A 70,199-nucleotide genomic window follows, 5' to 3' on the forward strand; every position below is an offset into this window, starting at 1 on the left:
TGAACAAGGTGGGCTGCCGTCCTGCTCCTCCTCGCCTTGGGGGTTTCAGTTGTGCAGAGAGCCCTGGGCCCCTGGGAGCAATCCTTCCCCCAGCACCACGGCAGCGCACTGCCACCAGCCCGTGTGCTGCAGAGCAGCTCCTTGTCAAACTGGGGGAGAAACTACGGGCAGGTCTCGTGTGAGGAAACATTCGACACCTCGTCGGGCTTTCCTTTCCTGGTGGCTAGAACACAGAGGCCAAGCAGAGAGATGGAGGCATTTTCCTGCCTCTGTCCTCTTTGAGAGCCCTGGGATCTTGTTGTGCTCTGAGATGGTAGGAAATACCAGAGAGGAGGCTGAGGACAACATCCGCAGCAAGGGGCTCTCCCCCAGAGCTTTCCAAAGTCTTGCCCTGCTGTAGCGCAACAGCAGGGAGGGCACAGAGCAGCCTGCCCTCGCTCACACAGTCCTCCCCTTTTCCATCAACACAATGCTTACACGGGGCCTTTCTGTCTTTTCTATGTGCAGGGTGTCCTGCTCAAGGGTCTGGGCACCTTCTGCACAGTCCAGGAGCCAGTGAGCCTGGGTGAAGAAGGGGTGCTCATGGTTCGGAGACCCATCTTCAAGCTGGGCGAGCAGATGGTCTGTGTGCAGGAGTGCCCCGAAGTGACTCTCCCTGGTGAGACAGCAGGGACCACCCTCCGCTTCCCCTCTCCACTGTACCCGGGCTGGGAGTGCGCTCCCTGCGCTATGCAGGGGCTGCCAGAAGCAGGCAATGCCCTCCACAGCTGGGGAACACAGAGAGCTCCCCCCGCGCAACCCCCCACACAGAGAACTCTTTCTTGGGAAGGACCTTCGGTGCGCTCTTCTGCTGCGAGTGTCGCAACAAGTCGGGCTCTCTTGCCCTCAATGCCCCAACTCTTGGCTCCACGCCACTCCCATGCCTTGATGGCCCAGCGATGCCAGCTGCGGCCCCTGTAGCACTGACATTGCAGACTCTCTTCCTTGCAGACGATGTCCAGATTGAGACGCTCAACTACCACCGCTTGTCCCTGGCCACCTCCTTTCCGTGGCATGTCATAAAAGACTGCGTGAGAGAGACCATCCACTTGTTCAGATTGCACTTGGGCAAGAAGCAGGATGTGGCCTTTGCCTTCAGGGACATTGGTGTGCTGACCCAACAGGGAGACAGACTTTGCATGAGGTTTTACGCCAGCTGCATCAAAAAGCTGGAAAAAACGGCAAGCTTAATTGCAGCCCTTCTCAGTGTAAGTTGCTCTGCTTTCCAGGCCTACTTCCATTGCTTTGGGAAGCCTCAGTGGCTTCCCGCTCTGGGCAGGCTAAACAAACACCTTCTCCAAAGCTTGGTCCCACCAAATTCCCCACTCCCCAGGAGAGCACCCACTTCCCTGCATCCTCGTCTCTACAGAATGACTCGCATGGATATTGGAGTCATTCCAGAGCCACTCTCAGGGCTCCCTCGTGCAGCATCTGATCGCCACATCAAGGGCCTTATGGGCACGGTTGGGGCTAAGGAGGAGGCTTTGGAGCGGCGGCTTCTCCTGCAGCACCCGCAGGGGCTGCTGCCTTTGCCAGCAGGCAGGAAGCTGCCTCGGAAACCTCCCAACGGGCCTGTGCTGCCTTGCAGGTCCCTTGGGCAAAGGATCCCAGCAAGGCAGCTGGGAGGATGACTCTTCCCGGGACCTGCTCTCGCCCCGTGCGCGTCTTCCCCAGGTGAGTGCGTTTCCTTTGCAGCCCTTGGCTGGCTGACAGGGGGCCCTCGCAGCTGCTGCTCAGCCGGGTGCACTGCCGGGGCTCAGTGCTCACAGGCACTTACGCCAAGTTCCCTGGCTTTGGGGGACACTGCCAACCTCCCCGGGGAAGTGTGCACGGAGGCAAAGCATCTGGTAAACGAGGAGTTCTCCTAGGGCAGGAAGCAGCATGAGTCCTGGAGCAAGAGGCCAGGGCAGACAGCCCCCTTGCTTCAAACCTGCCTCGTCCTCTGCTTTCCAGGTTTCGGCTCCTGGAGAAAGGCAGCCCAGAGGCCAAGGCTGTCTCCACCGCCTCCCGCTCTGGGAAAAATAAAGCCGAAGAGCTCAGGAGCACCAGCCCCACCAAAGGTAAGGCCAAAGCTGCCGCCTGCGGGGCACGTTGGCTCCCTGTCCCCCCACGCTGCCTCACAGCAGCCCCCTGGAAAGGGGCTGCTCAGCAGGCTCTGCTCAAGAGCTTCCTCCCTTCCTCCCTGCAGAGCAGCAGCCTGGCAAGCGCCTGCAGCAGCGCCAGGAGCTGTGTCTGCCCGCGCTGCCCAACGCAGGCACAGGCAGCAGGCGGCAAGGCCCGGCGAAGCAGCCTGCTGCCAGGTGAGAGCCTTGGCGGGAGGGAGGAGGATCTGTGCTCCAGAGCGGGCCCCCTTGCACATGCAGGGCCTAGGGCCTCCAAAAGGCCTCCCACACACACCCCACTTAAGGCTGTTCTCCTGCTGGAAGGCAAGCATGTACCACTTTTCATGAGAGCCTCCCATGTCCTTAACCTTCCTCCAGCATCAGGACGTTTTGGGGAGCTAAAAGGAAATGCCTAGTGCAGGAGTGTTTGTCCAGGAAGGAGTCCCTCGAGATTGCAGGGAATCCCATCCTTTCCCTTGTGGGATCAAATGCCTCCTGCCCTCAACCTCTTGCCTCCCACGGTGTCTTCTCAGCAACTCAGTCAAACAAGCGGGGCACATGGAAGACGTTTTGGTGCTGAAGGAGGGGAAAGTGGAGCACCGCCCGCATCCCCCGGCCGCTCCTCGGCCTGCTGCTGCCCGTGCTGCTCCCAGGGCTGCCGCACAGGTGTGTGATGGGAGGTCGTGGAAAGGGCCCTCGGCGCGGGCTCCCTACAACCCCCAGTGGCCTCTTTAGGATGGAAGGATGCAAATTTGGCTCTATTCTCCCACACCAAATGCCTGCAAAAATTCTTCTGGGGTTTTATTCATCGCAGAAGTGGTTCTGTTTGGCACTGAAGGCGTAGAGGACAGCTCGGTGCCTCTTTGGTCACTGCTCAGTTAGGGCAGGAGAGAACAGTATTCCCACTGTGTTGAAAAGGGGCAACGAGCCCGTGAGGCTCAAGAGCAGGGGCAGAAGAGACGGTGAAGGGCAAAACCCATCAACTCTCCCTCCCAACCACACAAAAGAGTAATCGGGTTGCCTTCCTGTGCCCTTGCCAGGAAACGGCCACCCTCCCATGCAGTGCGCTCCAAGGGCTGCCTGCATCTCCGTCTTCAAAGAGGGGCAAGGGCAAGCCGCACAGAGGGGACAGCAGGCTGTGGGGGCAGAAAGGGCCCCACGTCAGGAGAAGCTATGGGATGCCGTGCAGGGCCCTCTGAGAAAGGGGCATCTCCTGCCTGCCAGGCAGGCAAGGGAGCTCTGCAGGCAGCCAGGGCCCAGGAGGAGGATTGCTGCCTGCCTGGGGCAGCAGCCAAGTTGGCTGAGCCCTTCCGAGGAGGGAGATGGCTGCAGCCAGGGGAAATGGGCGAGGGGGTGGCAACCTGTGGATCTGTGCCTGGACCAGGTGCATCCCCTGCGAGTGGGCCAGTGCCATCTCCCCTGTTCACTCCTCCCTCCTGAACGTCCTCCTGAAGTTTGTTCTTCTTGCCCTTACAAAACAGATGCAAAGGGTGAAGAAGCTGGAACCCCTTGGCCAGTGCTCCTCTGCAGACAGAGGCATGCCAGCGGACAAGTGAGTGTGCAAGGCACGCGAGTTGCAAGCTGCGGCCTGGGATAATGGTGCACCTTGACCCTCCCCGTCCCTGGAGCACCTGAAATCCCTGTGCTGCGGGGCACGCAGCATCCCCTGATACCTACCAGGATAGACAACATCCCCTGAATTCTGCTGGGGAGGGTGTGGAGGAACTGCAGAGGGGAAAAGTGCCAGGGGTCCTCAGGGAGCAGGACAAGGACTTTGTTCCTCCTCCTGCAGATATCACCTACCGCAAGTAGAGCAGAACGCGAAGGTCACCACCGCGTACAAGCTGCTTCGGGACCGCTGGAAGGAAAGGGTGGAGCAAAACCAGCAGGAGCAGAAGCAGGAGGAGGAAGGGGCTCGCCGGTAAGTAGCTCCCAAGGCAGGCGGGGTCCCTGCTCCTGCCAAGCCCTTTGTGCCAAGGCCCGGGGGAGAGAGGGTCTTTCGCTGCCCTATACACCAGGGCACACAAGTGCCCTTGGAGCTTGGCCTCGCCTGTGCTGGGCCCAGCCATCCCTTGCATGGAAATGGGATGGGGGCTGGGATGTGCCTTTGGATTTCCAGGAGGCACCTGTGCGTCATGACACACTCAGCATCTTTCTCCTCTACCCCTCAGTGCTTCGGTGATGCGCAGCCTCCAGAAGAAAGAGCAGCGGGGCCAAAAGCCGGACGGTTCCGGGAGAAAAGTCACTTTCTCCAAAAAATAAACTCCCTTTCCAAGTTCATGTGAGCCTTTTTTTTGGTGCGGTGTGAAGCTTGCAAGAGTCACCAGGGCATCTTTGGAGGGGCAGGCAGGGGGCATAGGGCAGCAGGGAGAGCGTGGAGCCCCCATCCCGGGACACTCTCGCTCTGGGCCATGCCTGTCTTGACCAGAGAAAGGGAAGAAGAAAGGCCATTGGAAAGGCCCTCTAAGGCAGCCGTTTCTGAGATGACGCTGGGCACTGCGACACTGCTTTCTGCACCCTGGGACCAGCCTTGAGCAAGGGCAGGGGGCTCCCGCAGGGAAAGGACCTGCTTGCGAGGCAGAAGCTCTCTCCCATCAGTAGCCAAAAGCCAAGTTGGCGCCTGTGGGGCAGTCCTGTGCAGCCTGGCAGCTCCTCCCTGCGGGCAGCTTCCTTGGCCCAAAGCAAGATCCTCCCCAGCTCCAGGAGACCGTAGCATGGGGAAAACCTTGCCTAAATCCTGCTCTGAGACATGCCAAATCATACGCAATGGGAAACAAAGCGTCTTATGTTCTGGATGGCAAAATGGAAGAAGATGCTTTGTGAGTTACACACACTAGGGTTTAGCAGGTGGGAAGGCCTCAAATCCCTCCCCCATGAGCTGCCAGCTTCTCCAGGAGAAGGCAGTGGGAGACTGTGTCAAAACCTTAGTAAAGTCTAAGTAGAGCATGTCCACAGTCTTTCCCTCATTCATTGGGCGGGTAAGAGAAGGTGATCTGCGTGGTGAAGCAGGCTCTGACTTTCATGAACACATGGTGGCTGGGCCTGATCCTCTGCTTGTCATGCACATGCTGTGTGATCGCCCTCAACATGATCTGCTCCATAACTTTCCCCAGGACCGAGCTCACGCTGACAGGCCTGTAGTTGGCCTGAGCACAAAGGTTCCCCTCCAGGGTTTGCCTGCACCTTTTCCAACTGCTCCCCAAAGGTGGTACCCAGAGCCAGGATCACCCCCAGTCTTGTCCACAGCAGGCTCAGCTCCAGGCTGATGTGCTGCAAGGGGACCTTGTTTGGACACAGGGGCCTGTGTTACATGACGATGTGCAGGGAGATGCCATCAGAAGCACATCCAAGCATACATGTCCTGAGCTAGTGTGCGGTATTTCTCTGCCTTTGTCCCTGTGCATCATGCAGCCTTTTCCTTTCTCCCTTCTCAGCCCTGCCAAGGCAGCCAAGAAGAAGAGGAAGATGGTCCTGATGATCACACACAGCAAGTTTTATTCTCTTGAATTAAAATATATCCCCCAATAGTGTGGACCATTTTTTGGATGGAGTTATATGGGAATAACCAGGATCCCAAGACCAGAAGTAAAATCTGACAAGCTGGAGATTTGGGGCCAGGAGGATCCATGGCAACAAATCCTGGCTGAGTGCTGACGTGTCACCTGTGTGGTGATAAAGGTGACCTGGCAGTGTGTCCTGGCCCTGCTGGCACTGGTTGGCCTTCGTGGCCCTGATCTGCCTCCCCTGAGGCCTGTGCTCATCCCTGCCCATGGGCCCAGATGCCCCTTGGGCTCAGCATGGGGCCTTCACCAGCATGGGAGGGAGTTCAGTCTCCAGCCCCAACCTTGGTGCTTTGCTTCTCCCTGTGCCTCGGGGCTCTCTCCAGGGAGCTGCAGGCTCCATGGGGCCTGCAGGGCCTGTGGGAGTGCAGGGATGGAACCGCAGCCCCCACGGGTCACACAGTCACTGCTGGCAGCGCCTGCCCCGGGCTGGCACTCGGCACGGCCAGGCCCAGGGCTGGAGGCAGCTGCAGCCGGGCGTCCTGGAGGGGAGGCGGGAGGAGCTGCCCCGCGGCCTCAGAAACAGCAGCCTGGAGCCAGCGCCCAGAGCACTGAAGCCCCACGAGCTCCCGAATGGCACCACGAGCTCCCACAGCGGGAGCGTGCAGAGCCCCCAGGGCCGTGAAGGTGGCTGCTCCCAGCACTGCTGCCCGGCCAGGAGCTCCTGGGTGAGCCCAGTGGAGACCCCTGTGATGGCTGCGAGTTGTGGGAGAGAACACGGGAGACGAGGCCCAGGGCGCTGGACCTGTTCAGCTGGGAGAAGAGACAGGAGGATCTCAGTGTTGCCTGTAGCTGCCTAAGAGGAGCGTGGGGAGAGGATGGAGCCAGAGCCTTCCCAGTGGTGCCCAGGAACAGCATGAGGGGCCTAAGGTGGGCCAACACTGAAGGAAGGACCCAGAGCCTTGGGGAATCCATCCCCAGAGAGCATGGGAGCTCAGCCCTGTCCAGCCCTGGGAAATCCCCTCTGTTGCTTCCACTTGCAGCACAAGGTTGAGTGGAGACCTCCAGGAGTCCCTTCCCTCCATGGCAGCTCTGTGGCTGTCTGGTGAACGAATGGCTCTCCAGACAGTACTGGATGCATTGGCATTGCCTGCTCTAGTCTAAATGTGGAGATTGGCCTGACACAAAGTGACACGGGGAGAAAAAGTTTCTGAGGGTTTTATTTGAAAGAAGCAATGGCTGTTGACAACCAGGGCTCACATGGGCACATGGGTGCTCCGGGACACGGTGCAGCAGCATGTGTGTAGCCCCCAGGACACAGTGTCTGTCGCTCTGCTCCAGCCCTGCTCTGGGGTTCCTGCTGGGCTCTTTCACCTGTGCCGCTCCTCTCGCTGCCCCGCGATGCAGCGGCAGCAGAACGCTCTGCGCAGAGCCCGAAGCACCGTCCTGAGCCGTGAGCGCCATCGCCGGGGAGCCGCGACGTCCGGGAGGGCAGCGGTGCCTGCGGTGGGAAGCAGAGCTGTGAGCAATGGGCTGCAGGGCGCAGGGCTGCACCTGCCTGTCCCTGCCACCAAGGGCTTCCCGAGGGGTTCTGTCCTTGACACAGCAACTGCTGAGCGCTTCCTGCTGCCGGCCTCGGTGCCACCCCCTGTGCCAGGACGGGCCTCTGCTTGTCATGCACATGCTGTGTGATCGCCCTCAACATGATCTGCTCCATAACTTTCCCCAGGACCGAGCTCACGCTGACAGGCCTGTAGTTGGCCTGAGCACAAAGGTTCCATGAGAGCAGGGCTCTCCACTCGGGTACGTACCTGGCTCAACGTCGGGTGTGGGGCTGCAGGAGAACGATGATTTCTCCTCTGCTTGGGGTTCTGAGGCCACCTGCATGGGCAGAGCAAGAACACGCACCCGTCAGCCGTCAGCTGGCCCTGCTGAGGGTCCCAGTGCTCCAGGTTGCACAATGGCAAAGGGTTTGGATCAGAGGAGGCTGCCCATGGCTGCACGTCCCAAGGGAAGGGACCTGCGGCTGGCACGGCAAGGGGACAAGGTTCGTTGTGGGGCCGTAGCAGCAGGGCTGGGCAGGGGGAACGGAGGCAGCCAGGGTCGTGTGTGGCACAAGAGCGCTCGTGCCCTGGTGTGGAGGGGTCTGCTGCTGGGGCTGCCCCTTCCCTCCTCGCTCGGCATCCAGACCCCAGGGCTGAATGTGACATGGGCTGGAGCAGACTTCATCCTTGTGCCTTTGGCACTTGGAAACAGAGAGGAGCCGGTATCTCCCCATGGAGACATGGCAGAGGCCAAATGCCTGGGAGTGACAGTGGGATGCCATGGGCACGGGGGCTCAGATGAGATGGGGCAACTCTGGGCACCCCCCACACAGCTCCCACGGCAGCTCCCGGGGATGGTGGGGACAGGGGAGGTGCTGCTTGCTCACCTGGGGAGCAGGGCCTGCAGCTGGGGGAGAAGCTGCTGCTGTTGTTTCCTGCAGGAGGGTTTCCTTGGGAGATGGGCTGCTGCTCTCATCCCAAGGGGTTTCAGCCAAGGGAGAGGCTTCTGGTGCAGTTTCTGCAGGAACTGATGGGGACGGAGGAGCATTTTCCCCTGCATGCTGGATGCAGTCACTGGAGGCAGGGGAGGCCTCTGGTTCTGCTCCTGCACTTGCTGCTGGTGCGATAGACACGCTGTCCTCTGCGTGCAGAAAGCTGCTGGCCAAAGCAGGTGCTCCTGGCTCACCGCCTCTGGGCACTGCTGGCTCCAGAGAGGGGCTCTCCACGGTGCCAGGTGCCTCGCTCACAGCCTCTGTGGTGCTGACATGGGGCGAGCAGGGCACCTTCTCGTGCTCCGTGTCCTTGTCCACAGCCGGGCTGCAGAGGCTGGCTCTGACCCAGGTCAAAGAGTTCATTTCCTCCACCTCCTCTTCCCCATCCTCCTCCTCCTCATCGGTGTCCTCTACTCTCTCCTCCTGCAGTGCTCCCAGGCCTCTCGGCGCCTCCTGCGTTGGGGCATGAGCATAGAGCCGCTCCAGCACCTCCCACTTGCAGCTTGCGCCTTTGAGGAGCTCCACTCGCGTGATCTCTGGTTTCCAGAGGTCATAGAAGGAGTTTCTGGCGAGGAGCTAGAAGGAGAGAGGGAGGTTTGTGAAGGGAGGAAAGGCCTCGTGGGGCTCCGCCAGTGCTTTGACAAGCCGGCTGTCCCGCACGACGCGGCACAGCTGCTGGCCACAGCACCGGGAGGGCTCCCCCGTGGCCCAGCACTCCTTGCACTCACCTGCTTGGGTTTGGCATTGAGTGATCCTGCCAGCGTCAGAGACAAACGGTTGTCACGGCCCTCCTCTCGCTCGCCCTGGCTCTCTCTCAGGTTCTGCTCCCTCCTTGGAAAAGCTCCTTCTCGGAGCTGGGCCAAGCCCTGTCCAGTGCGGTGCCGGCAGCTCCTCTCAAGCTCCTCCAGCGGCTCCGTTTTGATGCTGAGCACAGCCAGGTAGCGCGCAGTGTTGTCTTCATGCACGTGCACTGGCCTTCCTTGGAGGTAGCACGTGATCTCCAAGGGCTGCTGCCGTGTCTGTGATGTCCGTACTCTCACTGGCCCAGTTGGGCAGCTTAGTCCACTAGGCCAGCTCGGCCAGCTAGGAATGCTGCACTGGAATTCTCCCCGACGACTGTAGGGATCGGGCCCTGTCTGAGGGGCAGAGGATGATGTGCTGGGGCGCCACTCTATGCTCTGGAGCTGCCATGATCTTGCCCGTGCACCTTGATCGATGGCGCGTGCCAGTGCGTGTGGTGGCACAGGTACAGCAAGCTCCATCCGAGCACCGTCGGCATCAGGCCTTGCTTGGTCCTGTGGAGCGGGCGATGGCATTTCCTGAGGCCTGGCCAGGCTGGTGGAGGGCTGCGGCTCTTGCACCGTGGAGGGGACATCGCTGGCCTTCTCCTCCACAACCTGCAATGAAGGCCACCACAAAGGCAGTCCTTACTGCTGTCCTTGGTCCCTCCCTCCATCCTTCTCAATGGGAAACCTCCTGCAGCCTCTGACCCCCTTGACGATGGCTCTGCCATGCAGGTGGCTGCTGCCCTGCTCCCAAAGGCTGCCTGGGGAGAGGGCTCGTGCCTATGGGCAAGCCTTGGGCAAAGGCAGCTCCTCGGAGAGCCCGAGGCGGGTGCGTGCAGGCTGCCGTGCAGAGCAGCGCTCGGCCTGCGGGCACAGAGACCTCCTGGTGTCTCCCAGCACGTCCCGCCTGCTTCTCGGCCCCATGGGGAGTCAGGCAGAGTCTCGGCCTCCACCGCCGCTCAGCTCTGTACCTGTGCGATGCCGTGTTCAGAGGTGCATGAGCCCTGAGGGCCGGGCAGCGGTGACAGCCGGTCCCTTTGATGGGACGAAGCCGGGCTCCCGCTGCGCTGCACTGCTGCGGGCAGCTCCTGCTGGCCCACCTGTGGGGAGAAGGAGGCCCGTGATGGGGACACTTGTGTTGGTATGAGCAGCTCCTAAGCACAGGAAACCCCAGCCTCGTGTCAAAGGGAACCTCCTGGCTGAGCACAATGCGGCTGCGCGTGGCCTGGACCTGCTGTCTGCCCTCAGCACAGAGCTCGTGGGGTTCATGTGGGCCCTGGAGCATCCAGATCAAAGAATCATAGAATCACTATGTTTGGGAAAGATCTTCAAAACCATTCAGTCCAGCTGTAAACCCTTCATCTCCATGCCTGCTAAACCATAGCTCTTGAGTGCCTTATCTGCGCATTTCTTGAATGCTGCCAGGGACGGTGATTCTACCACTTCCCTGGGCAGCCTCTTCCAATGCTTCACCACTCTTTCCACCTGGAAAGGTTTCCTACCATCTAAACTTAGCCCCTCCTGGTGCAACTTGAAACCATTTCCTCTTGTCTTATTGGTAGTTATTTTGGAGAATACATGAACCCTGCTTTACCACAACCACCTCTCGAGTTGTTGTGCAGAGCAATAAGGTCTCCCCTGAGGCTCCTCTTTTCCCCTCTAAATAACCCCAGCTCCCTCAGTCACTCCTCATAGGGTCCATGCTCCAAAGCCTTCACCAGCTTTGGTGCCCCTCTCTGGGCACACTCCAGTGCCTCCATGGCTTTTATTTTTAGTTTTTCTAGTGATGGGCCCAGAATTGAACACAGTGTTTGAGGTGCAACATCACCAGCATCAAGTACAGGGGGAGAGTGCAGGTCAGGCTGCTTTTTCCGTGCCCAGGAATGCACGTCCCCTCGCTGGAGGAGCTCCTGCCCGGCTATCTTGACCCAGGGCTCCTTCCCCACCACCCCTGTGCTCTCCATGCGGGTCCTGTCCCTGCCTCCCAGCTCTCCCTCCAGCCCCAACACTCACCTCACTCGTGCACTCTTGCGCACTGGAGTTCCCTTCCATGGATGAGGTGCAGGCGTTCACCTGCTGCTCCTTCTCCATCTCTAGGAACCTCTCTGAGGACCTCTTGCACGGGCACCAAGGGGAGTTGCTCCCTGCTGGTTGCGCCGCAATCCTCAGAGTGAAGACCCCAGCAGGGACACGGTCACCTTAGGGACTGCCCCATCACAGTGGCCTGTGGGTGTGATGCCACCCCCATCACAAAGCCCTGGGAGTTGCCATGGGGACACCAGGCACCGCGTCGTTTCCTCCTCTCCCCACTCCTGAGCAGGTCCCTGGGGCGCAGGACGAGTTGTCCCCTCCACAGCTCTGTGCTCCCCGGGCCTTGCAGAGGGTGCCCCTCGTCAGGCGCTCCATAGCAGACACCCACCATGAGGCCACCCCCGTCCTCGCCCCTGTGCTCTCGATTGCCTCTTGGTTCATCCCAAGGCAGAGCTCCCTGCATCCCACTGCTCCCTCCCTGAGCTTCTCTTTCCCACATCACCCCGTGGCTATTCCTTGCCATCCCAGGCCATCACTTCCTCACTCTTTTTGGAGTCCTCCTCCTCCCCGAGTTGCTCCCACTTTGAGGCTCTCCTCACCAGCGTGGCCACCTGCTCGACCATCAGGTCAGCACATGGGAACAACCGTGTTTTACACCCCATCAGCTTCATGTGACGCCAACCCCCAACCGGTCACCATGAAAAGACAAAACACTTGGGGCTCTTGTGCTTAGGTTCCTGACATGGGCTTCTTTCTGCCTACATGCATTTACCACCCCCAAAATTCCTGCCCTGTGGGTGCAGCATTGAGTGGTAAGAGTGGAGAAGGGAGTTAATACCATTTATTAATTGCAATCAATATGTAAAGAAATTGTTCTTTTCCCCATCTAGGTGCATGCCTAGCTAAGAGACATTAGCTATCATCTTAATATGTAAGAAATGGTTATAGGTTTTATTGAGATATACAGGGTTTTTAATGAGGTTGTACAAGTGGAAATAAGTGGCAAGGATACGGCAAGTGTAGGAGAACACTTAAAGGAAGGGGAAGAAGGGAAGGCATGGGAAAATTACTAGAAGCATAGGGAAAAGTGCAGCAAATGAGCGCAAGAGTTGGAAAATAATATAGGCAAATATAAGCATTGGAAAAAGATTGAAATGGTGGGAAAAAGTGCAAAAGCATTGGAGAAGTGCCCAGATCTTGGAAAATAGGGAAAAACATGGGCAAGGAACGATAGTGTAGGAATATGGTCAAAAGTGCAGGAATGGTTACAAAAGTGGAAAAAGAGTGAAGTGATGGGAAAAAAAGGAAAGTGCAAAAAGAACACAGAGCTCGGTAATATTGAGAAAGCATGGGAATAGAAGGAGAGGTTGGGGAAAAGACAAAAGGGTAGGAAAATCTTCACAAGTGTGGGAAAATGGTCACAAACATGGGAGGGAATGTTTGTGAAAGAGAAGGAAAAAAAGTCAAATCATGGGAAAACTATCAAAGTAGAGGAAAATGTGGGAAAAACGTGGGAAGAAGTGGCAAAGTGTAAGAATACCAGTAAAAATTAATCTGTGGGGAAAACCTCCAAAGCAGGAGAAAAACAGACCGTGTGTGAAGCCTTGTGGAAGGGTCCAGGGTCCCCCACATCTCCAGCGTGCCGTTGCCCTCAGAAGGCGTCTGCCCCCAGGGAGGAGGGACGCTCCTGCCTTCTTGTCACCGCCAGGTGCCTGCAATGTGCCCCTGCTCTGCTGCCTGTTGCTGAGGGTCCCCAAGGCAGCCCCACTGTCTGCAGACCCCTCTCCTACCATGGAGCAGGCCTGCCTGCGCGGTGCCTGGAGACCCCAGCAAGGCTGCGCTTAGAGGTGAAGGTGTCACTGTCCTCGGTGAAAGTCTGATTGGGGCCAAGGTCAGGAAAGGACAAGAGACAACAAGGACAAGCAGCAGCAAAGGGAATTTCAAGAGAGTTTAAGGACAAACTAATAATAATTTTTGTAGCTGAGCAGCACTGGAACAGGAGCCAGGAGATTTTCCTGGTGAAACCACCTACCAACCTGATGTAAGGGTAAAGTTAGCCCTCCCCAGAGCAACCTGGTTGCCTCCCACCTCAAGAGGAAAGCCTGTGTGCAAAAGGACAAAGCAGGGGATTTTGTGAACTCTCACTTCAGAAAGGGCATTGAAAAGGTTTCTCATAGTCTCCTTCTAGTCAAATTGTGAACTGATCTGCAGAGGATAAGTGGACCATAAGGCAGGTGGATGGAGCATCAGCCTCACTGAAAACAGTGATCAGGAAACCACTCCAAAGGGTCCTGGTTTTCCGATAGGTGCCCTGCTGTGTCTGCTAGAGACATGGGGTTGTGTTGGACACCCCAGGGAGCCCACCTGTCCCTGTGGGCCTGTTTTGGTGTCACTGAGTCAGGTGCCTGCACTGATTGACATCAAGTGCTTGCAGTGTCTGCATGTGCCTCAGCTATCTAGTGAGAGGAGCTCTGGAGAGTGAAACAGAGATAACAACGAAGCACGAACAGAAACAGACACAGGAAAAGAAAAAGAGAAAGAAAAAGTAACAGAAACAAAAAAAAGAGAGAAAGAAATGAAACAGAAACAGGGAAAAAAAGGCAGAAAGAATAAACAAAGAAGAGAAAGAAGATAAAGAACAAAAAGGAATAACAAAGGAGAAGGAAAATACAAGGATAAAAAATACAAAAAAGGAAAGGAAGAAGTAAAAGAAGAAGATGGGAAAGGGACTGTGGTATCCCCAGGGCCACGTGTGAAGGGAAGTCCTAAATGGCCTCTTTACTGGCCCTCTCTCGTCCCTAGCGTCTGGAATCTTGGGGCTACACACACAAACCTGCAGTGGGGATGATTTTTGTGCCTGAGGTCGCGTGGAAACAAGACGGAACACTAAGGCAATGATACAGGAATATATATTTAAACAATAACAATAAAAATAACAATATAATAAACAATAGCAACCATAAAAACAATATCAATAAAACTAACAACAACATCAACAATATGAACAAGAACAAATACTGGTATAAAAGACTCCTCAGAAAAATCCAAATAAAAGGTTATGGCCGAAGTCCTCGTGCCCAGCACCTCCTGGCAGCAGCCAGGGTGAAGGGGAGCTTGTCCTGCAAGGGAAAAGGAGGCGTGAGCAGGGCCGAGGAGCGGCTCGGGGGCTCCCGTGGAGCAGAGGCTCTTTGGCGGCTGCGCGGGCTCTTTGGCAGCAGCGCTGCCGTCATTGGTGCCCTGGCAGAGGCTTGGCGTGGCCAGCGCAGCCCAGAGGCCGGCAGAGGGGCTGAGGCAGCAGGTGCCCAGGCCTTGGGCGCTCCTGCGCCCTGTGCAGCTCTGCCCCGGCGCCGCGGCCCGCCAGAGCGCCCGCACACCTGGGCCAGGCTCCCGCGCGGCTGCTCCCCAAAGGCAGCGCGGAGCAGCGCCAAGGGGCCGGGCACAGCCCCAGCTCTGCCCGTGCAGCCGGCAGCAGGGGCCATACCTGGGGGCTGCAGCCGGAGCTCTCCCAATCCATTGGCTCCTCCGCGCTGCAGCCGACCAGGCCATTGGTGTCCCCAGCCTGGAAGAGAGCAGGAGACCTTGGTGGGGACAGTGTGTGGGGAAGAGGAAAGACGAACATGTCCAGCAGCTCCCGAGGTCATACCTGACTGCTGCCATAGCTGAGCCACTCCATAGGCTCAGGCTGGTTTCCTGCATGTCCCCTATCCATATGTGGAGACTGCAAGAGAGAAGGAGGTGCTTACAGGGCATACCCCAGATTTGGGAGACTCTGGTCCCAAGAGGAAGCAGGAAAGTGGGAAGGGGCCAGGTCCAGTCCCACCTCTACCCATGTACCTGGCAGCAGTGGCAATACCTGCAGGCTGCAGAAGGAGCTCTCCCACTCCATAGGCTGCTCCTCACTGGTGCAGCCGACCTGGCTATGGATGCTAGGAGCCTGGAAGAGAGCAGGAGAGCTTGGGGGCACAGTGATCGTGACAGCGCTGGTTCGGTGCGTGGAGCCTCGTGTCCCCTGCGTGCGCGAGGCAGGCGGTGCACAGAGCCAGAGCGCCAGGCTCAGGCAGCAGCCCCCGAGGCCTTGGCCACTCCTGGCCCTGGCGCAGCTCTGCCCCAGCACCCAGGCCTGCCAGAGCTCCCTGGCACCTCTGCCACCAGCCCTGCGGCTGCTCTCGCAGAGCCAAGCACCAGCCGTCCCCACGCAGCCTCTGTCTGCGCACACAGTACCTGCCATGAGCTCTCCCAATCCATTTCTTCAGCTGGAGAGTTGTCCATTTGTTTTAGCCTTCAGAGACTGCAAGAGAAAGGGAGTCACTGTCATTTGCAGCCCTGAGAGCAAAAGTCTCTGTCCCAGGAGCCTCTTGGCATCTCTGTGCATGGGAGCGGTGGGGCACGGAGCAGGCAGTGCTGGGCCTGCCTGCAGCAGCCTCCTTGCCCCTGGCAGCCCCTTTGGCAGGCGGGGAGCCCAGTGCCAAGTGGAGGAGAGAAAAGGGCAATGTGAGAGGTGCGAGCACCAAGTGTCGCGCGGTGGCTTTGGGGCCTCCCCTGGAGGCATTGCGCAGGCTGCCCTGCAGCCCCGCAGCTCCCGTGCATCTCATGGGCACCACGGGTGGCCCCTGGTGCTGCGCGGCCCTGCTGCTCACCTGGCCTTGCTGCTGCGTGGCCAGCACTGGGGCCACTGTGAGGCGCAGACCTGGGAAGCATCCGTGTTCCCGTGGCGATAACTGCCCCTCTGGGATGTTCCACTGCTGCGTGGGGGGAGGAGGGCAGCGGCAGGGCCCAGGGGGGCCTCCGTGAGGAAGGGTCTGCATGTGCTGGACTCCACCTGGCACTGATGAGCCTGGCGGCAGAGAGCAGTGCGTGGCCTTGGGCTTGCTGGGTGCCAAGGAGGGCTCCTCACGCAGCCCCATGGCGCTGCTGGCGGCTGCCTGCCCAGAGGCCGGGCTGCACTTGGGGCTCTACTCCCACCCCTGCAAGCAGCCTTGAACGCCTTGATCTTCTTCCATGCTCCCCTCCTGCCCTTACAGCCTGATAGACTCGAGAAAGTTTTGTTTTCCATGGTGCAGACATGTTCCTTGGTAGTGCAATGAGGGCAAAGGGCAGTTGTGCCCTGGGGCCAGGCGTGCATGTCCTCAGCAGAGCCCTTGTGAGTTGGTGGTGGCCTGGGAGCCCCTGGTGCTGCTGGGCTCCTTCTCTTGTCCTGCTGCGCACCTTGCAGGCACCATGTGCTGTGACTGAGAGCAGCCTTGGTGCGGCTCCTCCACTTCTGCCCCTGCCACGGCTTCCTAGGGCTGCAGAGGGCAGAGCAGGCACAAATGTGCCCTCAGCAGCAGCAGGGACCTGCAGCTGCTGCAGCTGTGCCCAGCACTGGGCTGCAATGCTCACTTGCTAAGGGAAAGAATTCCCGACTTTCAGGGTAGGACATGAAAGCCAAGGGCTGGTGGTGTGAGGAATTGTCGGCAGGCATTTGGCTACTGCCCTGGGAATGCTGGAGGGAAGTGTGAAGCAGAGCAGTGTTCCCTGCAGGGAGGCGCGAGCAGAGGGCTGGGCAGCGAGCTCAGCCCGGTGGCTGTGAGGGCCAGTGCTGGGAGCCCCCTTGCCTGTGCGCATGACGCCTGCAGAGCCCAGGCGTGCGCAGTGCCCCCGTCGGCAGGAAAGGCGCTGGGAAGCCCTTGCCCCACGCAGGCTGCTTGCAGAGAAGCTGTGGCTCGTCTGTCTCGCGCCTGGGCCACCAGGGTCCACTTGGACAGTCCCCTCTCTGGGAAGGTGCTTTGCAGCTGCTTGAAGGGACAGGCTGCCTGCAATCCTGCTGACCCCTGGAGGGGAAGGGGTCTCGCCTGCTCCATGGCCTCCATTTAGAGTGATTTTTTAACACTGCAGTACAAGGTCTGGTTGCAGGTTGTTGGGGTGACTGGAGGGGCTCCTGCATGCCTTGGGTGTGCTCTGCGCATCCTGCTCAGAGCTTTGTCGCATGGATACGAACAGGTGAGCAGAATCTTCCCCTGCTGCTTCTTCACCTTTTCTCCATGCTCTGAAAGTCTGGACGTTCCTGGCAGGATGATAGGTGGGAGCTTTGTTCTTGCCTTACTCAGCTTGGATTCTCCCAGAGGACTTTTCCTTCCTTGTGGCCTTTCATGGTCCTGCCTTGCATTGCTCCCTTCCCTGGGGATGGGCTCTTTTGCCACCCGCCTTGCACAGTTCTCTGCTGAAGCTGCTGCAGTCAGAGGCCGGCCAGGCTGCTCTCCTGGCTGCTGCACTAGCCCCCTCTGCGCAGTGCTTTCTGCTCACCTGTTTTGTAAGGCTCTTGCCTTGGAAGAGCGGACGTCGCTGTTCCAAATCCTTCTGCAGGATTTCCAGAGCATCACTGACAAAGGTCTCAGGATGCATGTTTAGATCTGGGTTGAGCTTGTCAAAGGAGCTGAGTTGCCAGCCCTCAGGTAAAGGCAAGGTGGACGGAGCAGGAGATCTCCCCAGTGCTGGAGGAGCTGCTGATGTCTGAGCAGGCAGGAAGACAGGCATGGAAAAGCAGGACTTTAAAGGAAGCTGCTCATTCCCATGGTTGCCCATAACCCTCCCAGGAAAGATGAGCAAGTGTGCTTCAGATGAGTGGACAGTGTGTGAATGGAGAACTGCTTGGATGGCAGAGCTCAGAGGGTTGTACTAATGGGTGCTGAGTCTAGTTGGAGGCCTGTGGCTAGTGGTGTCCCCTACGGGGTCAGTGCTGGGTTTGGTGCTATTCACCTATTTGCTCAGTGCCTTGCAGGAGGCCCCCTCAGCAAGTTTGCACATGAGACAAAGCTGGCCGCAGTGACCGACGCTCCAGAGGGCTGTGCTGCCATTGAGAGGGACCTGCAGAGGCAGGAGAGTTGGGCAGAGAGGAACCTCCCGAGACTGAAGAAAGGCAAGTGCAGGGTCCTGCACTGGGGGAGGAATAACCTTGAGGCTGCAGTTGAGCTTAAGGGTGGAGCTGCTGGAAAGCAGCTCTGTGGAGAGGGGTTTGGGAGGTCTGCTTGACAGTATGTCAAGCAGGAGGCAGCAATGTGCCCTTGTGTCAAGGACGGCCAAAGGGATGCTGGCCTGCATGAAGAGGAGTGTTGGCAGCAGGTGGAGGGGGCTGATCGTGCCCCTCTCCTAAGCTCTGCTCAGGCCACACCTGGACTCTTGTGTGCAGAAATATCCCGTTCTCCCTAGGACAAGAGGGACGTGGAACTTGCGGAGAGGGACCAGCATAGTGCCACAAAGTGATGAAGGAACTGGAGCAGTTGTCTTCTGAGGAAAGAGTAAGCGAGCTGGGCCCGTTTATCCTGGGGAAGACAAGAGTGAGAGGGGAACTTATCAACAGGTACAAACACGTCAGGGGAGGATGTAAAAAGGACAGGGCCGAACTCTTCTTGGTGGTGCCCAGCAATAGCCCAAGGGCTAAAGGGTGCAAATTGCAAAACAGTTTCAATGGGTACAAATTGCAACACAGTTTCAATGTGCATATGAGGAAGAGCTTTTTGACTGTTAGGGTGACAGAGCACTTTAAGCGGGTGTCCAGCGAGGTTGTGTGGGCTCCTTCTTTGGAGCTCTTCCAAACCGTCCTGGGTGTGATCCTGTGCAACGTGCTGTAGGGGTCCCTGCTTGTGCAGGATGGGGATGGACTGATGATCTCGAGAGGTCCCTTCCAACGTCAACCCTTGTGTGACTGTGTGACCTGGGAGCGCTCCGGGGCGGCAGCGATGTTGGAAGGGCAGCGGTGGGGTTTTGTCAGGCCGTAAGGCCACTTCTCCCATGGCACTGAGTTGTCGCCATGAGCAGCTGCAGCAGCTGTGAGACGGCCCTGGGAGGACAGTGGCAGCACCAGTCGTCTCCCTAGTGCTCCGTGTGGCCGGGTGCAGGCCTCAAACAGAGGGCTCTTTGGCAGGCTCCTCCCGGGAAGAAGTTTGGGGTGGCTGGAGGCAGGAGCTGCTTGGCAAACTGCTAGACCACCAGAGGAAAGCGCCTGTGCTCCCTTCAGGCGGGGTTTGCATCGTGGTACATAAGGTCTCGCCGTGGGTGGACACGTCGCTGGAGGCTGCAAGCAGGGCCCAGCTGCACAGCGGTGCCAAGGTGCCCCCAGGCAGGCGGGCGCTGTCTCTGGAAGCTGCTGCCTGGCACAGAGCAGCGCTGGGAGACGCTCTGCCCTCGTGCAGCCCTGCAGTGCAGGGCCCTGCTCTTGGCAGCTCCTGCCTCCTCTGCGCGGCAAGGAGCTTGCAGCTTGCTTTGCTGCGCTCTGAGCCCTGCGCACAGGGATGGCCCTTTGGCAAGGGCAGCTCCTCCTGTCCAGTGCTCACATGCAGTGCTCAGCATGGGCCTTCCAGGAGCTCTTTGTGCTGGAAATGGCAGGCGGCTCAGGACAGGGAAAGGCTGGGAAAGGCTATAGGCAGCGCAAGGACACAAGTGTCACACAATTTGACCAGAGTAAATGGCCCCTGCACAGAAAATGCCAGAGTCACCGTGGAGCTGCAGGACCTTCCTTGGTGACCTGGTCCCTGCTCCCGAGGCTGCCGAGGGACAGAGCATCCTCCCTCGTGGTCCCCAGCACGGGACCCTTCCTGGCAGCAGCCCATTTCTGCACCAGCTGCTCCGGGGACACTGCCCCCCGTGACGTGGTCCCTGAGCATGTCCAGCCCTGCAGGGCCCTGTGTCCCCCAGGGGCTCGGGGAGTTGGGCCCTGCATCTCCAGGCCCTGTGTCCCTGGGGCGCGACAGCTTCCCTTTGCCTGTGGCTTGGGCACTGCGGGGACACGTTGTGTGCGGCACCAGGAGAGTTGAGAGCTGCCCCTCGGTGGGGCTGGGACTTCCTCCCCTTTGCGCATCCCCAGGGTCACGTGTGAATGGAAGTCCCAGAGGGACCTTTTTACTGTCGCCCCCTGCCCCTGGTGCCTGAAATCCTGGGGCTCCACAGACGCACCTGCAGTGGGGATATTTTTGCACCTGTGCTCGATTGGAAAAAACACGCGACACATGAACAATGATACAGGAATATATATTTAAACAAGAATGAAAAAGAGTATAACAACAATAGAGAAAGAGAATAACAACAATAACAACAACAATATTAATAACAGTAACAACAACATCAATAACAATATAAAAATATCAAAAACAACTAAAACTACTGTGAAACTATATATATACAAATCCACAAAATAGGCTAGGGCCGGAGTCCTTGTGCTCAGCTCTTCCTGGCAGCAGCCAGGGTGAAGGGGAGCTTGGCCTGCAAGGGAAAAGGAGGCGTGAGCAGGGCCGAGGAGCGGCTCGGGGGCTCCCGTGGAGCAGAGGCTCTTTGGCGGCTGCGCGGGCTCTTTGGCAGCAGCGCTGCTGTCATTGGTGCCCTGGCAGAGGCTTGGCGTGGCCAGCGCAGCCCAGAGGCCGGCAGAGGGGCTGAGGCAGCAGGTGCCCAGGCCTTGGGCGCTCCTGCACCCTGTGCAGCTCTGCCCCGGCGCCGCGGCCCGCCAGAGCGCCCGCACACCTGGGCCAGGCTCCCGCGCGGCTGCTCCCCAAAGGCAGCGCGGAGCAGCGCCAAGGGGCCGGGCACAGCCCCAGCTCTGCCCGTGCAGCCGGCAGCAGGGGCCATACCTGGGGGCTGCAGCCGGAGCTCTCCCACTCCATGGGCTCCTCCGTGCTGCAGCCGACCACGCCATTGGTGTCCCCAGCCTGGAAGAGAGCAGGAGACCTTGGTGGGGACAGTGCGTGGGAAAGAGGAAAGACGAACATGTCCAGCAGCTCCCGAGGTCATACCTGACTGCTGCCATAGCTGAGCCACTCCATAGGCTCAGGCTGGTTTCCTGCATGTCCCCTATCCATATGTGGAGACTGCAAGAGAGAAGGAGCTGCTTACAGGGCATATCCCAGATTTGGGAGACTCTGGTCCCAAGAGGAAGCAGGAAAGTGGGAAGGGGTCAGGTCCAGTCCCACCTCTACCCATGTACCTGGCAGCAGTGGCAATACCTGCAGGCTGCAGAAGGAGCTCTCCCACTCCATAGGCTGCTCCTCACTGGTGCAGTCAACCTGGCTATGGATGCTAGGAGCCTGGAAGAGAGCAGGAGAGCTTGGGGGCACGGTGATGGTGACAGCGCTGGCTCTGTGCACGGGGCCTCGTGTCCCCTGCGTGCGCGGGGCAGGCGGTGCACAGAGCCAGGGCGCCAGGTTCAGGCAGCAGCCCCCGAGGCCTTGGCCGCTCCTGGCCCTGGCGCAGCTCTGCCCCAGCACCCAGGCCTGCCAGAGCTCCCTGCCACCTCTGCCACCAGCCCTGCGGCTGCTCTCGCAGAGCCAAGTGCCAGCCGTCCCCGCGCAGCCTCTGCCTGCGCGCACAGTACCTGCCCTGAGCTCTCCCAATCCATTTCTTCAGCTGGATAGTTGTCCATTTTTTTTTAGTCTTCAGAGACTGCAAGAGAAAGGGAGTCACTGTCATTTGCAGGCCTGAGAGCAAAAGTCTCTGTCCCAGGAGCCTCTTGGCATCTCTGTGCATGGGAGCGGTGGGGCACGGAGCAGGCAGTGCTGGGCCTGTCCGTAGCAGCCTCCTTGCCCCTGGCAGCCCCTTTGGCAGGCGGGGAGCCCAGTGCCAAGTGGAGGAGAGAAAAGGGCAATGTGAGAGGTGTGAGCGCCAAGTGTCGCGCGGTGGCTTTGGGGCCTCCCCTGGGAGGCATCGCGCAGGCTGCCCTGGAGCCCCGCAGCTCCCCTGCATCTCATGGGCACCACGGGTGGCCCCTGGTGCTGCGCGGCCCTGCTGCTCACCTGGCCTTGCTGCTGCGTGGCCAGCACTGGGGCCACTGTGAGGCGCAGCCCTGGGAAGCATCCGTGTTCCCGTGGCGATAACTGCCCCTCTGGGATGTTCCACTGCTGCGTGGGGGAAGGAGGGCAACAGCAGGGCCAGGGGGGCTGCTGTGAGGAAGGGTCTGCATGTGCTGGACTCCCCCTGGCACTGCTGAGCCTGGCGAAAGAGAGCAGTGCGTGGCCTTGGGCTTGCTGGGTGCCAAGGAGGGCTCCTCACGCAGCCCCATGGCGCTGCTGGCGGCTGCCTGCCCAGAGGCCGGGCTGCACTTGGGGCTCTGTTCCCACCCCTGCAAGCAGCCTTGAATGTCTTGCTCTTTCTTCCCTGCTCCCCTCCTGCACTGACAGCCCGACGGACTCAAGGAAGTTTTGTTTTTCATGGTCAAGACATGTTCCTTGGTAGTGCAATGAGGGCAAAGGGCAGTTGTGCCCTGGGGACAGGTGTGCATGTCCTCAGCAGAGCCCTTGTGAGTTGGTGGTGGCCTGGGAGCCCCTGGTGCTGCTGGGCTCCTTCTCTTGTCCTGCCGCGCACCTTGCAGGCGCCATGTGCTGTGGCTGAGAGCAGCCTTGGTGCGGCTCCTGCACTGCTGCCCCTGCCACGGCTTCCTAGGGCTGCAGAGGGCAGAGCAGGCACAAATGTGCCCTCAGCAGCAGCAGGGACCTGCAGCTGCTGCAGCTCTGCCCAGCACTGGGCTACAATGCTCACTTGCTAAGGGAAAGAATTCCCGACTTTCATGGTAGGACATGAAAGCCAAGGGCTGGTGGCGTGAGGAATTGTCGGCAGGCATTTGGCCAATGCCCTGGGAATGCTGGAGGGGAAGTGTGAAGCAGAGCAGTGTTCCCTGCAGGGAGGCGCGAGCAGAGGGCTGGGCAGCGAGCTCAGCCCCGTGGCTGTGAGGGCCAGTGCTGGGAGCCCCCTTGCCTGCGCGCGTGACGCCTGCAGAGCCCAGGCGTGCGCAGTGCCCCCGGTGGCAGGAAAGGCGCTGGGAAGCCCTTGCCCCACACAGGCTGCTTGCAGAGAAGCTGCCGCTCGTCTGCCTCGCACCTGGGCCACCAGGGCTGTCTTGGATAGTCCCCTCTCTGGGAAGGTGCTTTGCAGCTGCTTGAAGGGACAGGCTGCCTGCAATCCTGCTGACCCCTGGAGGGGAAGGGGTCTCGCCTGCTCCATGGCCTCCATTCAGAGTGATTTTTTAACACTGCAGTACAAGGTCTGGTTGGGGTGAATGGAGGGGCTCCTGCATGCCTTTGGGTGTGCTCTGCGCATGCTGCTCAGAGCTTTGTTGCATGGATACGAACAGGTGAGCAGAATCTTCCCCTGCTGCTTCTTCACCTTTTCTCCATGCTCTGAAAGTCTGGACGTTCCTGGCAGGATGATAGGTGGGAGCTTTGTTCTTGCCTTACTCAGCTTGGATTCTCCCAGAGGACTTTTCCTTCCTTTTGGCCTTTCATGGTCCTGCCTCACATTGCTCCCTTCCCTGGGGATGGGCTCTTTTGCCACCCGACTTGCACAGTTCTCTGCTGAAGCTGCTGCAGTCAGAGGCCGGCCAGGCTGCTCTCCTGGCTGCTGCACTAGCCCCCTCTGCGCAGTGCTTTCTGCTGACCTGTTTTGAAAGGCTCTTGCCTTGGAAGAGCGGACGTTGCTGTTCCAAATCCTTCTGCAGGATTTGCAGAGCATCACTGACAAAGGTCTCAGGATGCATGTTTAGATCTGAGTTGAGATTGCTAAAGGAGCTGAGTTGCCAGCCCCCAGGTAAAGGCAAGGTGGACGGAGCAGGAGATCTCCCCAGTGCTGGAGGAGCTGCTGATGTCTGAGCAGGCAGGAAGACAGGCATGGAAAAGCAGGACTTTAAAGGAAGCTGCTCATTCCCATGGTTGCCCATAAGCCTCCTAGGAAAGATGAGCAAGTGTGCTTCAGATGAGTGGACAGTGTGTGGATGGAGAACTGCTTGGATGGCAGAGCTCAGAGGGTTGTACTAATGGGTGCTGAGTCTAGTTGGAGGCCTGTGGCTAGTGGTGTCCCCTACGGGGTCAGTGCTGGGTTTGGTGCTATTCACCTATTTGCTCAGTGCCTTGCAGGAGGCCCCCTCAGCAAGTTTGCACATGAGACAAAGCTGGCCGCAGTGACCGACGCTCCAGAGGGCTGCGCTGCCATTGAGAGGGACCTGCAGAGGCAGGAGAGTTGGGCAGAGAGGAACCTCCCGAGACTGAAGAAAGGCAAGTGCAGGGTCCTGCAGTGGGGGAGGAATAACCTTGAGGCTCCAGTTCAGCTTAGGGGTGGAGCTGCTGGAAAGCAGCTCTGTGGAGAGGGGTTTGGGATGTCTGCTTGACAGCAGGTCAAGCAGGAGGCAGCAATGTGCCCTTGTGTCAAGGACGGCCAAAGGGATGCTGGCCTGCATGAAGAGGAGTGTTGGCAGCAGGTGGAGGGAGCTGATCGTGCCCCTCTCCTCAGCTCTGCTCAGGCCACACCTGGACTCTTGTGTGCAGAAATATCCCGTTCTCCCTAGGACAAGAGGGACGTGGAACTTGCGGAGAGGGACCAGCATAGTGCCACAAAGGTGATGAAGGAACTGGAACATTGGTCTTATGAGGAAAGAGTAAGCGAGCTGGGCCTGTTTATCCTGGGGAAGACAAGAGTGAGAGGGGAACTTATCAACAGGTACAAACACTTTAGGGGAGGATGTAAAAAGGACAGGGCCGAACTCTTCTCGGTGGTGCCCAGCAATAGCCCAAGGGCTAAAGGGTGCAAATTGCAAAACAGTTTCAATGGGTACAAATTGCAACACAGTTTCAATGTGCATATGAGGAAGAGCTTTTTGACTGTTAGGGTGACAGAGCACTGTAAGCGGGTGTCCAGCGAGGTTGTGCAGGCTCCTTCTTTGGAGCTCTTCCAAACCCTCCTGGGTGTGATCCTGTGCAACGTGCTGTAGGGGTCCCCAGTTGTGCAGGGAGGGGTTGGACTGATGACCTCGAGAGGTCCCTTCCAACGTCAACCCTTGTGTGACTGTGTGACCTGGGAGCGCTCCGGGGCGCCCAGGGCGGCAGCGATGTTGGAAGGACAGCGGTGGGGTTTTGTCAGGCCGTAAGGTCTCTTCTCCCATGGCACTGAGTTGTCGCCATCAGCAGCTGCAGCAGCTGTGAGATGGCCCTGGGAGGACAGTGGCAGCACCAGTCGTCTCCCTAGTGCTCCGAGTGGCCGGGTGCAGGCCTCAAACAGAGGGCTCTTTGGCAGGCTCCTCCCGGGAAGAAGATTGGGGTGGCTGGAGGCAGGAGCTGCTTGGCAAACTGCTAGACCACCAGAGGAAAGCGCCTGTGCTCCCTCCAGGCGGGGTTTGCATCGTGGTACATAAGGTCTCGCCGTGGGTGGACACGTCGCTGGAGGCTGCAAGCAGGGCCCAGCTGCACAGCGGTGCCAAGGTGCCCCCAGGCAGGCGGGCGCTGTCTCTGGAAGCTGCTGCCTGGCACAGAGCAGCGCTGGGAGACGCTCTGCCCTCGTGCAGCCCTGCAGTGCAGGGCCCTGCTCTTGGCAGCTCCTGCCTCCTCTGCGTGGCAAGGAGCTTGCAGCTTGCTTTGCTGCGCTCTGAGCCCTGCGCACAGGGATGGCCCTTTGGCAAGGGCAGCTCCTCCTGTCCAGTGCTCACATGCAGTGCTCAGCATGGGCCTTCCAGGAGCTCTTTGTGCTGGAAATGGCAGGCGGCTCAGGACAGGGAAAGGCTGGGAAAGGCTATAGGCAGCGCAAGGACACGAGTGTCACACAATTTGACCAGAGCAAATGGCCCCTGCACAGAAAATGCCAGAGTCACCGTGGAGCTGCAGGACCTTCCTTGGTGACCTGGTCCCTGCTCCCGAGGCTGCCGAGGGACAGAGCATCCTCCCTCGTGGTCCCCAGCACGGGGCCCTTCCTGGCAGCAGCCCATTTCTGCACCAGCTGCTCCGGGGACACTGCCCCCCGTGACGTGGTCCCTGAGCATGTCCAGCCCTGCAGGGCCCTGTGTTCCCCAGGGGCTCGGGGAGTTCGGCCCTGCATCTCCAGGCCCTGTGTCCCTGGGGTGCGACAGCTTCCCTTTGCCTGTGGCTTGGGCACTGCGGGGACACGTTGTGTGCAGCACCCGGAGAGTTGAGAGCTGCCCCGCGGTGGGGCTGGGGCTTCTTCCCCTTTGCGCATCCCCAGGGCCACGTGTGAATGGAAGTCCCAGAGGGACCTTTTTACTGTCGCCCCCTGCCCCTGGTGCCTGAAATCCTGGGGCTCCACAGACGCACCTGCAGTGGGGATATTTTTGCACCTGTGCTCGATTGGCAAAAACACGCAACACATGAACAATGATACAGGAATATATATTTAAACAAGAATGAAAAAGAGTATAACAACAATAGAGAAAGAGAATAACAACAATAACAACAACAATATTAATAACAGTAACAACAACATCAATAACAATATAAAAATATCAAAAACAACTAAAACTACTGCGAAACTATATATATACAAATCCACAAAATAGGCTAGGGCCGGAGTCCTTGTGCTCAGCTCTTCCTGGCAGCAGCCAGGGTGAAGGGGAGCTTGTCCTGCAAGGGAAAAGGAGGCGTGAGCAGGGCCGAGGAGCGGCTCGGGGGCTCCCGTGGAGCAGAGGCTCTTTGGCGGCTGCGCGGGCTCTTTGGCAGCAGCGCTGCCGTCATTGGTGCCCTGGCAGAGGCTTGGCGTGGCCAGCGCAGCCCAGAGGCCGGCAGAGGGGCTGAGGCAGCAGGTGCCCAGGCCTTGGGCGCTCCTGCGCCCTGTGCAGCTCTGCCCCGGCGCCGCGGCCCGCCAGAGCGCCCGCACACCTGGGCCAGGCTCCCGCGCGGCTGCTCCCCAAAGGCAGCGCGGAGCAGCGCCAAGGGGCCGGGCACAGCCCCAGCTCTGCCCGTGCAGCCGGCAGCAGGGACCATACCTGGGGGCTGCAGCCGGAGCTCTCCCACTCCATGGGCTCCTCCGTGCTGCAGCCGACCAGGCCGCTGCTCCCCATGGTCTGGAAGAGAGCAGGAGACCTTGGTGGGGACAGTGTGTGGGGAAAAGGAAGGATAAAGGAATCCTCTGGCTGCAAGGGCTGTACCTGGCTGCTGCCAGAACTGAGCCACTCCATTGGCTCTGGCTGGTCCCCTGCAGAGCTCCCATTTGCGCATGGAGCCTGCAAGAGAGCAAGAGGAGTTTGCAGGACAGGTCCCAGAGCCGGCAGTCCCTGGTCCCAGGACCTCTCTTCCTGCATTGGAAAAGAGGAAAGCGGGAAGGGGCAAGGCCCAGTCCCGGCTCTCATCATGCTGCCAGAAGCAGAGGCAATACCTGGATGCCGCAGCTGGAGCTCTCCCACTCCATAGACTCCTCCGCGCAACTGCAGCTGCCCAGACCTTGGGTTCCCAGAGTCTGGAAGAGAGCAGGAGAGCTTGTGGGGTCGGTCATGGTGGCAGCGTTGGCTCTGTGCGCGGGGCCTCGTGTCCCCTGCGTGCGTGGGGCAGGCGGTGCACAGAGCCAGGGCGCCAGGCTCAGGCAGCAGCCCCCGAGGCCTTGGCCGCTCCTGGCCCTGGCGCAGCTCTGCCCCAGCACCCAGGCCTGCCAGAGCTCCCTGCCACCTCTGCCACCAGCCCCACGGCTGCTCTCGCAGAGCCAAGCGCCAGCCGTCCCCGCACAGCCTCTGTCTGCGGGCACAGTACCTGCAGTGAGCTCTCCCACTCCATGTCCTCAACTTCACATTTCTCCATTTTTTTTCACTCTCCTGACTCTGCAACAGAATGGATTTGTTTACATTTGCAGGCATGAGCGCCAAGTGGCACACAGTGGCTTTGGGGCATCACACATGCTGCCTTGGAGCCCCACAGCTCTCCTGTATCTTGTGGGCATCACGGGTGGCCGCTGGTGCTGCGCAGCCCTGCTGCTCACCTGGCCTTGCTGCTGCGTGGCCAGCACTGGGGCCACTGTGAGGCGCAGCCCTCGGAAGCATCCGTGTTCCCGTGGCGATAACTGCCCCTCTGGGATGTTCCACTGCTGCGTGGGGAGAGGAGGGCAGCGGCAGGGGCCAGGGGGGCCGCCGTGAGGAAGGGTCTGCGTGTGCTGGACTCCCCTGGCACTGCTGAGCCTGGCGGCAGAGAGCAGTGCGTGGCCTTGGGCTTGCTGGGAGCCAAGGAGGGCTCCTCATGCAGCCCCATGGCGCTGCTGGCGGCTGCCTGCCCAGAGGCCCCGCTGCACTTGGGGCTCTGCTTCCACCCCTGCAAGCAGCCTTGAGTATCTTGATCTTTCTTTCCTGCTTCCCTCCTGCCCTTATAGCCCAATTTCCTCAAAAAAGTATTCTTTTTTCCAGAATGTCACCAAAACCCTACAAGTGAAACGGGTTGGAAGGAACGAGTGGCAACTGCATCCCGTGCTTGGCCTGGACATGGTGGCGGCAGCTGGTACCAGACCATGCCCTGGAGCTCGTGCAGAGAGGGGCTGCGCGAGGGGCTGCCTTGGCTGGCAGACGGGTGCGTTTGGCCGCACACCTTGCTGCGCTGCTCCAGCAGCCCCACACTGGCCCTTGAAGAGTTCATGGGGAGTGGGCACTGTGGCCCCTTGTGGGGACACTGTTTGGTGAGGACAGCGTGTCCCTGTGCTGTCTAAGGACAGCAACAGCTTCCCATGGATGTCCACGTGAACAGGGACACGTGAACGGGGCTTCTCATCCATGGCTTCAATAGAGATGGGGCTCCTTGGAGCGGAGGCCCTGGAGGCCGCACAAGAAGTCGGTACGGCGGCTCGTGGAGCGCACCGCAAGCACACGGGCTGCTGGCAGGAGGGCGCTGGGCTGGGGCTGAGGTGTGCGGGGGAAGAGGGGCTACGTGTCCTGGTACCTGCCCGTGCTGCACTTGATCCCCTAACCTAGAGCTAAGCACTCAGCTCTTGGGAATTTACTCATTAGTGGGGAAGTCCAAAAAAACCTACTTTCCATTCCTGTATCTGGGTGTTTCCCAAGCTGCTTCCGAAGGGGAGAAATGACCCCCCTGCTCTGCACAGGTGTCCAGGGCACAATGTTCCTGTCCCCCACGCCACGGGGCTGCACTGCCCCAGGGAGCAGCTCCTGCCCTGCGCACTGGCTTCCCCGATGCCGCCGTGAGCAGCACAGGAACAGGCGCACAACTTAGAGATCCTCCGCTAAGAGCCAAGTGGCCTCCTCACACATGGGCAGACTCTCATGCCATAAATTAACTCTTCAGGTGCTGATGAATTGCTGCTGGAGCCAAAGCAACCAGGGTTTGACACAACCCAATTCCATATTCTGAGACTGTGTTTGGGGAAGGGGGAGGCAGAGGGAGAGGAGGGTAAATCCCCTCTGGTCTATAATCCCTGGCCCACCGCCCTGGATAAAACCGGAGCCAAACACTCAGCCTGCAATCGCACTCCCAGCACCAAAAGAGTCAAAGGAGAGGGCGCCTTGGCTTCAGCAAGCCCAGAACAGGTTTTCCATACTTGGGAAAGTCAGTCACTTAAAATATATTTACCAAGTTTGGTCTTTACTTAGAAAAAGGTAATGCCATATAAGCAGGGTTATTGTTTCTGAGCTTGTGATGTCAGAGATGCCAAGAACATTTCTGCTGGCATGAGAGATGCTAATATCTGGCAACCAGGATGGAGATTGCTCTGTCCAGCGGGAGCCCCTTGCAGCATACCAGCAAGCAAGCTTGGCCAGCAGCAAGATGCTTCTCTCAGCTCCAGCACTTTGGTGGCAGGGGTTGCCAGTGCTGGGCAGAGCTGCATCACCTGCAGGTCCCTGCTGCTGCTGAGGGCACATTTGTGCCTGCTCTGCCCTCTGCAGCCCTAGGAAGCCGTGGCAGGGGCAGCAGTGCAGGAGCTGCACCAAGGCTGCTCTCAGCCACAGCACATGGCGCCTGCAAGGTGCGCGGCAGGACAAGAGAAGGAGCCCAGCAGCACCATGGGGTCCCAGGCCACCACCAACTCTCAAGGGCTCTGCTGAGGACATGCACACCTGGCCCCGGGGCACAACTGCCGTTCCTGCTCATTGCGCTACCAAGGAACACGTCTTGACCATGGAAAACAAATTTCCTTGAGTTCATCAGGCTGTCAGAGCAGGGAAGAAAGATCCAGGCGCTCAAGGCTGCTTGCAGGGATGGAAGCAGAGCCCCAAGGGGAGCCCGGCCTCTGGGCAGGCAGCCACCAGCAGCACCATGGGACTGCGTGAGGAGCCCTCCTTGGCCCCCAGCAAGCCCTAGGCCACGCACTGCTCTCTGCCACCAGGCTCAGCAGTGCCAGGGGGAGTCCAGCACACGCAGACCCTTCCTCACGGCGGCCCCCCTGGCCCCTACCGCTGCCCTCCTCCCCCCACGCAGCAGTGGAACATCCCAGAGGGGCAGTTATCGCCACGGGAACACCGATGCTTCCCAGGGTTCCATGGACCACTGGCCACGCAGCAGCAAGGCCAGGTGAGCAGCAGGGCCGCGCAGCACCAGGGGCCACCCGTGGTGCCCATGAGATGCAGGGGAGCTGCGGGGCTGCAGGGCAGCCTGCGCGATGCCTCCCAGGGGAGGCCACAAAACCACCGCGGGACACTTGGTGCTCATGGCTGCAAATGTAAACAATTCCATTCCGTTACAGACTCAGGACAGTGAAAGAAAATGGAGAAATGTGAAGTTGAGGACATGGAGTGGGAGAGCTCGGTACAGGTACTGTGTGCACCGGCAGAGGCTGCACGGGGACGGCTGGCGCTTGGCTCTGCGAGAGCAGCCGCAGGGCTGGTGGCAGAGGTGGCAGGGAGCTCTGGCAGGCCTGGGTGCTGGGGCAGAGCTGCGCCAGGGCCAGGAGCGGCCAAGGCCTCGGGGGCTGCTGCCTGAGCCTGGCGCCCTGGCTCTGTGCACTGCCTGCCCCGCGCACGCAGGGGACACGAGGCCCCGCGCACAGAGCCAGCGCTGCCACCATGACCGTCCCCACAAGCTCCCTGCTCTCTTCCAGACTCCCGACATCCGTAGCCTGATTGGCCGCACCAACAATGAGGAGCCTATGGAGTGGGAGAGCTCCTTTTGCGGCCTGCAGGTATTGTCCCTGCTGCGGGTTAGGTATCCCTGCTGCATGGGTAGACCTGGGGCCCGATCTGGCCCCTTCCCTATTTCCCGATTCCCACGGCTGGAGGAGGGACCCTGGGAGTAGGACTTCCTGCCTGTGGCACCTCCCCTGCAAACACCTACTTCAATCTTGCAGATTCCGCGCATTGATGGGACTGCCGGAAATGATCCCGAGCCTATGGAGTGGCTCAGTTCTGGCAGCAGCCAGGTACGGCCCCAAGAACCCTTGCACGCACTTGTCCTTCCTCTTCCCCATGCACTGTCCCCACCAAGGTCTCCTGCTCTCTTCCAGATGAGGGGGAGCAGTGGCCTGGTCGGCTGCAGCGCGGAGGAGCCCATGGACTGGGAGAGCTCCGGCTGCAGCCCCCAGGTATGGTCCCTGCTGCCGGCTGCACGGGCAGAGCTGGGGCTGTGCCCGGCCCCTTGGCGCTGCTCCGCGCTGCCTTTGGGGAGCAGCCGCGCGGGAGCCTGGCCCAGGTGTGCGGGCGCTCTGGCGGGCCGCGGCGCCGGGGCAGAGCTGCACAGGGCGCAGGAGCGCCCAAGGCCTGGGCACCTGCTGCCTCAGCCCCTCTGCCGGCCTCTGGGCTGCGCTGGCCACGCCAAGCCTCTGCCAGGGCACCAATGACGGCAGCGCTGCTGCCAAAGAGCCCGCGCAGCCGCCAAAGAGCCTCTGCTCCACGGGAGCCCCCGAGCCGCTCCTCGGCCCTGCTCACGCCTCCTTTTCCCTTGCAGGCCAAGCTCCCCTTCACCCTGGCTGCTGCCAAGAAGCGCTGGGCCCAGGGACTCCGGCCATAACATCTTATTTGGAGTTTTCTTCGGAGACTTTTATAGTAATATTTGATATTGTTGATATTATTGTTGTTAGTGTTATTCATATAGTGTTTTTATTGTTGTTGTTGTTAGTGTTTATTATTATGTTTATTGTTATTGTTTAAATATATATTCCTGTATCATTGTTTAAGTTTTGTGTCGTGTTTCCAAGTGAGGTCAAGCACAGAAATCATCCCCATTGCAGAGGTGTGTGTATAGCCCTAAGATTCCAGCCCCTAGGGGCAAGGGAGGGTGTTGCAGATAGTGAGGGTCCGGCAGCCGGAAGATATCACGCTGTACGGAAAGATAGGGCCCCTAATAGCCAAAAGCGTTTAGTTTATGATGTAAGCAGATGGATGTGACGTTGTAAACCTTAGCTATATAACACCTTGTTACCCATCAATAAACGCCATTTGCCGTCCACCACATTGGTGTCAGCGAGCTGATGGTCCGAGTCACTTGGGGGTGGTCGCCGTGCCGTCCCTGAACCAGGTCGCCGCGCCGCTTGAACGGCAACAAGTGGTGCCGAAACCCGGGAATCATCACCTGGATGGGTGAACGGCGGCCGGAGAGGCTGCACCGGCCCGGCGGAGAGGACACTACCAGAGCAACAAGGAGGATGGAAGCCCTTGTGAAGGTCGTATCGCAATTACATAAGCATTGGGGGATTGATTGTAAGCCAAAAGATTTTACTCTCGCTGTTGCGAGGCTTTTAAAAATTAAGGTTATAGAGCAGCCGGTGGATATTCTGAAGTCCCTGAAGTGTGTCCCTAAAGTGTGGGAGAAATGTACTAAGGCGTTAGCCGAGGAGATGATGTCTTCAGGTTGTGGGAAAAACCTTAAGGCTTGGAGAAAAGCTGTACAAGCCTTGCGGAAAGCTATAAAAGAGCAGGAGACCTGGGTAGCGGTAAGGGACTGTTTGTTGGCCACCCCGAAAATGGGAGTCGGGGCAGCCGCACAGACTTTGCACCCCCCAGATGATGGTGATTCTGCTGACCCTAAAGATCTGCAAGAGAGCGACACATCCCCTCCATCCCCGAACCCCGTCCCGCTTACAGAGGAGCAGAAACAGCCGAAATCTGTTTGGAGCGAGCTAGCCGGGGAAGCTAGGAACATTGAAAAGAAGTGAGAGCTTGGGGACGTCTGGGCCAGGCCACCACCCTATGCCCCTCAAAATGGCGCCGAGCCGCAAGGGGAAGGGCCGGGCGAGGGTGCCCCCAGCGCGAGTGAGGGGCCGAGAACCAATGGGGGTGACCGGACAGGTGAGGGAGGCCCGAGCGAGGGGCCGAGAACCAATGGGGGTGATCGGACAGGTGAGGGAGGCCCGAGCGAGGGGCTGAGAACCAATGGGGGTGACCGGACAGGTGAGGGAGGCCCGAGCGAGGGGCCGAGAACCAATGGGGGTGACCGGACAGGTGAGGGAGGCCCGAGCGAGGGGCCGAGAAGCAATGGGGGTGACCGGACAGGGGAGGGAGGCCCGAGTGAGGGGCCGAGAACCAATGGGGGTGACCGGACAGGTGAGGGAGGCCCGAGCGAGGGGCCCAGAACCAATGGGGGTGACCGGACAGGTGAGGGAGGCCCGAGCGAGGCGCTGAGAACCAATGGGGGTGATCGGACAGGTGAGGGAAGCCCGAGCGAGGGGCTGAGAACCAATGGGGGTGACCGGACAGGGGAGGGAGGCCCGAGCGAGGGGCCGAGAACCAATGGGAGTGACCGGACAGGTGAGGGAAGCCCGAGCGAGGGGCCGAGAACCAATGGGGGTGACCGGACAGGTGAGGGAGGCCCGAGCGAGGGGCCCAGAACCAATGGGGGTGACCGGACAGGTGAGGGAGGCCCGAGCGAGGCGCTGAGAACCAATGGGGGTGATCGGACAGGTGAGGGAAGCCCGAGCGAGGGGCTGAGAACCAATGGGGGTGACCGGACAGGGGAGGGAGGCCCGAGCGAGGGGCCGAGAACCAATGGGAGTGACCGGACAGGTGAGGGAAGCCCGAGCGAGGGGCCGAGAACCAATGGGGGTGACCGGACAGGTGAGGGAGGCCCGAGCGAGGGGCTGAGAACCAATGGGGGTGACCGGACAGGTGAGGGAGGCCCGAGCGAGGGGCCGAGAAGCAATGGGGGTGACCGGACAGGTGAGGGAGGCCCGAGCGAGGCGCTGAGGACCAATGGGGGTGACCGGACAGGTGAGGGAGGCCCGAGCGAGGGGCCGAGAACCAATGGGAGTGACCGGACAGGTGAGGGAGGCCTGAGCGAGGGGCCGAGAACCAATGGGGGTGACCGGACAGGTGAGGGAGGCCCGAGCGAGGGGCCGAGAACCAATGGGGGTGACCGGACAGGTGAGGGAGGCCCGAGCGAGGGGCCGAGAACCAATGGGGGTGACCGGACAGGTGAGGGAGGCCCGAGCGAGGCGCTGAGGACCGATCAGAGCGGCCATTTCACAAAAGGCGCCTCCGCGGGTGGAAGGCGGGGCGAGCCAAGAGGGGGGGAACAGCCCGCCCGGAACGGAAGTAGGCGGGACGGAAGTAGGCGGAGCCGGAGCCCAACGAAAAGGTACCGGAGCCCGGAAGTGACCAGTCAGTCGAGTTCTGACTCCGGACCAGACACTAGTCAGGACGAGCGGCTTACAACTGATTCAAACTTAAGGAAGGAGAAAAAGAAGGTAAACAGAACTAAGAGCCAAAATATTCCCACCCGAATTAAAGAAAAACCGCGAAGGGGAGAAACCCCTCTCACGGACTGGAAGGAAATAAAGATCGCATGTGCCAACTGGGGCCCATCAGCCGCGCTAGCGTTCCCGGTCCAGGTGACAGAGAGGGGACAGAGGGTCCACTCGCCGATAAAATCTAAGGACGTAGAAGTGATTGTTAAAGCAATTGCGGATAAAGGGATTAATTCTGCCATGGTCTCAACCCTCATAGATGGTATCTTCGGGGGGGACGATATGCTCCCGTTCGATATAAAACAAACTTGTAGGCTGATCTTTGATGGAGCAGGGATGATCGTTTTCAAACAAGAATGGGAAGGCAACTGTACGAAGTATTTAGCCCAGGTAACTGGGGCAGATCATCCATTACACGGCTCCAGCCTGCAGCGGTTAATGGGTATAGACCCAACAATGATCACCCCCCAGGCACAGGCCCATGAAGATAAGTTATGACAACAACTCGTGCGGCCAGGGAAGCCATTCGCGCAGCCTCTAGAGTTCTTGCCAAACCACCGCCATGGTCCTCAATAAAGCAAAGTGAAAGTGAGAGCTTTACACGATTTGTAGATCGTCTCCAAGCAGCGGTCGACTCTTCGTCCCTGCCCACGAGGCAAAAGGCCCGGTCGTAGCGGAATGTTTACGCCAACAATGCAATTCCGCAACCAAAGAAATCCTGCGATTATTGCCGATGGGGGCAAGTATCGCAGACATGATTAAGCATGTTGCAAAGGAAGAGCATCTGACCCCAATTCAGGTGGCTGTTCACACCGCAATAGCCAACGTAATGGCAGGTTCTAAATGTGGCCAGGCAGGCCATGTTGCAGTAAACTGCCCTTGGCTGGGGGACTCGCTGGCAGCGCTCCCCCCATGCCAAGATCGACCCAAAGGTCACTGTCAGGAAAGATGGCAGAGGCAAGTGGTGCCCGCTTAAGTCTATTAAACCAGACCTTCAAAATAAAACTAATGAAAATTGTGAGTTTCTGTTCACAGGACCGGATCATCGGACGCCCTGGTGACAGGCGTCCCGCCCGAGCCCGTGAGTTCCACACCGACCGAATCCAGAAAACAACAAAACAGCCTCGGCAAGAGGGGGCCGCGATGCCTTCGTGTTATCTTAATTTTGGAGCTTGTCACTATAGGACAAGTAGAGTCACAGCAGCCCTTTAAATGGGCTTGAACAGATCGAACAATCTCGAATAATTAGTACAAAAATAACTACAGGGTCACCAATTTTCAGTGCCATGCCTTGCCAACTAGCACCCATTGAACCCTGTTCCAGACACAGCTGGCACGAAAATTGGTTCACCGGTTCGCTGTGGTTAACCACCCTGATATCCACCTTGATAGGGCTGATAGCAGTGATCATGATGACGCTAATCTTTGGACCCTGTATATTGAATAAGCTCATGCCGTTTGTCAAGAGTCGCCTAGAGAAGGTTAACATCATGCTAGTGGAACGCCGACAACGGCTTTAAGAATATATCCACTCAGTATTATACCCAAGTTATCCCAAGGTACACCCTATTCCTACACCTCGGTATTACCTGTCATCCCCTACCTTCTATGTGCCTTCTTCTTTGTGCCTTATGTTTTTATGTCAAGTTATGATATATAGTTTTAAGATTGTTATAAGCTATAAGAATAGAGTAATAATAAGAGTAAGTAATAAGGATAAGGTAATAATGACAATAAGTAAGAGTAAGATAATAATAAGAATGTGATCACAATAAGATAAGAATAAGATAGTAATAAGAATAAGATAATAATGAGAATAAGTAATTAGAATAAGATAAGAATAAGTAAGAATAAGATGTGTGTGTGTAGTCCTAAGATTCCAGCCCCTAGGGGCAAGGGAGGGTGTTGCAGATAGTTAGGGTCCGGCGGCCGGAAGATATCGCGCTGTACGGAAAGACAGGGCCCCTAATAGCCAACAGTGTTAGTTTATGATGTAAGCAGACGGATGTGACATTGTAAACCTTAGCTATATAACACCTTGCTACCCATCAATAAACGCCATTTGCCGTCCACCACATCGGTGTTAGCGAGCTGATGGCCCGAGCGGCCTGGGGGTGGTCGCCGTGCCGTTCCTGAACCAGGTCGCTGCGCCGCTTAAACGGCAACAGGATCCTTGCAGTGTCTGCTGTTCTCTTGGAAATGAAAAGAGGAAAAGAGAGGAAAGCAAACAAATGAAACAACAACAAAATCGTGTTTACTCTCTGTTCCCGAAGTTGACGTTTTCACAAGAATTCCTCTTTGCCTTAGCTGATGTAATACTTCGATCCTTACTAGTTAATTAGTGGGCAAATGTGCAGCTGAGAAGTTTTGAAAACCTCATTCCTGAGCCCTGCTTCAGCAGTAGGTTATTTAAGTGTGGGTATGAGCTGCTTTCCCCTCTCTCATTTCCTCGCCACCTTAGGCATCCCCACCCTAGATCTGAGTGTGTTCAAAGCAGAGGTCTGCAGTTCGCCTTTGAGTGTCTCTTCTTTCATACAGATGGGTCTTGCGGATCTTTTTAAGAGTTTGGGAGCTTGTGTTGATCTGCTAAGTCCCTGCAGCTGCTCCCTCCCTGTGCGAGGGTCACCACACATGTGGCTTCAGGGCCCCTGTGCTCCACTTGTTCTGCTGGTTGTGGTGTTTGTGGTGTGATGAGGCCAGTGAGGCTCCTGTGTTCAGTGATCTATCCGGGGCCCGCAGCTCTGCAGGAGCTGGCAAGGGAAGGACCGGCTGGTTGGAGCACCCAGGAGAACATTTGGGTGGCTGCAGGAGCTGCTGGAGGTTTTGTGGTCTCAGTGGGCAGCGCTCCTTGCCCCGGCGGCAGCAGCCGCCCGCGCTGTGTGGCCATGGGGCGAGCGCGCTGCGGTGCCGCTGCCCTCCCTGGCAGGCAGGTTCCCCACGCGGGGCCGTGGCCGGATGAGCACAGGCTCAGTGTGCAGCCCGGCCGGACCCCGTCGGGGGGATATCCCTGCGACAGAGACTGCGTGGGGCAGGGGCAGCCCCAGCGCCCCTCGCAGCCCCTGCCCGCTGCAGGGCCAGCCCTGGCCAGGCCCTGGGGGCGAGGGGCCCGGTCCCCTCTGTGACACGGGCTGCGGTCACAGGGGACGTCCCGTGTCACAGCCACAGCTGCCCTGTCCCGCGCGGCCCGGCCTCTCCCCACACGTCGCGGCGGAGCTGGGAGAGCGCAGGCGCTGGGGCTGCTCTTGGCTCTGCTCTGCTCCAAAGAGCTGCTGGTTCCGAGCGGGAGCCGGCGAGGGGCAGCGTGGGCAGCCTAGTGCTGTGCGACGTGTGCGGAGGAAGAGGAGGAGAGGAGCTCTGTCCTCATCACCTCCCTCTGCAGGGTGACCCAGAGCGAGGAGGAGAAGGATGGCGCTCAGGAAGGGTGGCCACGGGAAACGACGTGGCGAGGCGGTGCCAAAAGTACCCCCAGAAGGTGAGGCCTTCAGGAGATCTTTTCCAGGAGCTGTCACAGAGATGATGAACTGTGAGCATGGCTGTGGAAACCCTGGGCTGGGGGGATTGGAGGGGTTGGGGGCAGCAGGCAGAGCCCAGGCTGATGGTCCCCTCTAACTGTGGTGCCAGTGCGACCACCAGGACTCCTGGGTCCAGCCCTGACGCTGCCCCTGCTGTCCCGGGGCCCCTGGGCAGACGTCCCTTTCCCGAGGGTCCCTGCTGGCCTCACAGTGGGAATCACCCACCCAAGCTCCTGGTGAGGGAAGGAGCTGGAGCAGCTCTGGTGGCCGTCTGTGTGCAGGGATCCTGTTTGGGGAAACTGGCCATGCAGTGGAGTCCCCACACTGCCACGGGCATCTTCATCCCCTCGCTGGGTGAAAATCCACCACCACCATCCCTAGGGAGAGGCTCACCCTGCGAGAGCTGTGTCTGCCAAGCAAGGAGAGCTGGGTGAGGAAGGCCGGGGGCTCCTGCAGCTCCTGCTGGGCTCTGAAGAGGCTGCCGGCCCCGCATGCGCTGCAGAAGAATCCTCACGCTGCTCTGCAGCTTCGCAGGGATCTCTGTGCGGCACCCCGGGCGCTGCCTCTGCTCCTTCCCTCCGCGCTGCCCGTGCCTCCAGGCTGGCAGTGCAGGCTGTGAGCTGGACACAGCGTGGCTGTCCCGGCAGCATCGCCGCGTCCTCACGCCTGTGCCAGGTGCCGAGCGCTGCCGGGCTCAGGGCACAGGTTCCAGCCTGACGGCAGTGCCCACCTCAGCGCTGCGGCCCCTCGCAGCAGGGGGTCATTTTTGGGGAGGCGGTGCTGTTTGTTGGTACCTGCTCCTGACATCTCCTTGCTGAGGTGTGTGCTGGATGGCTGTGAGCTGCCCAACCCGGAGCCTGACAGGCAGCCCTTTCCCTTGCTTTTCCAGCGGCTGCGCTCATCTGGGACGGTGCTGCTGAATATGTCGTGGAGAAGCTGGTGCAGAACACGGTGGGTCTGCCATGCTGTCCCTACCCTCCAGCCCTGATGGTTCCAGCAGTCCTGGCATCTCTGTGCCATTGGATGAAATCGTTCTGCCCCTCGTGGAAACCAAAAAAAAATCCCATGGAGAACAATGCTCTAAACAGCAACAGTGCTGTGGATAATGTCTCCCTAAAGAGAGACGGCAAATCTCCAGTCCAATTTTGTTCTGGGGAGTCGTTGGAGGCTTTACATATGCTTTTGAGAGTGGGGGGAGGATAGAGAGGAGACCTTTGGGAATGTTCTTCAAAAGGACCTCTCCAAGGCTTTCCAGAGGGCTCCATCTTGTCCCTTTGTATGCCAGGAGTGAGCAGAGCCCATCACACCATGGACATGTTCTCACAAGACCTGGGTCTCTTTGTTCCCCTCACCTGCTTAGAATTCTTCTCTTCTCTTCTGTTTGCAGGATGTGAAAATTTGTCCACTTGGGGTCTTCAGGGTTGTGAGAGAAAAAGTCTCTGTCATTGGAAAACGTGGCAAGACTGCTCGTGTGACAGCCTACAGACCCATGTTCTGCATTACTGAAGAGCTTGCAGAGCGTCATGGTCTCGACCAAGAGGAGGATGATGATGCTGGTAAGAAGACAGGTTGAAACTTTTGCTTTGCCTTGCAACATCAGTGGGATGTGAATAACTACTGTTCTGTAGGGGCAGTTAGAAATCTGTAATTCCTTCACTGGGTACTCAGAAGAGCTTCAGGTCTTATTTTTTTATGTATTTATTTATTTTAATTTGTATTGTTATGACATTATAATGCAGAACTGAAAGGCCCTCTCTCTCTCCCTCTTGGACTTGCTTTTACAGCTGTCTCCAATCAAGCGTTTTAAAGCTGCTACTTCTAATTCAATGTAGTTAAAACTCCTGTTCCTTATTGCTGCCTCAGCAGACCTTGCAAGGGCGAAGGTCAGCACTGCTGCAGCTCTTCCAAGCCGCTTCTGCTTCAAAGTGGGTTGAAGACACTCATAGTGTTCTCTGGCAGAGTGAAACAGTGGTGGGAACACTATTGTGCAGGGAAACCCCTCCGAGGCCGGCTGTGCAGTGATTGCTGGGCAGTGCTGGCAGCAGTGCAGCTGCAGTGTGACGGGGGTGATGGCCGTGGGCAGCAGGAGCTCTGGGCTGTGTTCCCAGTGGGCCTTTCCTTTCCAGTGACTCTACCTTGTTGGGGCTATGGTGCTACAACATCAGTCTGGCATCCCTTGGGGATGGGCCTCGGGCACCCAAAGCAGGGCTGTGTATTCAGCAATTCTGAGGGCCTGGGGGTGGCCAGAAGGAGTGAGGCAAAAATGACGATTACTAATATTCTTTACTAGGGAACATGAACGAAGATTCAGCAGTGCCTTCTCCTGGGAACTGGCTCCCTTTTTCCTCTCCCTGTGCTGCCGTCCTGCCTCACGGTCATGCGAGTTAGCCAGAAGCCTTTCTTTAGTTTGTGCAGGAAGGAAGCGTTGCTGAACTCTTGGCCCATGAGGCTGTGGATTACTAGGAATTTCTCCCACAGGAGGGATGCATCAGCCTTCTTTATGGATTTCCAGAGGGTTAAAGATGACAGCTCTGTAGTACTGTCTTGCTGGAAGACCTTCCAGCTGCAGACACACTCACTCTCTCTCCTTTTTTTTCTTTTTTGCCTGCTGAAGAGCTCCATTGGTGACTGTGTTACTCTTGCTCTTTTGTTGCTGCCTAGGTCGTACCGGATGTGTGCGCCTGCAGTACGATCGCATAGCGTATTACACCAGCTTTCCTTCCAACGTAGTGCTGAGGTGCATACGAGAGACCATGAACCAGCTCTCTTCCTGTCTTCAGACTGGAACTAATGTTGCCCTTGTTCTGAGGGACATTGGTGTCCTAGTCATTGAAGACAAAGTTGTGAAAATGAAGTTTTACAGAAGCCTTCTTGAAAGGATGAATGAGTCTGACAAGGTGATAACAGCTCTTCTTGGGGTAAGTTCTGCATTTCTGCAGTGCTACCTCTTGCTTTTTGGCATCCCTAACCAAGCCCAAGTGAATGGATTTCTCCTGGGCTGCCACAACGTGTCTGGGCATGGGGTCACTCCTGAACTAGAGGAATGGCCGGTTCCTGCACAGTGACCCCTCCTGCCCTTCCCTGCACTGCTGGGGGTATCAGACATCTCTGCCAGCTCTCTGGTGATCTCAGCCCTCTCTCTCTGAGGATAGAAGTCATCAGTGTTTTTCATCCCTCCTGTGTGGGAGGGGGTCATGGTACCTTTGATTGCCCTTGGTGCTGTTGGAAGGAGTGGTTTGCTATAATTCCCTGTGCTTCTGCTGTGACACCAGGCAACTGCAGCTTGTGGATGAGCTGCCAGCACTCCTGAGGTTGCCTGAGCACATCCTCTTCAGAGGTGCTAGGGCCAGAGCAGCCGGCAGGGCTTACCCCACTGTAAGCAGCCTGTAGCCCAGACCAGCTGTCTTTTTTTTCTACCCTAGTCCTTGGTGCCCTATCAGGCCATTCTCTAGGCCAGTGAGCTTTCTTCTGCCCTTTCTTTGTGTTTTTTGTTTGTTTGTTTGTTTGTTTGCTTGCTTGTTTATTTTTTTATTTTGCAGTGGGTCTCACTCCTGGGCCCTCAGCTACGATTCTGTCGAATGCAGGGTCTGCTGTCACCAGTGGAAGCACATTGGCTGCCCTTGTGAGCAACAAGACCATTTTTTTTGACAGCATCTCACCTGTGTCCCTTTCCTTTGCAGATGCCGAAGATGAAGGGTACAGTCATCTCGGAAAATACAAGAGCTGTTTCACTGACCCATTCAGGATCAGTGATGGTCTTTCCAAAGTGAGTGATGGTCTGTAGAGTGTTCTGCAGGATTGGGCCTATTCTGCGTATTCTGCTCTGTAAAAGGATGGTCTTGAGAATGGCTCTGACGTGTGTGTCTGCCCATAGTTAGCATGTGCTGCAAAGGAAATGCGGAGTGCTTGCTTCAGAACACTGTCCTTTTGCTGTTTGCAGGCAGGAGCTCGAGACTTTTCCCAGCCAGCCGCTGGTGAGACCTCCACCTGGGAGACCTCCCACTGGGAGAGGTCCCATTCTGAAACATCGAAGGGTGAGAGCTCTCACCATGGAGGAAGCAAATCCTGCTGTGGAAGAGGAAAGAGGAAAGACTGTTGAGAAAGGTAATGGAGCAGTTGAAACTTGGTACAGGGTTGCGCCTTCTCCTTCTCCTTGTTTTTGGGTGTTGGAGCCAAAGATCCAATGGGATGTATGAGATGCCATGAGGCACTAGATGTGCTGCCTCTCAGCCCTGATGGGAAATGTCAAACGACTCCCGAGGGAGGAAGAGCTCAGGCAGCCCAGCATTCCTGCATACAGCTGGTCCCTCTGAGTTAAGTTTTCCCACTGGACTCCATGCACCAGTGCACCAGCAGTCAAACTGCTCTTCAATTTGAGGAGGTCAGGAAGGAGAGAGACAGAGTTGAGGACAATTATTGGGAATCACTCATTTTGCATGGAGCAGAATGGTAATTGGAAGAGTGCCCTATGTCCTAACGTATCTCATGGAACCTGCTCAGATTGGTCAGGAGGGTGGTAATGAGTGCCAAGCCTTCACTGGATTTTCAGAGAAAGCAGGGAGCAGATCTACATGTCACTTCTGTCCCAATGGTGACTGTGGTTCAGTTCTGAAGTGTTTTTTTTTTTTTTTTCCTCCTGCTTACAGAAAAACTTCCTGCCATGCGCTGCCTCTTACGAGAGCCCCAAGCAGCCCTCAAAGTAGAGCCTGGGAATGTGGGAGAAGGAAAGGAGGAGAAAGAGGAGGGGAAGAAGCATCCTGGAAGGTGAGTGTCTGGGGTGAATGGAAGTGATGGAGTGTCCATAGGGCTGGGGCGTAAGACTCTTTTGTGAAGTTGAGGTAAAATCTGTGTTCTTCAAGACAGGGGAGAGGTGTGTATTGGGCTTGCTCCACCATGGGGGCTCTTCCCAGAGGCCAGAGAGTCTGTAGTGAGAGAGGATCAAACACTAAGGAGCTCTTTCTTTGCCTTAGCAGTGGCTAAAGCACTTGGCAGGACAGATGCTGACGGTGTGTCTTGGAACGTGTGCTTGTAAATGACCCTGCTGCTCTCCATGCTGCATGGAGAGGAAGCCTCAAAGTGGGCACGTGGGCCTTTCCTCTGGGCATGTGGTGCACCCCTGGGTGTTTTGGTGTTGGGGGGATTGCTCTCTCCATTAATTCTACCACATCCAGACAAACCTCGAGCTTCTCCTGAAAAACTGCCTTCTGCTGCAGAAGAAGATGCCCAGCGTGTGAGCAAGGGCTGGTTTTCCAGCTCCCCCTGTGCTCATGCGACTCCTCGTGTTGTGTATTTGCAGTGTGCTCCCATGTATCCCAAGGCCCTGCACACAGGTGGCATCACAGGGTGGGAGAAGAACATCCATTGCCACCCAACCACCAGCTGCGAGGCTGGACAATGAAGAGCCTCAGGAGGCAGAAGAGGTAGGTGTTCCTGATGTATGAGATGCTTCTTGTGACACCCTGAATTATGCAAGAGCATCAGAGAATGGGTAGCGGCTGTACAAGACCCCTCCAATGTGTTCCTTTGAGCTCTCACTGCCTCCGTCATGAGCTTGCTTTCAAAGACACTCCTTGTGTCCTACTTTTGCAAAGCATCTGCTGCTGCTGCATTCTCCATCTAAGCATCTAAAGTATCTCTTGGGGCCTGATTCTGGTGGAAATATCACTGCTGCTTCTTCCTTGCCTAAAGACAGAGATTTTCCTTTCATCTCTGTGATCATTTACATGACTGATCAGAACAGAAAAGGGAGGTTCAGTCTTGCCAGGATTCAATGAGGGGCACAATGGTGCTAACAGGCAGCCTCAAGAGCGTGGTCAGAGGAGAATGTGGGGAATGGTGTTCACTTCAGGGAATAACAAACCTTCTGTCCCCATCCTTCTTCTCCCTCCCTAGCAGGACTGCCTTGCCCATTCCTTACGTTTTGGGGAATGCCATCAGCTGTGCTCTCCTACAGGGGCTTGTCCCTTAGGAAAGAATTGCTGTCCTGCCCAGGGAGGCTCTTGATCCTTGTCCTTGCCGAAAGCCCTGCAGTGTTACTACCCGTTCTGCTGTGTTCCCCTGCAGCTCCTCTTCTGTGAAAAGGGGGAGCTGCTGTGCAGAACAGCAAAGACTGTTTCAGAGCTTCTGAAAGGCAGTGGCTTGTATGAAGAGTGGAAGCGTTGGTGGCCCTTGTGGGCAACAAGAGGCTTTTCTTGGCAGCATCTCACATGTCTCTCTCTCCTTTGCAGATGTCAACAAAGAAAGATTCAGTGCTTTCAGACACTCAAAGAGCCGGCTCTGACATGCGCTTTCCAAAGTGAGTATGTTTGCTTGCTGGTTGACCATGTGTGCATCCTCTCAGCACGTGTTTGGTAGTGTTGCATTGCCAGGGCTTGTGAAGGCGCTCTGGAAGTGACTTTGGAGTAACTCCTTCCAGTGGTTGGAAACCAGTGAACTCCAGCCTTTTCTGGCTTTGTTCAGGCTCTGCAGAGCTCTGCGCAGGGGCTTCTGGAGAGCTCTGTGCTGGCTCCCAGGTTGTGGAGGGTTTGTTCCCTTAGTGACCTGGAGGTTGTTCTTTCCATGTGCAGCAATGCATGTGTAGGAGGGACTACCAGGGATGTGCAGGGCAAGACTGGGATTCAAATGGTGGTGGCAAGCAGGAGGAAAGGAAAGGAGGCCAGTCTGTCCTGCCTGGACAGCAGCGTGGAGAGCAGCTGGGAGCTGATCTCCAGAGGCAGCCTGGGTCATATGGCTGGGAAAGCTTTGGAAAAGTTTTCTCCTAGGTTGGGGATTGGAAGCCCTGGAGCAGCCTAGGGAGGAAACTCACATGCTGCAGTTCTGTGCTGTGTCACTCCACTTCCTAACACAGTCCTGCAGGATCGGTCCTATTCTGCATATTCTGCTCTGGAAAAGGACCCTTAGAGTGGCTCCGATGTGTGTCCTGGTCCCCAGAGTTAGCATATGCTACAAAGGAAAAGTTGGAGTCCTTCCTTCAGAACACTGTCCATTGGCTGTTTGTAGGCTGGGACTGGAGGCTTCCAACAACCACCCACTGGTGAGACCTCCACCTGGGAGACCTCCCACTGGCAGAGGTCCAGCTCTTCGACATCGAAGGGTGAGAGTTCTCATCGTGGATGAAGCAACGCCTGCTTTGGAAAAGGAAAGGGGAACAGCAGTTGAGAAAGGTAATGGAGCAGTTAAATCCTGGTTGGGAGTTGTGTCTTATCCTCCTCTCCTCCTTGGTGTCAAGTGTTGGAGCCAAGGCTCCAGTGTGATATGTCGGATGCCTTGAGACATGAGATGTGCTGCTTCTCATCCCTGATGGCAAATGTCAAGTGAGGGCCTGAGGGAGAAAGAGCTCAGGCCAACCCAGCACTCCCTCATGCAGTTGGCCTCTCTGAGTTAAGCTTTCCCACTGGACTCCATAACCAGCGTACCAGCAGTCAAACTGGTCTTCCATTTGAGGAGATCAGGAGGGAGAGAGACAGAGTTGAGGACAATTACTGGGAATCATCCATTCTGCCTGGAGCAGAATGGTAATGGGAAGAGTGCCCTATTTCCTGACCTGTGTCGTGGAACCCAAGTCAGCTGCTCAGGATGGTCAGGAGGGTGGTAATGGGTGCCAAGACTCCACTGGATTTCCAAAACAAGTAGCTCTGCCCTTTCCTTGTGAGTTTCTGCTGCACGTGCCCTCAGCATTGCCTTTGGGTTCACTGTGTGACCAGAGGCAACGCAGGCCTGTGAGACCTGTAGAGGGATCCCAGCAAGCGTTTCCCTCTTGTGAAGAAGTTATTGCCCCAAAGAGGTTCTCTTACGACACTAACACATCACTGTGAGCTATGAAAAGTCTCCTTTTCATAGCGGGGACATGACAGAGCAGAAGCAATGCCCCCATGTCAGGAAATGATGTTGCAGAGGGAAAAGGCAAAGATTTGGACAGCAGCCAATGTGAAGGACAGGTCACAGACAGCCTAGGAGACCTGGCTTTAAAGGTCTCCCATTGAGGTCTTGCAATTCCGTTCCAGACCAGAGCAGATCTGCACGTCGCTCCTGTCCCAGTGGTGACTGTGATTCTGCTCTGAAGTGTTTTCTTGTCTCCTGCTTGCAGAAAAGCTTCCTGCCCTGCGCCACGTCTTACGGGAGCCCCAACCACCCCTCCAAATAGTGCCTCAAAATGCGGGAGAAGGAAAGGAGGTGAAAGTGGAGAAGAAGCCTGCTGGCAGGTGAGTGGTTTGGGTCAATGGATGAGGGGGAGTGTTCATAGGGCTGGGGGTCTAAGGGCATCTAGTGAGGCTGAGAAACATTCTCTGTTCTTGCAAGGCCTCTGAAGGAGGAGAGGTGTGTATTGGGCTTGCCCCACCATGGGGGCTCTTCCCAGAGACCAGAGAGACTGTAGTGAGATGGGATTAAACACTGAGGAGCTCTTTCTTTGCCTTAGCAGTGGCTAAAGCACTTGGCAGGACAGAGCCTAACGGTGTGTCTTGGAACGTGTGCTTGTAAATGACCCTGCTGCTCTCCATGCTGCATGGAGAGGAAGCCTCAAAGTGGGCACCTGGAGCTTTCCTCTGGGCATGTGGTGCACCCCTGGGTGTTTTGGTGTGGGGGGATTTCTCTGTCCATTGATTCCACCTCATCCAGGCAAACCTCGAGCTTCTGCAGAACTGCCTTCTGCTGCAGAAGCAGATGCCCAGCGTGTGAGCAAGGACTGGTTTTCCAGCTCCCCCTGTGCTCATGCAACTCCTCACGTTGTGTATTTGCAGTGTGCTCCCGCGTATCCCGAGGCCCTGCACTCGGGTGGCAGCACAAGGTTGGAGAAGAATCATTGCCACCCGACCACCAGCTGCGAAGCCGGACAAGGAAGGGCCTCAGGAGGCAGAAGAGGTAGGTGCTCCTGATGTATGAGGTACTTCTTGTGCCAGTGTGAATTACGCAAAGGCATCAGCCGATGGGCAGTACCTGTACAAGACCCCTCCAATGTGTTCCTTTGAGCCCTCACTCTCTTTGCCAGCGGCTTGTTTTCAAAGACACCACTTGTCTTCTACTTTTTTAATGCATCTGTTACTTGTGCATGCTGAGAGAAGCTGAGTGGACTTGGAAGCAGAGCACTAATCCTTTGGGAATTGTCTTGCAGATGCAGACAACAGTTGAGAAGCTGCCTAAAGAACCGCCTGTTCTTCAGAAAGTGTTTGAATGCTACCTGGGAGAAGATGAGGGTTTTTCTGTGACATATTCCTTGTCCGGCATAATGCAGGAGGTGAAAACTGAGGCCCAGCAACAGGGGACTGAACCGAAAGGGTATGTATGTGCCAGCGCCAGGAAAAGCCTGAGACCGCTGAGTAGCAGAGGTCCTACAAGGGGTCAGACTCCCAATCCCAAAGGCACTGGGTTGGACAGAGCACCCTGAGAGTTCTCACAACATGGGATGGATCTGCGTTCCACGCAGACACTAAGCACCTCTTTCCAGCCCCAAGCAAATGCCAAGTGCTCTGCTGGAGAGTGCAAATGGGACCAGGGTGGAGGAGCTGGGAAAGGACAGAAGCAGGAGGGGCCTCAGAATGAGAGTTGTCAGTGCTGCTGCATCCTGTTTTCACCTTGAACAAGTCATGCTGGCCTAGGATGAGACTTCCCTTTCATCACTCAGCACAGGCTGCAGCTTTGGGACTGACAAGTCTGGAACAGCTGAGCACAAAGGGGCCCCTCCAGGGTTTGCCTGCACCTTTTCCAACTGCTCCCCAAAGGGGGATCCCAGAGCCAGGATCACCCCCCAGCAGGCTCAGCCACAGGCTGATGTGCTGCAAGGGGGCCTTGTTTGAACACAAGGGCCTGTGTTACATGACGGTGAGTGGGGAGATGCCATCAGAAGCACATCCAAGCATACATGTCCTGAGCTACTGTGCGCTATTTCTCTGCCTTTGTCCCTGTGCATCACACCGCCTCTTCCTTTCTCTCTCCTCAGCCCTGGCAAGGCAGCCAAGAAGAAGAAGAAAATTGTTCATGATGACCACAAACAGCAAGTTTTAATCTCTTGAATTAAACTATATCCTCCAACTAGTGTGGACCATTTTTTGGGTGGAGTTGTATGGGAATAACCAGGATCCCAAGACCAGAAGTGAAATCTCACAAGCCGGAGAGTTGGGGCCAGGAGGGTCCATGGCAACAAGTCCTGGCTGAGTGCTGACGTGTCACCTGTGTGGTGATAAAGGTGACCTGACTGTGTGTCCTGGCCCTGCTGGCCCTGGTTGGCCTTGGTGTCACGGGTCACACAGCCGCTGCTGGCAGCGCCTGCCCTGGGCTGACACTCGTCACGGCCAGGCCCAGGGCTGGAGGCAGCTGCAGCCGGGCGTCCTGGAGGGGAGGCAGGAGGAGCTGCCCCGCGGCCGCAGAAACGGCAGCCTGGAGCCAGCGCCCAGGGCACTGAAGCCCCGCGAGCTCCCGAATGGCACCATGAGCTCCCACAGCGGGAGTGTTCAGAGCCCCCAGGGCCGCGAAGGCGGCTGCTCCCGGCACTGCTGCCAGGCCAGGAGCTCCTGGGTGAAAAGGGCAGCACATAGAAACTGCAGAAAATGTAAAAATTATAAGCAGAAGAAGTATGAAAATAAAAAAATAAATAAATAAAGAAATGGACAGGGCTTTGGATGGGGATAAGAGGTAAACATAATAGTGGCAATGCACACATTGCAGTGGTTGAAGTAAAGGATTTTTTATTACTAATATTTTGAATCTCCTAAAAATGCCTGAACATTAATGCATACAGCATGGAAAATAAAGAGGAGAAATAGGAGATTTGTGTGTGGTCACAGGCCATGATCTCCTTGAAATTACAGAGACATAGAATCACAGAATCATTATGGTTGGAAAAGACCTTCAGGATCCGAGTCTATCTGTAAGCCCATCACCATCCGGCCTACTAGACAGTCCCTAAATGCCTCATCCACACATTTCTTGAACACTGACAGACATGATGACTCCCCCACTTCACTGGCAGCCTGTTCCAACACTTCACCACTCTCTTTCCATGTAGAAATTTTTCCTCATGTCTTAACCTGAACCTCCCCTGGCTTAACTTGAGGCCATTTCCTCCATCCACTTGATGGAGGATCCATGGAAGAGCCATGTGATCCTCCCACTCTATTTGTTATCCTTCCCCTCTATTCAGCTCTGGTGAGACCACACCTGGAGTATTGTGTGCAGTTCTGGGCTCCCCAGGACAAGAGGGAAGTGGAACGCATAGAGAAGGACCAGCACAGAGTTACAAAGATGATTAAGGGACTAGAGTATCTATCTTATAAGGAAAGACTAAGGGAGCTGGACCTGTTTAGTCTGGAGAAGAGAAGACTGAAAGGGGATCTTATCAACATATACGAAAACCTGAGAGGAGGATGTGAGGAGGATGTAAAGAGGATGGGGCCAAACTCTTCTCGGTGGTAGCCAGAGAAAGGACAAGGGGTAATGGTAACAAACTGAAACCTGAAACACAGGAAGTTTCATCCGCATATCAGGAAGAACTTCTTTACTGTTAGGATCACAGGGCATTGGAAGAGGCTGCCTCAAGAGGTTGTGGAGTCTCCTTCTAAGAAGATCTTCCAAATCCACATGAATGCAATCCTGTGTCATGTTCTGTAAGTGTCCCTGCTTGAAAGGGGAGGGATTGGACTAGATGATCTCTAAAGGTCCCTTCCAACCTCAACCAATCTGTGATTCTGTGATGCTGTGTTCCCTTCTGCCAATTCCCTCTGGAATGCAAGAGCAGTTTCCTTCTTTGGAGATGCTGCGCAGGTCTTTTTTTCTTATATTCAGCAGAGTATTCCTTCCTCACAGTCATGGCCTACAAACACTTTGTAGTCATCTGCACACCCCTGCACTACGGGACCCTCATGGACAGCAGAGCTTGTGTCAAAATGGCAGCAGCTGCCTGGGCCACTGGCTTTCTCTATTCTGTCCTGAACACTGGGAACACATTTTCCCCACGACTCTGCCAAGGCAATGTCATGAACTGTGAAGTTCCCCAGCTCCTCAAGTTCTCCTGCTCTGATTCCTACATCAGGGAAGTTGATTTATTTGCAGCTACTCTTTCTGTAGCCTTTGGCTGTTTCCTTTTCATTGTGGTGTCCTATGCGCAGATCTTCACAGCTGTGTTGAGGATCTCCTCTGAGCAGGGTCGGCACAAAGCCTTTTCCATGTGCCTCCTGCAACTGCCTGTGGTCTCCTTTTTCCTAGCACTGGGGCATTTGTCTATCTGACGTCCCTTCCATCTCCTCCCCAGCTCTGGATCTGTTGGTGGCTGTTCTACACTCTTTGGTGCCTCCAGAAGCGAACCTTCTTATCTATAGCATATGGAGCAAGGATCTCAAAGATGCTCTGAAGAATCTGAGGAAGTGGATGCAATGCCAGCACCAGTAACTGTTGCATAGACATCTAATCTTCATATTCAGGGTATTTCCTTCTTACTTATTTTTCTATGGTGCATCTTTGTGCAAAGAATATTTCTTGTCTTGTGCCTTTTATCCTCAGGGATCTCTCATTTGGACCAAAGATTGGAGGCCATGTTGAAGTTCTCTTCAAGCCGGGCCTTCCCCTTCACCAACAAAGGAGGAACCTCAAAGCCCACTGCTCTGAGCTCCATCAGATGTACCCAGTGCAATGCAGAGTTTCCCTTTGCAGTCTCTTCCTGCCCTGACACGAAGGCAGCTCAGGGGCACAGTCAGGCTCAGATGATAGCAGGTGTGTGACACCATGGGTCCAGTGTCCATTAGAAGAGCTCAGCTTCCCTGGTCAAAGCCAGGGTATCATCTCACAGCCCTCTTCTATCAGGGTGACAGCCAGGCGTCACCATGGCCTCATGCCTTCCCTCCACAGAGCTCCAGCACTGTAATGGAGGGGCTGTGGAGGGGAGGAGGCTGAGGCACCTTGTGGGCACAGACCCGCTGCTTGTCAATATATCACCCCCATAGTGCCGCAGCAGACATTTACTCACTGCAGCCTTCCCGCAGGGGTTGCAGTTTTCCTGGAGACATGTCCCAACAGAGCAGCAGGGCTTCTCTTTTTAAAGCTTTTCTCTTCTCTTCCACGCTGTCCTTCCATGCTCTGTTCTGTGGGTATGTCCCAGGAGCTCCCATAGCCTGGTGCTCACAGGGCTGTATTCCTATGTGCAAGTGTCCTGTTAGTATGAGTGGGACCAGTCATTGGGCAGCCTTATGCCAGAGCTGGCCTTCAGAATAACATTTCCACAATAAAAGGGGATCTGCCCTGCGATGTGCCTGTATCTGCCCTGTCTTCAGAAGCTGGAGTCAAACATATGCCCAAGGGGGTGCAACCACAGAAGGGCCTGCTCTTCTGCTTGCAAACTCCACGGGATCCAGGGGATGAGCTCAGCATTCCTAGGTGATCTGTTAGCGTAGATTCAGGGTTCATCTTTCAGTGACCAGTGAAGATGGGGATTAATCTCTGCATTTCGTGCCTGGGGCTGTTCCCACAGGGGACAGTGCTGATGACAGATGCTTCTGGAGGGGAATGGGGAGGAGACACTTCAGGGGATCTGCATGGACAGTGTGTGCCTGGGGGTGGGCAGGGAGTGGAGCTTCACAGAATGAGGAACGATGCACAGTGCAATGACTAGAAGGCAGAGCACCAAATCCAGGTGCACATGGGGAAATCATGCCTCTGCAATCCCCGGAGAGGCTGTGGGGACCCAGGAAGCCCAGGGAAGGGGCACTGGAGAGTCATTCCTGCATCCTCAGTGAACCACCACAGGCAGGGGGTAGTGTCCCCGCCCCCCCCAAACATGTCTCCTGCCTTTCCAAACACCCTGTGGTCACTCTGAGCACCGTCCATGAGCACAGACATCTGCCAGCAGTGTTAGTGGTGGTGATCCCAGTCCAGCTGGGTCTGCTTCTCTCTCTGACCAACATGGACCATGTCTCACATCCACTCACTCTGCAGAGCAGCACAGCAGCCTGCGACCCTATGGGGACCTCAGCGCAGGGTGCAGGAATGGTCAGGCCAGCACGGACACACTGACGTGGGGAAGAGCTCTCTGCGGAGCAGGGAGGTCCCAGGGAAGGAGCAAGGGAGCCTCCAGACAGAGAAAATATGAAGGAAAACCAGATTTCTCTGTGCCCCAGCTTGGAGCAGGCGAATCTGTCCCCAGTACAGTAGGGGCTGCTGGAGGACTGTAGGGCCAGGGCTCTTGTGCTGTGCTGGACAGTAGGGTCGGCATGGAGGGGCTGCAGGCAGACAGGAGGAGATCTGCTGGGCACCAGAGCAGGGGAGACAAAGAGTGACCAGCCTCATCTCAGGGTCTCATTCCTGTCCTCTCCCTAGGACGACACACGAGTCCTAGTCCTGGGGTTCCTCAGCGTCTCCAGTGACAAAGCAGCCTGCCCCAAACTGCTCTTCTCTGCAGATATCCCAAATCCCCAGGGAATCTTTCCTCAGGTCACTGTGTCCTTGCTAGCCTGGCCATCCCTGCACCCCTCCTCTGGGTACCCCAAAGGGCACTGGGCTGGCAGTGCTGCTCTGCAGGGTGAGCAGCTGTGGGGACACAGGGTGACTCCGCACTGGCCATGATGGTCAGGACAGACCTGCTGGACCAGCATCACTACAGCTGACCACCCTCTCCCCAGGATCTGTGGCTGTGGAGGGTGCTTGGAGCAATCCCAGGGCATTTCACATTGCTCAGGATGTGTTTGAATGTGTCATTAGACCCAGCCCGCTGCCACTCTTGAAAGCCCTGATTTTGGGTAGTGCTCAGTTTGGCCCTTCAATGCAGGTAACTCAATGTAATTTTGAATTTCAACACAAAATCTGTTCCAGGCATGTGCTATCCCTGGAGACCTCTTCTGCTCTGCAGGTGGCTCCATATTCCTTCTGGAAGAATGGACCTCTGTCACCAGTCTGTTACTATTTATTTGGGACAGTCTCTGGGAGATAATTCTTGAGCACTCATCCTCTCCAGGGCACTGGGCACCCACAAGTGGCAGCTGAATCCAGCCTCATTCCCATCACTCTACAAGCTGATGCCCCTTGGCCCAGGTACAACCCAGGCACGGGCAGTGGGCCTTTATGGGTGCAGTTCCCTGAGCACCTTCTTGGCTCCAACTTGGGAAGAAGAGCTCAGCCTTCAGGCACAGTGCAGAGAAAAACCCTTTTATTACAAAGATGTGACTCAGGAGACCAGCTGTGACACAGTGAGGGCAGATTGACAGTTGGCCTCTAGATCAGACAGACTGAGTTTGTGCCTTTGGAGAAGGGGGATAAATACAAATGTTTGTTCACAATCATGTGCATCACAGATAAAACACATGAAACAAAAGGGTTGCCTGAGAAACATTAGAAATCATTTGCGAAGAGAGATGGGCAGCTCATTGCTATTTAACCTGTGCAGAAGTTTTGTCAGTGTCTCCTTGAGAGCCTTGTTCTTCATGCTGCAGGTGAGGGGGTTCACTGAACAGGGAGCACCAGCCAGCACCAGATCCAGAACTGGGGAAGAGATCTGGGGGCGTCAGGTAGGCAAATATTGCAGTGCTGATAAACAAGGAGACAACTGGCCATGTTTGGCAGGCAAATGGAAAAAAAGCTTTGTGCCTTTTCCATTTGGATTTGACATGGGCACAGCAGCAGCAGTGCTGGGATCAGGGGCAGGGCAAGGTGCATGGCAGTAGCAGTGAAGAGCCCTTCCCTCAGCTGCACAGTCAGACCACGGGCCAGGCAATGCCTCTGCAGCCAGCCAGGCTCCAGGTACTGCTTTGATGCCAGCTCTATGCTAGGAATGGCAGGGTTTCATGCTTGGCAGGGAGCAGCAGTCCCTTTTGTGCTGCAATCCCTTGGGCACATTCTTGACTCAACCTTTGAAGAAAGACCAGACTTCAGGCACAAAACAGAGGGGATCTCCTTTTATGAGAGAAATGCCATTCTGGAGGCCAGGTCTGGCATAAGGGTGCCCCATGCCTGCTTCTGCCTGTGCTCCGGGAATGCACATGAAGCACAACCCTACCAGCACCGTGTTGGGAGAGCACTTCAGCTCTCTACATGCATCCAAGCACAGCAAGACAGTTTGGAAGGATGGAGAGCATCTCTGGAAATAGAATGTGCTGCTGCTGCGGCTGGACATGTCCCCAGGAGGGCTGAAGCCCCCATGCGATGGCTGTAGCGATTAAACACCTGCTGTGGTAGTGCCAAGGGGAATCCAAAGTGCCAAGGGGAATGCCAAAAACAAACTGTCCTCATGGGACTTGGGGCATCTGAGAAACTTCAGGTGGGCAGGCTCTGAGGATCCCCCCTCCCTGCTGATGTAGGGGGAAACCTGGCTTCCTGCATCAACATGGTCTCTGGATCAGAATCGGAAGAGAGATACCTGAAGAGAAATGGCGTGAACTGAATTTTTGATATTATTTATTTTATCAAGAGTGTAAGAGAGAAAATGGAGGGAGGGAGGAAAGGAAGGAAGGAAGGAAGGAAGGAAGGAAGGAAGGAAGGAAGGAAGGAAGGAAGGAAGGAAGGAAGGAAGGAAGGAAGGAAGGAAGGAAGGAAGGAAGGAAGGAAGGAAGGAAGGAAGGAAGGAAGGAAGGAAGGAAGGAAGGAAGGAAGGAAGGAAGGAAGGACCCAGCCTGTATGCCAAGTATATGGGAATGATAAGTGGATACACATGGAAAAGTTACTGGTTGGGATATTGTACAGACTGAACAATTTTCTGCAGTGCCTCCTTGAGCTCCTTGTTCCTCATGCTATAGATGACAGGGTTCATTGTTGGAGGCAATATCGAATATAGAACGGCCAGTGTCAGATCTAGAGTTGGGGAGGAGATGGAGGGGGGCTTCAGGTAGGCAAACAATACAGTAATGACAAACAGAGACACCACGGCCAGGTGTGGGAGGCACATGGAAAAGGCTTTGTGCTGGCCCTGCTCTGAGGGGATCCTCAGCACAGCTCTGAAGATCTGCACGTAGGACACCACAATGAAAGTGAAACACCCAAAGGCTAAACAAACGCTAACCACAATAACACCAGCTTCCCTGAGGTAGAAGTCTGAGCAGGAGAGCTTGAGGAGCTGGGGGATTTCACAGAAGAACTGCTCCACCACATTGCCTTGTACAGTGGAATGGAAAATGTGTTGCCAGTGTGCAGGAGAGCATAGAGCCAAGTGGTGGCCCAGGCAGCTGCTGCCATTTTAACACAAGCTCTGCTGCCCAGGAGGGTCCCATAGTGCAGGGGTCTGCAGATGGCAACGTAGCGATCATAGGCCATGACTGTGAGGAGAGAAAAATCAGCTGAAATGAAAAAGTTAAAAGTTAAGACCTGTGCAGCACATCCCCAGTAGGAAATGGCCCTGGTGTCCCAAAAGGAATTGGCCATGGATTTGGGGACAGTGGTGGAGATGGAGCCCAGGTCAAGGAGGGAGAGGTTGAGGAGGAAGAAGTACATGGGGGTGTGGAGGCGGTGGTCACAGGCTACGGCTGTGATGATGAGGCCGTTGGCCAGGAGGGCAGCCAGGTAGATGGCCAGGAAGAGCGAGAAGTGCAAGAGCTGCAGCTCCCGCGTGTCTGCGAATGGCAGGAGGAGGAACTCGTTGAGGGAGCTGCTGTTGGACATTTGTTCCTTTGCAGCATAGGGGCAATATCTGAGGAAGAAAAGACATGGACAAGTTAGAGAAAACTTCTCTGAGCAAAACTTGCTCATATCCTTGCCCAAACACACAGTAATTGCCTCCCCCCTCATTTTAGGAGGACCATCCTTGAACTCTATGGCTTCAGCTCTTGGCCTTGATGCTGGGGAAGCAGAGCTGGCCTCTCCATCTGCCTTGGTCCCAATTGCCCTGTGCTCTTACCTTGGAGCTGTGGGACGCTTGCACTCATGTTACCCCTCAATTAAATGACACCATGGAGAGCAGAGGATTCCTTTACATCATGCCCACCAGCACTCTTTTGGAGGGGATGTCAGGCAGGTTTCCGCCCTCCCCTTGGAGCCAGCAACACCTTGGGCTCCTGCCAGCTGCCCACATCTACCTCCCTGCAGCGATTCTGTGACCTCAGATTCCAGGAGGCTTCTCCTTGGGGCACCTAGACAGCACCTGCTGTAACGGGGGAGCTGAGCTCTTCCAGAGGGCAGCTTGCAGCCCAGACAGGCACCCAGGGAGATGGCAGGACGTCCTGAGGATGGGGTGTCCTGATGAGAGAGGTGGCTCATTCCAAGCTCCTCCAACTGCACTGCCCTGAGTCCCACAGCTTAGAGCACACTTGGACACCTCACAGTCCAGGACCCATCTGCATGGCAGGACCCACAGGGCCAGTGTCTGACCTGCATCAGAAACCCCGTCCACAGAGTCCAAGGGAAGGAGAAGGGCAGCGTGGGCAGGTGGGATCATGGAGTAACACCATGATAGCTGTGCCAAGAGAGGCAGGGCCTGGCAGGGACAGAGGGGCACTCAGATGTGTCTCCCCTCCTGGACATCTGGCTGCTCTGGGACAACTCCTGCCCTGGCCCCCATGGCCTGGAGTGCAGAGGGCTATGCTGGTGGGAAGGGGCGCTGCAGGAGGCACTTTCCTCTCACCCTCTTACCATGATTCCATTGCCTGGAGCCGTCCCTGCAGGAGCTGCTTCTCTGTCCCCACATCTCTGCCCTGTCCATGTTCACAGACCCCATGACATCCGCTGGGTGCTCAGCTCTGCCCTGTAGACACCTGCCAGGGGCAGGACCCTGCCCAGGGCACCTCCGTGCTTGCAGGTGCAAAAGAGCAGGTGAGACAAACCTTGCTGAGGCTGGGGAGGGGATGCTGGCTGTGTCTGCAAGCAGAGGGGTGGGCGAAGGCAGCCGTGATCCCTCTGAATGTGTGGCTGGGAGTCCCTGCTCTAAAGCACAACCAGCTCCAAACAGGAGAAGCTGGGAGAGCCACCCTGACAGATCCAATCAGCTGCTGAAGGCACCAGGTTCAGAAGATCCCTCCAGGAACCGCAGCAATGTAGCCCTGCAGCCAGAGACTTACCATGTCAAGGGCTGGGGAGGTTTCTGCCTGCAGTGAGCTCAGCCGTCCTCCCATTCTCAACTGTCTTTCACTTAGGAGCGACTCATCCCAGCCTGGTGCCTGCGGGCAGTGCCCTGAGTCAAGAGTGCTCCTTTATGAGGAGCTGCTCCTGGGCAGAGCTGTCTCTCTGCAGCTCCTGCCAGGTTGCCATGGGCTCCCGCAGTCCCAGGAGCCAGGCCCAGCTCAGGAGCAGGGACCCAGCTGCAGATGGGACATTTTCTGTCCCCTGTGCAGCCTCCAGGCAGGTCTGGGCCTCCAGGGCTGACAGTTCCTGCAAGGCAGCAAGGTCATCCCTGGCAAAGATCCACTGATGTAAAGAGAGAGAGTCCATGGAACAAATCCAGCATGTAGCTGGCCTCATCAGAGGATGGTTGTCTAGGAGAGAGGACATGTCCTGCTGTTGAAGCCTCTGCTTCCATCCCATAAGAACTCAGAACACTTGCACAGGGGCAAGAAGGGAGTTAACACCCTCCTGCTTCAGGAGGTGATTTAGAGCAGTTCAGCAGTACAGGTAATGCCCATTGAGAAGCTCCAGGAGCGCAGGAGGATTCAGTTTGCTCTTGTGCACTCCACAAACTCAGAGGAGGATTCCCTTTGTCCAGCTGCTGGGGTGCACAAAACGGCTGCCTGTATGGGAGCTGGTTTTCTGAGCTCCCACTGCAGTCACTGGGAGAAGTGAATCAGCTGTGCACACACACTCGCCCCTTTGGACTTTTTCCAAGGGGGAGGCAGTCCACGTTGGACAGAGCTGGTCCAAGACAGGTGCAAATGTCCACTTGTTCTGACAGAGCAATGAGGAGATCCATGTCCATTGCAAAGAGCTTGCATGATTCTGTGCAGACACTTGATGTCATGCAAGGAAAACAGGTCTACTCGGCCGTGTCCGATGCCTGAGGTGTCCAGCAAAACCACCACATTTGTAGCATATTTAAGAGGGAACCAGCAGGAAAATCGGGCCCTTCAAATTAGTTGTCAACCACTTAGGACACCTGGGTTTCATATATGCTCCCCCAAAGTTGAGTGCCACCACTGCCTTCAGGAAAAGTCCCCCTTGGAGGCAGATAACAGCTCCCCTCCTCTGGTTAGCCATGCTACTACTAATGCAGCCCCACAGGCATCTGGCATTATTCACATGACCCTGCACCACTGCCTCCTATGGCATCCCTCGTAGCACCAAGGCCCTTCTCAGCCCTGTCCTCAGTTCCTCAAGTTTCTATCTGTCCTGAAGGACAAAGTTATATTCTTCCCCACACTGTGGTACTGCCAGGAGCTTTACTTGGTAGTGGGAGGCAGTATGAATAGCCAAAAAAAAAACAAAAAAATCCCCACTTTAGAGAATTTCAGACTGGACATAAGGATGAAGAAATGACACCTGAAGGCTGGTGCTGTGGTGCAACAGGACACCCAGGAGGAGTCAAGGATCATCCCATGGCTTTGGAAAGAAACAGCCAGTGGGGATGCAGAGACAACAGCGAAGGGAAGGAGATCCCGTGTGAGAGCAAAGTGGGGAAGCAGGGTGGGTGTCTACAGGCTGCATGGACACGGCTGCAGGCATGAGACAGCACAGGACAGGCTCTGCTGGAGACAGACAAAGGCACTGCCAAGGCTCAAAGACACCAGAGCAGGTCAGCATCTTCTTGGCTATGGCTGTTGTCTCTGCCACCAAGGCCTGTCAGGAGACACTGGGCCTCAGTGTCCCTCTTGCTGACACCCCGAAAGGTGTCATATCATTGTCCTGCACTGAGCACTGCACACCCCCACCCACACACTGTACCCAAGAGGACCTGGAAAACATGTAGGAGAAAGGACCTCCTTTCCCAGAAGCTCAGTGGCCAAGCTGGGACATTTTGCCTGATAAAACACCTCAAGGGTTAATGTGGCATCAGAGCCACCTGCATGTTTCCTCTGCCTACCTGTTATCAGTGATGACAATTTTCTGCTCTAATCAGCCCCTGGAGACACTTCACTGCTAACAGCTATCAGTGGGACCCATTAAAACTCAACAAAATGTTGTGGGTTGATCTTGACTTTGAATTCTCCTCTCAGTAACTGAGGTTCATGGATTCATCATGAAATACACCATTGGGCTCACTAAAATGCAAAAAGCTCTCACAAACCATGTCTCTGCCTCCAATTTTTGTCTAGGCTTACATGACTAATTGGAGAGGTTTGGGGAGCATAGCTGAAAGGTGGAGACATCAATAATATACAAGTATTTCTGATTTTACAGGTTTTTATTGTTACTATTAACATCCAGCTTTCAGAGTAATCGACAGCAATATTCTGGAATTGCAATCAATCCAGAATGTCTTCCATTGAAGTGTGGACATCTAGAAGGACCGGTGTCCCAGACCTCAAGCACTGTATGAACACTCTTCCTCCCCTCCCCAACCTGCCATTTCTCACATCAGCCACCTGGGACTTCCATCACTCTTGTTAGAAGCTTCTCTGTTCTACTGAAATCAGCAACTGAAAGTTAGAGCTCATCTGCTGCAACTGCCAACTGCTTTCCTTAGAGAGTTCCTTAGAGAACTAGCTACAAATGAACACAGGATTTTTCTTAACTGCAAAGAAACAGAAATAAAGCATGAAATAATTTCATAAATAATAATTGTGCTCTTCGAGTTTAGGCTAAGTCCAACATGTCAACAATGAGATTCCCTTGCTACAAGGAACAGCCTTCTTGAAAGACAGAGCAACTTTTAAACTCCTTGAAGTGCAAACCAGCAGCTGGGTCCCGGAGTGAACAAAGAGTAACAGGGGGAGTCACAATACTGCAGTTCTACAATGGCCAACTCATGGCCTGTAAAGATAGTGTTAGTAATTGTCAGTTAAAGCAGGACATGTGGGAATGGGAGAGCCATACAGCTCCTGGGGGTCCTGGCTCATGATGTGGACCATGCTGCTTTTGGAGATCCCAGACCTGCCTGCGCTTCTCTACAAAAGTAGGGAAAAGGCCCTGATGCAAGACCCTAGAGAAGAGGGATTTTCCTGGCTGCCCAGAGCAACCCAAAGAAGGACTTGGGGATGTCAAAGGAAACTCAATCCCCCAACATCAAAAGCACTGGACCCTCCTGGACCCTTAAGATGGGAGCAGGAGAGGGCAGAGGAAACAGCCACGTCCCAGACTTCCTCCATCTGGCCTTCAGCTCTGCAGCTTCTCATGGCTTCAGGGGAGCTCCCTAAATCAACACTTCCCATGACCCTAGTGCATCGAGCAGAGTGAGCAGACACAGAGGAGACAGGAGAGAGAATGGGTAGAGACCCCAGGGTCCAGATGGGCCTTCCTGTGCCAAAGTCAGGATGCTAGAGGCTGAATAGGCAACCCAAAGAAAGGAGGAAAGGTGTGCTTTGCTTTCAGTGTCTGGAATGCCACATATCTGAAAGCTTCAAGAGGGATGCAGTCTCCCTTCTTCAAGATTTGCTCCAGGACTGTGCAAACACTACAGGAAGAGGAGCAGCTTTTTGAAGGGCAGGCAAATCAAGAGGCATGGACTCTTCCAGTCTCTTCCTGCACTCCAGAGACATCACAGCACACCCAGCAGCCCCCGAGGCTTCCCTGGCAGCAACTTCCCTGCAAGTTATTGCCACTGTCTCTAATCCCTCCATCACCATGTCCACCAGTCTCCTGGCCACATCTTCCGTATCGATGGCCTTGGTCCTGTACCTGGCAGAAGCTCTGCAAGGCTTTTCTGGATCAGGCAGCTTCTTTTTCCCTGTAGATCCTGGTGTTTTACATGCAGGAGCCTCCAGGCCTCCATGTGCCTGGCTGGCTGCCCTGGCAGTGCGCGGTGGTTTGGGAGGCAGATGTGGCACCTCCGCTCTTAGCCCAGCTCTGCTGGGCAGGGTCTCCCTGAGCATCACAGGAGTCATCTTGAGAAGGGCAGCGGTCAGGCAGGGCCTTTGCCAGCCTCACTGCTCAGCTCGGTACCTTTGCGATGGCCTGATCAGCATCTTCAAAGCTCTGGGGGTCAGACAGCAAAGGCCGCCTGTCCTTTTGTGGGGACGAAGTCAGGGTCCGCCTGCGTCGCCTCGCTGCGTGCGGCTCCTGCTTGCCCACCTGCAGGGAGAAGGAGGCACATGATGGAGAGGGTTGTGTTGCTACAAGCAGCCCCTGAGGCATGGAAAGCCCCAGCCCCATGTCGAAGGGAAGCTCATGGTCGAGCACAGCCCAGCTACACGTGGTCCAAAGAGGCTCTCTGATCCTTCACACAGAGCTCCCAGGGTCCTTACAGACCTTGGAGCATCCCAGTTGTGCTTTGTGTTTGAGAAAATCCCCACAGTCAGCAAGAAGCAGCCCCTGGCCAGAGGAGGTCAGGCCTGGCTGGCTTGACCCCCCATGCTTGTGCTCTCCATGCAGCTCCCATCCCTGCTGTCAGCCTCCCCCTCCAGCCCCAGCACTCACCTTCCTTGTGCTCTTGCTCCTGGCAGGACGCCCATTGCTGGGCTGGGAGCAGGCATTCGCCTGCCTCTCCTTCTCCATCTCCAGGGCACTCGCTGCACCCGGGGACTTGCTGTTCTGGGGACCAACGCGAGCTGCTCCTTCTGCTGGAGCTGCTGTCCTCAGAGTGCGACCCTGAGGGTGGTGCTCTGGCCCAACACAGCCTTGGTTGCCATGGGCATCGCCCCATCACAATGGCCTTGGGGACATGATGCCACCCCCATCACAAAGCCCTGGCCGTTGCCATAGGGACGCCCAGGGGTATATCCTGGTGGTGGCCAAGGGCACCCACATCTCAGTCCCTGTGCCATAGTTTGGCCACCCTCATGGATCTGTAGTTTGGAGAGCACAGCCAGCAGGGCCACATGCGTGTTCTACCGCTCTTTTTGGCACAGTGGACACCATGCCTCTATACCGGATCCCACTTGGGCTCTCCAGTTCTGCCAGGAAACAAACAAACAGGAGGGAGTTCAGCACAGGGACAACAAGTTGGTCAGGGGCTGGAGCATGGGGCAGGTAAGGAGAGGCTGGAAGAGGGATGTTTGTTCAGCCTAGACCAGAGAAGGCCAGGAGGGATCTTCATGCTGTGCACAAATACCTTGTGGAGAGCACAGAGCAGCAGGTTTTTCTTGGAAGGCCACATTAATTGCATGGGAGACAGCAGGGAAAAGATGGACGATGGAAAATCTGCAGCGTATGGAGGATTCACAGACTTCAGTGATGTGAAAGCAAAGACCTTTATTTAAATGCAACTTATAGAGCTCCTGACCCCAGAGACAGCTCCTGCCCTGACCAGCAGAACATGAAGCTCCCCACAGGATTGAGGGGGGAAGTTCTGTGTGGGAAGATCATCCTCTACCAGGATAGGCTCCTTCTCCTGCTGGGAAGGTGCTACAAGGCTCAAGTCTGCTCACAGGTCTAACTGTGAACACATTTCAGAGGGCACTTTTCAAAAGGAAAGGCAGGGCAGGCATTTCCTGAAAGAGTCGTATGACACATTCATTTACACCTGCAGCACAGCAGAAAAAACTGCTTTGGAGCCATGGGCAGGGGTCCCTGCTGCACATGGCACATTCAACCAGGGCAGAGCAGAGTTGCAGAAAAGGGAGGTGAAATAAGGGAGAGAGAGGAAATATGGGTGTTTCCTTGAGAAACTGAAAGGATTTCTCTCCCCAGATCCATGGCCAATTGTGTGTGGAACAGCAGAGCTATTTCCTACTCAGGATGTGCCGCCCAGGTTTTCCTGGTAGCATTTTTGTTTTCAGCAGAGTTTTCTCTCCTCACAGTTGTGGCCTATGACCACTACGTTGCCATCTGCAGACCCCTGCACTACAGGACCCTCATGGGCAGCAGAGCTTGTGTCAAAATGGCAGCAGCTGCCTAGGGCACTGGCTTTCTCAATGCTCTCCTGCACACTGGGAACACATTTTCCCTACCCCTCTGCCAAGGCAATGTGGTGGAGCAGTTCTTCTGTGAGATCCCTCAGATGCTCAAGCCCTGCTGCTCAGTCTCCTACCTCAGGGAAGTTGGGCTCATTGGGGTTACTGTCTCTTTGGGCTTTGGGTGTTTCATTTTCATTGTTGTGCCCTACATGCAGATCTTCACTGCTGTGGTGAGGATCCCCTCTGAGCAGGGCTGGCAGAAAACCTTTTCCATGTGTCTCCCGCACCTGGTTTCTCTCTTGACCAGCACCACAGTTTTTGCCTACCTGAAGCCCCCCTCCATCTCCTCCCCAGCTCTGGATCTGGTGCTCTCTGTTCTGTACTCAGTGGTGCCTCCAATGATCAACCCCCTCATCTATAGCATGAGGTACAAGAGTCTCAAGAATGCATTGAAGCAATTAGTACAGTCGGTGCTAGAAATAAGCTCCCCATCCTTCCTAACAAGGGGTTTCTAATGCGTTTCAGAGAGTTCTGTGCTTTGGGAATTCTGTCTGTGTTTATAATTTTTTTTTAACATAAGGTTTTTAATTCATGCTACTTTGCCAGAAGGGTGAACCCACTCAGTCTAATTGCCATATCTGCTGTAAATATGTCTGTCCTTGTGTCTCTGTGTCAGTCGTGGCTTCACTCAAATAAATATGGATTTCCTCAGGACGATGCTTAAAGGTTGGCCTCTCCTTCCAAAGCCGGAGTCCATAATGTGCTCAAGGACTTTAACCTTCACAGAGTCTGTTGCTCTTCTGGGACTCTCCAGGGCCTCCTGGCAATGGTGTGTTAGGTAATGTGGGTTGGATTCAGTTTCCAGCTGTGGGTGCTCAGACCTCCTGCAGGTGGTGAATGGTCAAGCTGTATCTGTCATATGACAGGGCTGGAGATGGATATGGTGCTTCCAGGAGAGCACAGGGCATCTCCAAGGGCACTGTGTTCCTGGGAGTGAATGGAGCTTCAGGAACTCAAGGGGATCCACCCAAATGGAAGGGACTAAAGCAATGAATGTGCAGGCTAGGGAGAGCTCTGCAGTCCCACAAGAGGCAGTGGGGACCCAGGAGGCCCAGGGAAGGGAGCCTGGAGAGTCACTGAGGTCACCTTCAGTGTCAGTGTTTGGCTGCCTGGGCAGCTCCTTCCTGCCGGCCTCGGTGCCTGTAGCCAGAGGACCAGCCGGCCCTGCCCAGCCTCCCTCCCAGCTCAGAGGCCAAGGACGGCTCTGCACCAACCCCAACGTGGTACAAGGCTGGGGCCCAGCAGGGTTTGTGGGGGGACAGGGCAGTGCGGGCTGTCATGGGGACCATGTCAGAGGGACATTTCCCCAGGGCTGAGCACCCTGCCCTGGGTGCTGTCTGCACAGTGGAGCCAGGGAGCCATGTGCGGGTGCAGGGATGGGCACACATGGAAGCCCCCATGTTCCCCTTGGGAGAAGGGAACCTGCCAGGAGCTCTCCCACCTCTGCCCCACCAGCACCAGTGATGACCAGCCCTGCTGCTGCACCCACACTTTCTTGGTGCTGAACTCAACCATGTCCCCAAGCTGCTCCCTACAGCTGGTGCAGGGACACCCATGGGATCTGTCCATTCCTGCTCCTCACAAGCCGCTTGTCCAAGGGAATGTTGGAAGAACAGGCCTGGCGCCATCCTCTTGGCACTGCCCTGCCTGTGGCTGTGACAAGTGAACAGTCCCCTCCAGAGAACGATTCCTGGGACAGGCACTTGGGAACAAGCAACTGGCAGTGTTGATGGGAGCCCATCTGAGACATGTTCTCTGGGTGGTCAAGGAGGCCTCAGGCTCCCTCAGCCTGTTGGGGAGGAGTTGGTTGCTGGGAGGAGTGCGAGGAGGAGGGACATGAGTCCTCCTGTGGTTTGCGAGGTGAAGGTGCTGACATGTGGCGGAGACCAGGGCACTGCTGCCTCCTTGGCCCTCTCCCAGCTCCTGGGAGCTCATTGCAGGAGCCAGCCAGTCCCCAAGAACAACTCTTCCCACAGCTTTGCAGCCAGTAGTGGCAGGCTGTGTGCACGTGGGGTGCCCTTTCAGCCACACACTTGCTCACATTGCTTAAAGGGGACTGCACCCACCTCCTCACCCTGCCTGGGTGCTTGGTCACTCCCACTGTGGTCTCACCCTTGTCACCTACAAGCTTGAACTCAGGCCCTAGCCCTCATGTTCAAAGAGCTCCACACAGCTGAGCTGCCCCTTTACACTAAGGGCCGCCCCTTTGCTCATCTTCCTTTGCTCACTCCTGAAGATCTCCTACCCTGCTACTGTATGAGATGTAGAATCCTGTGTGAGATTCCAGCACACCTCAGCAATATTTCTCAGTCAGATGGGCACTTCCATCTGCTCATCTCTCTTTCCCAGGCTTTATGCACTTGTGCATGTTTTCATTGCAGAGCCTCAGCTGTGGCGCAGAGAACAGGTTGGTGATGGTGAAACTTGTTCTACCAAGGGCCAAGGACACAGCATTTCTGGTGGCTGCACTTCAGAGCATGGGCATGCTGTCATGGAGAGCAGGTGGCAATGTGATGGTGAGAGGAGGGTCCCACTAAGAGAGCAAAGCCTGCAGAGCCCAGGGCTGGGGGGAAACAGAGCTGGGTTGCCCAGCCCTGGCAGGAGAGGGTTTTGCTGCCTGAGCTCCCTCTGCAGCACCTTGGCGCCTGGGACAGAGCTGAACTGATCTCCCTGAAGGACAATGCACCAGTGAAGAAGGTCCTGGCTTGAACTGCCATCCAGTCACCCTGTGAACATCACTAACATTGTCCTTGCTCCTGTCATCCAATGGTAGAAAGGGGTCTCTGCTCTAGTAGCCTCACCCTTAAAATCTTGTAGCTCTCCCTCTCTGGAAACTCTTCACACCCTTACATGAGGGAAATGGGCTAACGATGACCTCCGTGTGGTAAATCACAGCCTGCCCAGGTCCAGGGGCTTCTTCAGTGGCACCTTGTCCTTCCTGGAGAGGGGTTCACCTCTGTCACAGGCCCAAGTTGCCGTTAATTATCTCTAGGAGGCAAATCCCTCTCCTGTTTCTCCCTGGCCTTGGGCATTCCAGAGTTTGCTCTCTTGGTGGGAACCTCCTTTCAGCATAGCCCTGACAAGTGCTCTCTACACGAGCAAGTCACTGCTGTCAAGCGGGGCCGTTGCACACATGGTGTCCTTGGCTCGTGGTAACAGGTTTCTCCATTGCAGATCTCATCTTTGTGCCGCAGCTGAGGCTCTCCACCCCAATATTGTACACAAGTGCATGCAGGCTGGGGCACAGAGGAGGGCAGATGGAGAGGCACAAGCTGTCACTGTGCTGAAACACGGTTGGAATAATTGAGATGCTTTGAGACCACTCACATGACTAGATGGCTGTGATGGCAGAGGACAACCTCCCCAGGCAGGAAGGCTAGCGAGGAAGAACAGGATGGGGTGGATGTCCTTGATGTGAAGGGACAGCTCAGATGGAAGCAGCTCTTGCATGGGATGGATCAAGGTCTAGGGGAGAGCTTGTGTAGGCTCCCTCCCCATGGGGGAATCCTGCAATCTGAAGGGTGGTGGAGCTTAGGAAAGCCGGCAGGTCTTTAAGGAGCAGAGTCACCCAGCAAAAGGATGGTCCATCCTGATGCTCATTAAAACTAGAAGGGATCAGCTTGGCTACACAGGATAGTATTGTCTACTTTGTAGTGATGGTGTTCCAATAAGGACAAAAACCAGGTCCTGCCCTTGGGATAGACCAAGCCTTGCAGTGATATGGACTGGGGAATGTCCGGCTGGGCAGCAGCTCTTTGGAGAAGGACCTTTGTAGGCAGCAAGCTGCATGTGAGCCAGCAACGTGCTCTGGAAGCCACAGTGTCCTTGACTGCATGAAGAGTCCCTACTCTGTACTCGTTAGAGTGCCTCTTAACTACTGCATCCAGCTGGGGCTCTCTGTAGAAGAACTCTGCTCATCACATGAAGTGAGTTCAGTGTCAGGCCCCCAAGGTGTTTGGGGGCTCGAGTATCACTTGCCCCACTGTGAGGAGAGGGTTGTGAGGAGAGGGTTTGGGCTTGTTCAGTGCAAAGAAGTTAAGGTTTCTGCTGAATATTCCTTTTTTGTTCTTTTCCTCTGGATCAGCAGCTGACATTACCAGAGCGAGACCCTTCTGCTGGGGTGAGGTTGCTTTTTCAGGCCTGGGCAGCACATGGCCTGCATGCAGAAGCTGAAGGCCATGAGCTTCTCTAGCTTGCTCAAGTGCCACAGCTAATGGGAAGAGAGCAGGAGCCTGTGACTGCCTGCAGGGTGGTTTCAGGGATGATGGAAGTTGTTCTGGTAGTGGGAAAGAAACTGAGAAGGGGAAAGAGCCACAAACTGCCGCTTGAGGTACAGACTTGACTTGAAGAAAAGAGAAATGTCACTTAAGAGCAGTGCTGTGGTGCATCATGTCACCTGGAGGGGACCTGAGAGCAAACCATGCCACTGTGTTTCAAACAACAGTCACTAAGGACAGAGAGACATGAGGAAAGATGGAGAGATGCTGGAGTGAGAACAAGGTGGGGAAGTAGCTTGATGCCTACAGGCTGCAGGGAAACAGGCACAGGAATGGGAAAGTGTAGGAGAGCCCAAGGGAGAGACAGCTGAGGGTGGTGCCAAAACCTCCTCAAGAACTAGGTCTATGTCCTCTTGGCGATGGCTGGTGTCTCTGCCATCGAGGCCTAGAAGAAGAAACTTCTTCCTTCTGGCAACAGGGCCTCCTTGCCTGCTTTCCCCCAGGCACACAATGTGTCCTGGATCAGTGTCCTGCCCTAGGCCTTGAACACTCCCACCTACGCACTGCTCCAACCAAAAGCCTTGGGCAAAGCCTGATGGAAGGGATGTCCCTACTCAGGGACTGGACTCCTCTGGTCAATCTGCTTGATAACGCACATGTAGGGTTGACTTGGCATCAGAGGCAGCGGCGCTTTGCATTTTCCTACGTTTAATCATGACTTCCAACTCTCTGCTCTAATCAGCCCCTGGGGAGGCTTTGCTTGGTAATGAACCACAGTGGGACCCATTAACCCTCCAAGAAACTTGGGGATCTGCTTCTGACTTGAACTTCTGGAGAAGTTTCTTCAGTCTCCTCTCAGCATTGGTGTTTCATGGGCTCAGCATCAACTACTCCAAAGAGGTCAGTCAAATGCAAAACCCCTCAGGAGCCATGATTCTTGCCATAATTTTCTTCAGTTTTCAAATCTTCTCTAGCTAATTGGAAAGGAGTGTATTATCATTAGACTGATTACAATGAGCACCTGGGAAAGAAACATGGCTATTTTTTTTTGAGCTTTCCTTATTCTTCCATTTTCTGAATCAGCCATACACACTTTCTCCACTTCCTAGAATGTCTCCAATGAAGTCTGGACATGTGTGAAAAGCAGTGTTTTTGAGGGGAGACCTGTATGAAGAACCTTCTTGCTCAGCTCCCCAGCTCTGCCACTTCTCTCATCAGCCACTGGGGACTTGGATCACTCTGGCTAAAATCAAACTGTTTTTCCACTCCAGTAGCTGAATGTTACAGCCTACAAGGAATAACCTCCTGAAAGACTCCCTGAAGCTCAAAGCAGCAAGGGAAGAGTTGAGAGGTGTCTGAACGATAAAGAGCAAGGGGAGAAGGAATACTCAAACCATGAAAAGTGCAGATGTGCACTTTCAAAGTGATAAGTGTCAGACCCCATCCATGTAGTTGCTTCTGTCAAATGCGGTTGTCTGGAATTCCCTTTCTAATCGATGGAGGGGAATAAGTGGTCTTAACAGACACTTGATTTCGGCACCACAGGGGAACACAACCGCCCCAGGGAATCTCCAGCAGCACCAGCCTCTCTGTGTGATCAAATTGAATCCAACTGCTAAAGCAGATTTTAGTCATAAGTCAGAACATTCTCATAGAATAACAAAAATTAACCCTTCTAAAACTTTGCGCCATTTTTAACATTATGAAATACATTTTCATTCTTCTTTTTTGGCAGCACCATGTTGGTGCACAACACTGCCCATGGCAATGAAGTAAGGCAGGAAGTAGATTCCTAGACAAAGTTCTCAGGAGGATCTGTGTTAAGGGCACCTCTGCTCTTTTCTGGCCTATCACCTCTATCTTAAGCAGCACAGTGCACGAAACCCTGCTGAGGAAGTGAAGAACAGCGAACCTGCTTTGGTGCCTCCAGGAGGAAGACTGTCTTCTGTCACAGACTGTCCTCCATCCCACTTCTACCCAAAGAGCAGCCCACAGCAGTTATCATGGAGCTGAGGCTCACCCTCATCTCAGCCTGTGCTCAGACTTCGTGCTCTTTCATCCCACAGGCCTTTGATCCTGTCTTGCCAAACGCCAGACCCTCAAACCAAGCCCCAACCCCAGGCAATCCCATAGGTCTGCCCAGGGCACACACTTGCCAGGGCAGGGAGAGAGAAGTGACCTCTCCAGTTGCCCCTTTCAGACATTTCTCAGGCTTCACCTTGTTGGTGAAGGTTGACTGAAGCCAAGCATGGCTGCACTTGCTAGAATCCCAGTCCCATTCAGCCATGAGCCCACATTTTCCTTCTTCATTCTTTTACTCTCACTGAAGCAGGAGCAGGGAGATTTGGCTTTCCCCAAACCATCCTTACTTTACCGGACAATATTTCTGGCTTCCTCCTTTGCAGCCTCTCCCTTCTTCCCCTTTCCACATGCTGCCTTACTGACTTGAAGGCCACATGCCAGTTCCCTGTTTAGTCAAGCTGGGCTCCAGAGATGTTTCCTAATTTTAACAACTGTTTGTATGGAGCATTCTTCTTCTTGACAGATGCTTACTAAACGGCTGCCTTTCCTGAGGTCCTCCACCCTTCAGAGCTGCTTGGAGCTGCTCTCCTCAGAGTGGGGAACCTGGGGCCTTGGCCCCCAACAAGAACATGGTCACCATGGGGACCACCCGCTCACAATGGCCTTATGGGCAGGCTACCACTGCCATCACAAAGCCCTGGTGGTTTCCATGGGGACCCTATCATCATGCCCTGATGGACACCATGGCAGACCCCATCATGATGCCTTTGTGGGGACTATGGAGGTCCCATCATGATTCCTTTGTGGAGACCATGGAGAAAGACGCCATCACAATGTCTTGGTGAAAACCATGGGGATCCCATCATGATGCCTTTCTAGAGATCCATAGTAAAGATCCACACAAGGCCACCTCTGTTCCTCTGCCCACTAATCCTCATCCCTACAATCCTGACAGGCTCTCTCTCCATCCCTAAGCAGGGCTCCCTGCATCCCACTGCTCTCTCCAGGTGTTCCTTTGTCCACATCACTTGCACCTTTCCCTGCCATCCCAGGCCATCACTTCCTCACTCTTGCTGGAGTCTTCTCCCCTGAGTTACTCCCAGTTTAAGGCTCTCATCACCGTCTTGGCCACCTGGTTGATGACCATCAGGCCAGCAGATGGGAAGAGCCTCCATCCAAAGGATATGTGACAACCTGCAGTCTTGGTGCCCTGCTGTGGGCTCAGCTCCAGGTCCTCCTCCAACTC

The sequence above is a fragment of the Tinamus guttatus genome, unplaced genomic scaffold, assembly GCF_059628265.1.
Source record: "Tinamus guttatus ecotype Peru unplaced genomic scaffold, ASM5962826v1 Tinamus_guttatus_pri_ptg000627l, whole genome shotgun sequence".
In the NCBI taxonomy this organism is placed as follows: Eukaryota; Metazoa; Chordata; class Aves; order Tinamiformes; family Tinamidae; genus Tinamus; species Tinamus guttatus.